This window comes from Zingiber officinale, chromosome 3A, assembly GCF_018446385.1.
Source record: "Zingiber officinale cultivar Zhangliang chromosome 3A, Zo_v1.1, whole genome shotgun sequence".
NCBI classification, from domain to species: Eukaryota; Viridiplantae; Streptophyta; class Magnoliopsida; order Zingiberales; family Zingiberaceae; genus Zingiber; species Zingiber officinale.
This window is the reverse complement of record NC_055990.1, coordinates 36,728,082-36,800,170: the sequence shown is the minus strand read 5'-3', so window position 1 is coordinate 36,800,170 and position 72,089 is coordinate 36,728,082. Positions and strand designations below refer to the sequence as shown.

The window sequence follows — 72,089 nt, the reverse complement described above, 5'->3', positions numbered from 1 at the left end:
ACACTTCTATAAGTTCATTTCTCTTCATACAATCCAAGAAGATTTTTTTTTTTTTACTTTTATATAGACTTAACATGAATACAAAATTAATTTGTAGATTATGTGTACATATTTTCTATTTAAATTGTATGAAATTATATCTTTTGCTAAATAGTTATATTTTTAAAAAAGATTATAGATACTCATATTTTCAGTTGTAAATATATTTATCTTTTACTAAAAAGTTATATTTTAAAAAAGACAACACTTTTCTAATCATAAAAAATATTATTTTTGTAAGAAAAAACATCAATGCTTTTTTAAGCATTGCAAAAATATTGCCATAAAACGATAATACTTTTTAAATGTTATAAAAATATTGTCTGTGCTAAAAAAAGACAACGCTTTTTAAACATTGCAAAATTAGTTTCTGTAAAAAAAAAAACTATGTTTTTTAAGTGTTATCTTTGAGTAGACTTTTAACAATAGTACTTTTAACAATACTTTTTAGCCACATAGACAATGCGTAAAAATATTATTTTTTAGCTTCTTTTCTTGTAGTGGAGGCTGTATGGCTCAAGAAATTCCTATATGAATTGTAAGTTATTCCTAATATAGATAAGTCACTCACATTATGGTGTGACAATAGTGGAGCAGTGGCTAATTTGAAGGAACCTCGTAGTCACAAGAGATCAAAGCATATTGAAAGGAAGTACCATTTGATTCGAGAGATAGTGCAAAGAGGCAACACTTCCATTCTTAAGATTACGTCTGCTGATAACCTAATCGATCCATTCACCAAGACACTGCTACAAAGGTGTTCGAAAAGCATATGCTGAATATAGGACATAGAGATATCTTTCATATGTTCTAGGGTTAGTAGGAGATTGTTGGGGATAGTGCCCTCAAAGCATTATAAATGTACTATGTTTTTATTTTTAATAAATGTGACACTTATTATCGAACATTGTTTTGCTTGAAATTCATTTTCTTGAATATCATAATAAAATCCCTAATTTATTAAATGTAACCATAATTTTAATATATATAAGAGTTATATATACATGAGGATTAAAATTATGAATAATAAACTTAAACTTAGTCTGTGATGAAATTAATTAAAGTATGAGATCTTTAATTAAAGTATCACTAATACGACCCAAGAACATTAGGAATGTGACTGTCTTATCTAGACCGTTGATGTGGAGACATCTAGATGAGAGCATTTATATATAATGATATTATATAGGACTTGGACCGATTTAATTATTTATTTTATAATAAATTCCATTATTAATATGAAATTTTAATTAAATCATAAGATGACCATATATGGACAAATCTTAATTCTGACGTAATTATAGACTCCTATTCATTCTAATATGGTTCTTAATTTGCTTGTTTAAAGTTTGCAATTATGCATTCTCAACACTAACATTTTAGATTTATATTTAAAATAATTGGCTGAGAATATGAATTCAGACATTGAATCCATTCTTTCCTGCGGGAAATAGGAAGACGGTTCCTTTATTTGTTAATTCTGGAACTGAGTGAAGAGCCCAATTAATTTATAATTATGTTATAAATTAACCACTCACTAGTGACTTAATGGAAGATGAGAATAAAAGTAATTGGAGATGTAAATGGAATATTCCTAGCTCCAAATTATGAATTGTCAATGGAGGATTAATCCATATGTAATGATTAAATCAATGAATTGTTCTTTTAGTAGAGTAAAATATTTCAGAATGAAAAAAAGTACAATTTCATATTTTTAGTGGAGTAATAATGGAATTAATAAATTGGATAAATTAATCAAAGAGTTTAATTATTTATCAAATTTATTGGAGCTTTTAATTATGAGTTCATGGTCCCCAGTATGTCTATTACGTCTTCTTAATAAATGATGGACTACAAATAGGATTTAGAAATTAAATGTAATATCTAAAAGATAAAAAAATCGAAAGTTTAAGATTGAGAATCCTATTCCTACTAGTCTTAGGGGTTTTGAATTCTATAAATATAGATATGTTCCAGTATTAAGCCGACTAACGTTTTCATCTACTGAAAATAATATAGAGAAAATACATTTTGATTTATCGTGTTTGTGCTTCGGAGTGCCCACACACTGTCGTCGGCAGGAAGGACCGTACTGAAAGATTGTGGTTTTATGCACCTCCGATTCACAAAGGGAAGAAAATTATAAGGCTCTCGTTTAAATTGTGGGATAGAATTAATGGTGTTAAGGATTATTGGTGTGATAGAAAATATTTGATAGGTGGGATATAATTAATAGTATAGAGATTAATGGTGTGATAAATAATCATTGGTTCTCCCAAGGAATTATTTATCACACCATTAATCTTTATCTCATCTATACCATTAATTCTATCCCATAAATTAAACGGAGCCTAAGAGGTTAGTTTTCTAAAAAATATTTATTTTATAAATTTAATTTCATCATTAGTTTATATTCATATGTTCAATTATGATTTATGAAATTGCATAATCGCTTTCACTGTTATTCGACTGGATTGAATATGTAAAATTATTAAATCCGGAATTGTTCTAGAGATTACGTACGTAATTTCTAACAAAGAAAAGGTGTCGAACAACACCTTCTAAGCATCGAACAGCACCTTCTAAGCGTTGGACAGCAGCCTCTTCGGTTGCTCATTCTCCCCGTGATCCTTCTTTCATATTGCATCGTCTCTACACTTGGTTAATATCAATCAGAGATGAATGACTCATGTCTTTATGAAGTCATCTTGATGATAACTCGGTGTGGATATGAGTAGAGGCATGTTCCATTGAGTTTGCTAGCTGATGCGATCTTTCCACTTTGCGTCATCCGTCGGGTATAACTAGTCTAAATGGTTTAATTTTGTTTTTGTAAAATTTTAATTCACGGTTGTTGGTGCAGAGAGCACCAGACGATCAAACCTAAATTTTGATAATGACAAAGTGTTCAAAAGTTAAGATATCTTGTGATCTAACAAGTGTGACTGAGCTTGTAGGAAAGTCTAAGTATTCTTAAGTAAAAGTCTTAGTGGATTCTAAATAAGCAAAAAACTCTAGCGGGAGGTAAACCTAGGTTATGAAAAATCCAAGCTGCGGTTAGACAACGAAGTTCTGGTTCGGAGGACTAGGCGAAGTCTTGGCGGGTCGAGGACATTGGGAGAAATCCTAGAGTCGATGACCCTAGGTGAAAATCCTGAGAGTCGCGGACATCAGATGGAAGACTGGACGGGTCGAGATTGGCTAGTCAGCATAAAGTCCTGATGTTTTGGACGTTAAGCAAAAGTCCAGACGGTCTGAAGAACCGGTCTTGTAAAAGGTAAATTTTCCTAAGAGAAGTAGGTGAGGACGTGTTCCCTGAAGAGGGAATAATAGACGTTTGTCCGACTTAGAGTTTTAGCGAAACTTAAAGTCAGGACCGGACAGTTCGGATACTGTCAAAGTTACATTTTATATTGTTTGCCTATTATTTTAACTCTATTTTACAAGAAACTAACAATTGTCTAGGTTCGGATTTAGCCTTGTTCAGTTGATCGAACCACCAAACTAGAAGATCATATTTCAACTCACGATGAAGTGGAGACCGAGAGATCTGTCGAACGAACATGGATGTTTAGTCGACCGAACGATGGATAAACTTCAGACCGGGTTGATAGAACCAGATAAATCGAGGAGCATCGAGGGTTCGGTCGACCGAACGACGATATCGGTTGACCGAACGAAGACTTATCTGGAGTGGCAGCATCTGGACGGGAAGCCGGGCAGATTCAGGCAGGTTCAGTTAACTGATCAGTGTTAAGTCAAACTTGATCCCGAGATCAGTGAATTTGAATCAGACTCAACTTGGCTATAAAAGAAGGCCTCGACCAACACTTTGTGATTACAGATTATTCAGAACAACTTGAGCTCTTGCGCGCATTCCGGAAACATCTAAACACTGCTTCGACAACGATCAAGCTAGAAGATCAATTTCTCCAAGTCGTCGATAACTAGTTTCTTTTTATGCAATACTTGTATGCTTCATCTTTGCAATATAAACTTGTAAAGATTTTTTGATATTATAGTGATTGTCTAATGAAAGTGATCAACGATCGCGGGCCTTAGAATAAGAGTCGTTGCAGGCTCTGAACCAAGTAAATCTTGGTGTGTTTGTGATTGTTCATTTCTTTATTTCTACTGTGCATTCTGTTAGCTGGAGCCCTAGAGCCAATCATTTGATGATTGTATTATGAACTTGTTGTATCATATTCTATATAAATAAAGACATTTGATTTTTGGTTATTATACTTACTTGTATTGGTGCCAAATAAACTAAGTATATTAGCGTCCTTGAGTAGAGGGTTCTTACCTATATCAATCGGTTAGTTGAACCGATAGTGAGATGATATATGGAGCACTACTCTTAATCATTCCTAGTCGAGTATTAACATTCAGGGACAATGTTAATGCAATAAGACTAGCATGTATGTCAACTCGATGACTTGATCTCACAAGTCATGGATATAGAGATATCAAGTTGACACATGGGTATGCATTAGAGAATGTATACTGAATGACCCACCATGAGAAAGTATCATGGATCGTTATATAAGTGTCATATACTTTCTCATGTGACTATTAGTATGACTACTAGTCCTTAGACCTGAAGTCACCATGGATCCCAACATAAGGAATTATGTACTTTGATTTCGTCAAACGTCACCCGTAACTGGGTGGACTATAAAGGCGATTACTGGGTATGTAACGAATTATGCAGAGGGATGTGAGTGATGTAGATGGGATCTATCCCTCTTATATGACGGGAGAGACATCGGTATTCTTGATAGAGTGAGACCACGAAGTGCATGGCCATGCCCAAATGAGTCAATATGAGATATTGAGCTCATTTGTTTTAGTGAGTCTACTTGGAGTTCAAGATTTAGATTGATCAGAGGATAACACGGTCTATGCCTCACATTGATCAATCTAGATGTCTAGGATAGAAGGACAATTGTCATATTTTGTGAGGAGTCACAATTAGTAGTCACAAGGTGATGTTGGATCTCAACATTCTTGTAACTTGGGTAGTAATGATGTGTTGCTAGATACCGCTCATTACTTATGCTCCTAAATGAGTTTAGGGGCATTGCCAACGTTACAAGAACCTATAGGGTCACACACTAAGGACAATTAGATGGAGATTAGGTTCATATGATGAACCAAGAGGATTAGATTCATTTGATGAATCAAATTGAATTAAGAGTAATCCTAATTGGACTAATTGAGTTGGACTCAAGTTGATTCATGTGTTCAATGAGTCTAATTTAGATTATGACTCATTGAATCAATTTAATTAAATGAATTAGATTCATTATATTAAATTGGCTTGAATTAAATGGTTGGATTAGATCAACCATGAGAGAGATTAAGTCAAGTTTGACTTGACTTGATAGGAAGATGAAGAGTCAAGTTTGACTTGACTTTATGCCACCTCATTGGTGAGTTGGTATTAAGTGGCCAATGATGAGGTGTCACATCATCATGTTTAGCACATGTGTGTGTGCCACCTCATGGAGGTTACAAATCTCTTAATGGCCACACTTAATGCAAAAATGGGTGTTACACTTGGGAAAGTGGTCGGCCACCTTTTGTTGTGAATGTGAATTCATTTTCTCATTCATGTGCATTCACTTCATCTCCTTCCTCTAGCCATTTCTGCTCTCCCTCTCCTTTCCTTGGCCGAATCCCATAAGGTGCTAGCACACCTTGTTTTGGTCATCTCCACCTAGTGTGTTCGTGTGGATACGTATAGAGAAGTATCTATTTTGATACTTCCGAGATCCGGCGAATCTTGGATGAGCGGGATACGAAAAAAGGTACGCATCGAAGGTATAGATCTCTTCCGTGTAGATCTAGGAGTAGATCTAAGTTTTAGTAAACTCGTACTCGTATATAAATTTTTCTTCACACGGATCCGTTGGTTAGGGAGTTTCGGGGTTTCCACAACGCGAAAAGTAATTTTCGCGGCCCGAAAAATCTAACACATTCTATGTTTGACAAAAACGAACGTGAAAGTCACACGTATTATTCACCTCCCTCTATATCTCGATCCTATAATGATTATGTTTGTACGTGTTATATTTTATATGCGTCGATGTGTATTGTAATAAATTAGGATTTATTATATTTTGATGGATGTACATGTTTTCAAAACATGTCAAATGCACGCATCCACGTCAGGTTTTTCCAACAACACATATCGATGCCCATTCCTCTGCCTCACCAACTGGGTGCGTCTGCCAATCCACAACGCAGACTTAGGGTGGGGCAAGTCAATTTTCATGGGTCCAGGCCGCATCGGCTAAGAGGATCTTGCGTTTGTCCGACGAAGCGCCACTAGGGATGGTGGCGTCTAGGTGGTCATCTCCTTGCAGCCTGATCACATGCTGAAGTTCCCGAAGCTCATCTATGATATCTAAGAGCACTTTGAGATTAGATCATCTATGTTATCTTAGTACTCATGATTTGAAATTGTCATGTTTAATATTAAATCAGTTATTTAAATTTCTGATATTGTATTATGCAAACATTAATTAATTTGGAGTATGTATTGTGTTATAATATTAAGTTGGATTTGCATTAATATTCTAGATGGATTATCTTCAATATTTGTAAATAATTATAACTAATTATTTGACGTTCCCTAGCTAGACAAAGTATTGGATATAAGATTTCCATCTTGAGCTGCTGTCATCTTTTTCTGAGATTAAATCTTAAAGACATCAACGATCGTGCTTAAGCTGTAACAATTTAGCCGATCCTCCAAGAATCAATCCCAAGGACACGACCCTTTCCCGCCGAATAATTAGCCTTTTCTGCCGAATAATAGCTAGGATAGTATTCTTGCCAACTTATATCACTTATCTAATTGGCAATTACCTTCTCCCTCATTTCCGATCGAATGGAGTATCAATGAAAAAGACATATATGCTTCTTTTAAAATTATAATATATTAGCTTAAAATTATAATACATTAGCATAAAAGACCACCAATAATTTTATTTTAAAATTAAATATAATGAAAACTTTGAAACATGTACAAGATAAGTTAGGATTAGTAGAGATCTATATATGATCTACAGGTGAACTTCGTTTCCTAAACACTGAACCCTAATTTGTGCCCATTAACTCTTCAGGATGCTTTCATCAAATTTACCTCCCATCAATTCCCTCATAATTAATTGTATTTTTCTGCCGTCCTGCCTCATGAGTTAGTTCTCACGTTGTCATGATGAAAAGGCCTTAAATGAGAGCTCTCACGTTGTGCCATGATGCAACATACTACAGTCGTGGTGGGCGATACTCTTGTCTGGTATGTATCAGAAGACAAGACTGCATGCATTACTACCTTCAATATCAATTATTAATTGGGTTGCCTTCAGTGCTTCATATTCCTCTGCAATCGCACTGAGATCTGGTCCTTACCTACTTATCTAATTAATCAATTACTTCTTTAATGCTTCTTTTGTTCTTTTGTCAATGCAGATGGACCATCCTGAACTTTTGGACCAGAGACTTTTAAATACATTTTCACAGCAACAATCTTGAATCAATAAATTCTCTTCTTTGTTTTTCTCTCAAAAGTGATTCATTCCTCTTAAGACTGCAACATGTACACTTCGTTGTACTGGGCACGTCTTGTGCACTAAATATTGAGTTCTTTTTTTTTTTTAAAAAAAAAACCCAGTTTCTAATCATTAAAATTGTCAAAACAATTATTTTTCTTTAAAAAAGTGTTTCAGTAAATCATTTTTATAGTTCAACTTGATAAAAATATATTTATAATATTTTTATATTAATTTTTTTACTAATTAAAATTACATATTGATGTGGGTTTTAATGAATGGACCCAGAAGATAATATGTCGATCAAAGTAAAGGTGATGGGACAGTTAAAGTCAAGAGAAGAGAGTATTCTTCACCTGACTTCATTGTTTGCCCAGCACTAAGGCTCTCGGGTCTAGTCCAACCGGATTGAAAGCCTTTCGGGATAGGGCCGACCGATCCTGTCATGCTCCAGGGGAGTCCCTGCCAGAAGAAATTTTGGCAACATCTCCCCTGTACGGGTGACAATCTGAAACTTTACTACATCATCCAGATATCTTGGCCAACACGGTCGGAACATACATATAACATAAAAGTAAAATAGCAAGCATCCACGCATTTAATAGTAAAAAACTAAACAAATGCAACGATAAGGAAAAATCAAGTCAAAAAATCCTACTCAACTACACCCATAAAGCTCAAAACTTATATCCTACTCCACTACACCCATAAAACACAAATCACAATGATAAAATCAACACACCTCTTCTGCCATCCAGGCAGACATGTAGCAAAACATATCCAATAAAATCCATCGATAATAAAATCATACAATATCCAAGTGTCAAAAACTAGAACAAGTATAGATAGTAATGAGAAAACCAAAAGATAAAAAACACATCCTCGCGATCTGCATGGGGACTAGCGATTGGAAGTCTCCGGACAACCTCAACCTGAAATATAATAATAACCACAGGGTGAATCAACTCCTCAGCGGGTAATATTGACATGCATAGTAAGAATATAACAAATAACACTAATCATGTGTACAGTCTCCTGATATATGAAGGATAAATGCAACTGAAATAAATAGGAGAACAACTGTACTAACCAGAACCTCGTGTATGGATTATAAACCGAGAGGTATCGAAATCCTGTATACATGTCAAAAATATGCATCCATCCAATATGCAGCAAATAAATACAACAAAGACAAGCACTAAATGCATCAATGTGTATGATGCCAATGACATGTCTTGGTCACCCCTACTGCCAGTTAGCCATCTCATACACGATGGTGAGACCGGGTGGGTAGGGTTGTGACAACTGTGCACTCTGCCATCACTGCTCCTGATTAGTGACCAAGTGGACGGGATGCTATCGTAGTACACCTATCCTTCTACCCCAAATCATAAGTGGGGGAGCGCAATGCTCTCATCTCCTTGAGCAAGTCAAGAGGAGGGATCCCTGCTAGCTACCACGCTGCGTCACACTACCCATGAGCGGACCAACGGAGCCAAACAGAGCAAACTATCTGCCGGCTACCACGCCGCGTCTCTAGACCAGCAGAGCCTAACAGAGCAGAACTGTCTGCCGGCTATCACGCTGAGTCACCGGACCAGCGGAGCCTAATAACAGAACTGCCACACACCTGCCTTGTTGGTGCAACCTTAGGTCAAGGTTGACCTGGTTGACCCGACTCGAGTTGACCTGACTCGAGATATATTTTGATGTTTGACAAGAATAGAGAAGTTGTATTTTGATGTTTGACAAGAATAGGAACTTGGGGGATTGTGGGTGCAACCCTTGGTTAAAGTTGACCTGGTTGACCCGACTTAAGTTGACCTAATTCGGGAAAAGTCCAAGTATGGAGACTTGGCATGGAAAGGTCCAAGCAGGGAGCTTGGCACGGGAAAAGTCCAAGTATGGAGACTTGGCATGGAAAAGTCCAAGCAGGGAGCTTGGCACGGGAAAAGTCCAAGCAGGGAGCTTGGCACGGGGAAAAGTCCAAGTATGGAGACTTGGCATGGAAAAGTCCAAGCAGGGAGCTTGGCACGGGGAAAAGTCCAAGTATGGAAGCTTGGCATGGGAGGTCAGAGAGGGCTCGGTAGCTCGTTCTCTGGACTGGATGGAGTCGGAGAGGGCTCGGTAGCTCGTTTTCCGGACTAGGTCAGAGAGGGCTCGGTAGCTCGTTCTCTGGACTGGATGGAGTCGGAGAGGGCTCGGTAGCTCGTTCTCCGGACTAGGTCAGAGAGGGCTTGGTAGCTCGTTCTCCGGACTAGGTCTGAGAGGGCTTGGTAGCTCGTTCTCTGGACCAGACGAAGTCGGAGAGGGCTCGACAGCTCGTTCTCTGGACTAGGTCAGAGAGGGCTCGGTAGCTCGTTCTCCGGACTAGGTCAGAGAGGGCTCGGTAGCTCGTTCTTTAGACCGGGAAGGCTTTAGGGTTTAGGGCTGGGAAGCTCTAAAACCTGCATAGGCATTGGATCGATCTGTTGACCGATCCAGTGATACTTTGGTTTATCTGATCGGTCTGGTGACCGATCAGTAACCAAACAGAAGCTTACTGTGGGTTCTCTGATCGGTCTGTAGACCGATCAGGAAGCAATGGACGATAGGAGGAGATCGTTCTGTGGACCGATCCACCTATAGTCTGATCGGTCCACAGATCGATCAGGCTTGTGGAACCAACTCTCCGTGAGAGTTGGAGATCGGTCTGGGACCGATCAGCCTAGGGCCTGATCGGTCCACAGACCGATAAGATGTCTTGTGGACCGATCAGGGTGAAGCCTGATCGGTCCAGGCCTAGCCGTTGAGTCACAACGGCTAGATTTCTGTGTCTTCTTTGTCTTCTTCGCAGGTGTAGGTTATAAGGCCACTACAGTAGAAGAAGAAGTAAGGACTTGAGAACTTACTCTTGACTGCGATCTGAGCTTGGCTGAGCTCTTCATCCCTGAAGCTTCGTGTGAGCTTCCCTCGGCTGGTTTTCTAGCTGTTGTTGTTGGATCCGTGAAGTTGCTGCTTCATCAACGGACTCCAGTCGACAACGAGAAGGCAAGCAAACTTGGTAGGGTATCTTTACATTCATATTGTCCATTGTTTCTTGCTCTATTCTTTGTACTCCGTTATTGCTGTTGCAAAAGGAATTGTGGTGAGGTTTCTCCACCTAGAAGGAGTTCTTATTAGCCGGTTCTCCGGGGTCGCATCCACCGACGGATTGATAGGATTCGTCCACCTTACGGACACGCCGAGGAGTAGGAGAATCATCTCCGAACCTCGTTATATCGTCGCGTTTGAGGTTTGATCTTCTCCATTTTCGTTTCTATCTTTTATTTCCGCTTCGCTAACTCAAATTGTAGGAAGAAACGTGAATTTGGGGTCAGCTATTCACACCCCCCCTTTCTAGCCGCGTCCGAAGGTCCTAACAAGTGGTATCAGAGCGAGGTCGCTCTTCATCGGATTAACACCCGGGGGAGCACGAGCTAGAGAATGGATCGACTTGGAGAAGACATCACGATTCCACCCTTCTACGATCGCGATGACTTCGCGTATTGGAAGGTAAGAATGAAGTATTTTCTTATGACTAACATAGCAAATTGGAATTGTGTACAAGTAGGTTTTATTCCTCCGGTGGATAAAGAAGGAGAACCTCTCGAGAAGAAGAAGTGGACGAAGGAACAAATCCACCAATCCATAATCAACGAAGAGGTAACGAAAATCTTTGAATTTTCATTACCTAATGATATCTTGTGTAAGATAGGTGGATACAATGATGCCAAGGAGTTGTGGAACAACTTGGCTAAGTTCCATGAGGAGAGCTCCAATTCAAGTCATGAAGAGGAGTCAAGTGAGCCAAGTAGCTCATATCATGGAGGTATGGAATTAGAAGTTGAGGGCTACTCAACATCTAAGGAAGAAGAGGAGAAGAGTTCTTCTTCAAGATTGGAGCAAGAAGAAGAAGTCTCTACCTCCGGAAGGGATGAAGAAGAGAGCTTATATCCATCCTCAACCCTAGGTAACTCAAGCAACTCAATTTCAAGTAAATTACATATAATGTGCTTTGAGTGTAGGGAATATGGGCATTACAAGAGTAAATGTCCAAAGAGGATTAGGAAGACTCCACCGGCGCCAAAGGTCAAGGAAGCCGGAGTCCCGATACGCAAGGGCAAGGAGCACGTGGTGTGCTTCCAATGCAAGCAAAGGGGACATTATAGGAGTCAATGTCCAAGGGGGAGGCAACCTCACAAGGACAAGAGACCAAGCACATCTATGGGGGGAGCTAAGGCAAATCCTAAGGTATCCTTTAAGGCACATTCTTGCAATTCTAATAAGACACATGCTAGTAGTTTTATTGCAATTGTCAATAATGATAAGGATGATAACTATAGAAACCGATACATGTGCTTAGGTGCAAAACATGTTAGCCTAGATAAGGACAATGCTAGAAATGTCAACCCTAGAATTAATTCATCTAAAGTTAAGGAAAACCTAGATAGGAATCCCAAAACAATTAGACATATGCCTAGGAATATCTCAAAGAAAAATAGAAAATTAAAGCTTGAGGTATTAGAGAAGGAAAATCAAGTCTTGAGGTCAAGACTTGACACCTTAGAAAAGGCTCTTAAAAATTTGGAGAAGTCAACTCTAGGGTCTAAGGGTCAAAAACCAAAGCGCAAGGATATGAGAGGTTTGAGTTACAAACCTAAGTCTCAAGTGGTCAAGCCCACTTACCATGATGTTCCATTCGATTATGGAACAAGACCTAGGGCTAGGAAAACCATCACCAAGGTCACAAGGGGAGTCACCCCTAGAGTTGATCTTGATGAGACCCAAATGACCAAGGCTTTAAAGCCTAGGAGGGTCATTAGGAGGGTTGCTAGGGAAGTCATCCCTAGTGAATATTTAGTGAACCCAATGAGCTCAAATAGGTATTGGGTTCCTAGGAGCGTGATTCCTTCACGCTAGATGGTTTAGGGTGTGCCAACCTTAATTGGATAGGTAGTTAACCTACTCATGGCAAAAGGTGACATTTGAGGAATTTTCAAGGTGTAATCAAGCCTTGAAAATGAAATTAAAAATTATTCCTAAGGTGATTAGGATGTGCTAACCATATTTGAGGAGTTTTCTAGGGTCAATCTAATTGGCACATAGTGATCTAAAAATCTTTAGTATATGATTTTAGGTCTATTACACTTAGGAATATAGAATTTATGGCAAAATGATCAAAATTATCAAAAATGACAACTAAGGCTAGAATTAGGTATTTTCTATACTTTTCTATGTTATTTGCCATACATTGTTTGTCATATGCCATGTCATGACATCATATTTATTTTATTATCATTTGAAATGTCATGATAATGCTTAGGTTAGTTATATGTCATGCCTTATTTAAGTTTCATACTTTATGCCATGACATCATGACATTGGCAAATGTTTTCACTTATGATATTTTTTTTATACCATGTCATCATCTCTTGCATTTATGATCAATTAATTTGATTTAAGGATAGAAACACAATTTGATATGAAGATCAAATTGTTGCCTAGAAAATGCATGAGAACTTAGCTTAAGATGACCTAAACCCATATCTCACATCAAAATTGACTTGGATGTGTTTGATACACCTTAGATGTATGTGAGATATTAGGATTATGAGTTAGGATCAAGGTGCATAGTTCTTGTACCTAGATGAGCCTAATTCGAATTTGAGGATCATAGGGAAAACTTGTGTACAAGTCATGTACAGTTAGTCCTAAGATTGTGGTCCTAAATTGAACGGTTTAAAATCATTTCAAAATTGATTTGAAAAACCTTGATGAAGCTTCTCTAGGGATAGCATTCATCATTGAGCAAGTTGATACAAAGATGGATTAACCTTGAGCTATTTCAAAGTCTTTCGAACTTTGTATCAAGATTAAAAAATGAGAGTTATTTTCATAGAAAACTATTTTTTCATGATAATATATGTTATGAGGAATGTATCCTCAAGATTTTACAATTTGTGGAATTTTCTGCAATTTTTTAGGGATTTCTGAATTTCGGGAGAAAAATCAGAAATTCTTATCAAAGAGTTGTGGACCGATCAGAGAAGATCCTGATCGGTCCAGGGAAGTCGGGATCGGTCACTGGACCGATCCAGGGCAGTGTGGATCGGTCTGGTGACCGATCCATTGGAGGCCTGATCGGTCTGGTGACCGATCAGAGCGTGCCAAAATGCTGATTTTCGGCTGTTGTCTGAAATTTCAGCTATGAAAGTTGGTGTTTTAGATTTATAAAGGGTTGAAACTCTCCAAGACTTTGTTGGTGCAATGGTCAAGGAGGAGTTGACCTTTAGGGGGAGTTTTACTTAATGGACAAGGGGGAGTTGACATTTAGGGGGAGTTTTTACTCGTCAAGATTTCTGAGGATGAGTGATATGGGATTATCACTAAGTTGATTGTTGACTTTAGTATCAAGGGGGAAATTAAGGGTTTCAATGAAAGGCATGGGACTTTCGTTAGGAAGAAACTCTTGACCTTGATTCACTCTTTTTGATGTGTGTCAAAAAGGGGGAGAATGTCTAGAGAATGTTCAAGGAAGAACATTGGAGTTTGGGGAGAATGTTCAGAGAATGTTCAAGAAGAACATTATAGAACTATTGGAAAACCTAAGTTAGGTTATCGGGTTAACCTAACTTGATTATGGTTTTTGTCAAACATCAAAAAGGGGGAGATTGTTGGTGCAACCTTAGGTCAAGGTTGACCTGGTTGACCCGACTCGAGTTGACCTGACTTGAGGTAGATTTTGATGTTTGACAAGAATAGAGAAGTTGTATTTTGATGTTTGACAAGAATAGGAACTTGGGGGATTATGGGTGCAACCCTTGGTCAAGGTTGACCTGGTTGACCCGACTTGAGTTGACCTAATTCGGGAAAAGTCCAAGTATGGAGACTTGGCACGGAAAGGTCCAAGCAGGGAGCTTGGCACGGGAAAAGTCCAAATATGGAGACTTGGCATGGAAAAGTCCAAGAAGGGAGCTTGGCACGGGAAAAGTCCAAGCAGGGAGCTTGGCACAGGGAAAAGTCTAAGTATGGAGACTTGGCATGGAAAAGTCCAAGCAGGGAGCTTGGCACGGGAAAAGTCCAAGCAGGGAGCTTGGCACGGGGAAAAGTCCAAGTATGGAAGCTTGGCATGGGAGGTCAGAGAGGGCTCGGTAGCTCATTCTCTGGACTGGATGGAGTCAGAGAGGGCTCGGTAGCTCGTTCTCCGGATTAGGTCAGAGAGGGCTCGATAGCTCGTTCTCTGGACTGGATGGAGTCGGAGAGGGCTCGGTAGCTCGTTCTCCGGACTAGGTCAGAGAGGGCTCGGTAGCTCGTTCTCTGGACTGGATGGAGTCAGAGAGGGCTCGGTAGCTCGTTCTCCGGACTAGGTCAGAGAGGGCTCGGTAGCTCGTTCTCTGGACCAGACGAAGTCGGAGAGGGCTCGGCAGCTCGTTCTCCGGACTAGGTCAGAGAGGGCTCGGTAGCTCGTTCTCTGGAACGGATGAGGAAGTCGGAGAGGGCTCGGTAGCTCGTTCTCCGGACTAGGTCAGAGAGGGCTCGGTAGCTCGTTCTTTAGATCGGGAAGGCTTTAGGGTTTAGGGCTGAGAAGCTCTAAAACCTGCATAGGCATTGGATCGGTCTGTTGACCGATCCAGTGATACTTTGGTTTATCTGATCGGTCTGGTGACCGATCAGTAACCAAACATAATCTTACTGTGGGTTATCTGATCGGTCTGTAGAGCGATCAGGAAGCGATGGATGATAGGAGGGGATCGGTCTGTGGACCGATCCACCTATAGTTTGATCGGTCCACAGACCGATTAGGCTTGTGGAACCAACTCTCCGTGAGAGTTGGAGATCGGTCTGGGACCGATCAGCCTAGGGCCTGATCGGTCCACAGACCGATCAAATGTCTTGTGGACCGATCAGGGTGAAGCCTGATCGGTCCAGGCCTAGCCGTTGAGTCACAACGGCTAGATTTCTGTGTCTTCTTTGTCTTTTTCGCAGGTGTAGGTTATAAGGCCGCTACAGTAGAAGAAGAAGTAAGGACTCGAGAACTTACTCTTGACTGCGATCTGAGCTTGGCTGAGCTCTTCATCCCTGAAGCATCGTGTGAGCTTCCCTCGGCTGGTTTTCTAGCTGCTATTGTTGGATCCGTGAAGTTGCTGCTTCATCAACGGACTCCAGTCGACAACGAGAAGGCAAGCAAACTTGGTAGGGTGTCTTTACATTCATATTGTCCATTGTTTCTTGCTCTATTCTTTGTACTCCGTTATTGCTGTTGCAAAAGGAATTGTGATGAGGTTTCTCCACCCAGAAGGAGTTCTTATTAGCCGGTTCTCCGGGGTCGCATCCACCGACGGATTGATATGACTCGTCCACCTTACGGACACGCCGAGGAGTAGGAGTATCATCTCCGAACCTCATTATATCGTCGCGTTTGAGGTTTGATCTTCTCCATTTTCGTTTCTATCTTTTATTTCCGCTGCGCTAACTCAAATTGTAGGAAGAAACGTGAATTTGAGGTCGGCTATTCACACCCCCCCTCTCTAGCCGCGTCTGAAGGTCCTAACATGCCTGACATACTACTAACCCTTGAGTGGTGGTGTATGAAGATCTATGTAACTAGCGATGTGCTATACACTAATGGAGCCGACTATCGCACAGAATGTAATCATGCGAGATGGTGCATGACACTAAGCATGAAAATAACCTGATCCTAACCATCTCTACATAATGTATACCATAGGATAAATAGATCCGAACAATATTCTAGGTACACAGATCAGATAAGGTATAAAAACCTAGGTCCTGAGCATAATAAAACATGGTTATGTCACTACCTCTATAAGCATATATGATCAGGTGGTAATAACATGAAATGCATAATAGGTAAACAAAACAAGCATGTAACAGGTATTTGGTAGTGACAAACCGATGCAGATATGAAACATAATTTTTACTACTTGTTAAAAACTACTATGCATATCAAATGACATATCTAAAAAGATAAGTCAAAGTACCCGCCTCCAATAAGAGGATCGTATCCGATCCAAATCCGACGTCGAGATACTCGTCTCGCGTCAAAGTCCTGTGTCAAACATATAGATTCAGCTAATTACTTATGAGTTAAATAGTTAAATTAAATCCTCAAACCTATTTAGGATAATCATAATCGAATACGATTATTGATTAACCACCCAGGCTAGAGTTAAACCCTAGATTAGTTTAACCCTAATAAAACCATCACCTTTCTTAGATTAGTTTAACCCCTTATTTATCAATATCAACTCATCCACTAATCCTTTTTCTTAAACCAAATTTCATACCTAAATTCAATATATTTACCAAATCTACAAAACACAAACTCACTTGCACTGATTGGATCAAGGATGGGTATCACGGGAACAACCAGGCATTCAGTGTTGTGGTGGCCGGAAAAACCAGCAACTCCAGACCAACTGCCCACTGACCTTCTTCTCCGGCGATGGTAGCAAGCTGCAGTGGTTGGTCGAAACTAAATCTGTTGCTTTTGCATCAGCCCACTGCCAGAAATCCTAGGTCAGCGCTAAAACAGAGAGTTCAACTGAAGAAGAACTAAGGCTAGGGCACGAGAGGTACCTCTGGCGTTGTGTGGCGATCTAGGGCAACGACTCAAGAGGGAAGATGACACCACCACTGTGCCGGACCAGAAGGAGAAGGCTTGACGATGACTCTAGGGCACATCCCAAAAGCTTGGCTGCCCTAGAAGAAAGGTTGTGGTGGCTTGAAGCGAGGGCACCGAGCGTCACGCCTCAAATCGAAAAGCTGAGAACTCGGCCGGAGCTAGGGCAGAGAGCGATTGGCCGGATGCCGGTGCTCGGGAGAAGAGAGGAAGAGGGCATCGACGGTGCGGCTCAGGAAGGGAAAGGAGGAGAGGCGAGGGGGAATCGGGTTCGGCTAGGGAGAAGATGAGAAGAGGAAGGGACTTGCAACAAATTCTCGTCCATGGCTTAAATCGCGAGGAAGGAAACCATGCGGCGTCGGTTAGGAAGAGAAGCGGTTAGGGAACGACGTCGCAGGGATCTGGAGGAAGAAGGGAAATGGCGGGGGAAGAGGAAAATAAAGAAAAAGAAAAAAAGGAATTAAAGAAAATCAACCTTTCCTCGCTAAAATGGGGTAGCCTAAACGGACTTTCCCGAGGCCCAATATGTATCCCCGTAAACTTGTCATACGAGCTCTGAAAAATTCTCGAAAAATTTCCAAAAATTTTGAAAAATTCCCTTATGGTGATTTGCCCATTTTCGGTAGTTTACATTCTCCCCCACTAATAAAAATTTGATCCCCAAATTTCATTATCTACCATCAATAAGTACTAACAACAGATAAAGAATATAAATCCTGAACGGTAATTAATCCACATACCTCATGTGAAAAGGTGTGGGTATTGAGCTTGGATCATATCCTCGAGCTCCCAGGTAACCTCCTCGTCCGAATGATGCTGTCATCCGACTTTAACCAGCCGGATAGTCTTGTTCCACAACTGACGCTCTTTTCGGTCCAGGATCCGTACCAGAACCTCCTCGTAGGTGACGCCAGGATGAATGGGAACTGAGATATCTGTCAGCACATGTGTCGGGTCGAGTACGTATCTCCTCAGTATAGATACGTGGAATACGTCATGGACGCCTGCTAGGGACGGTGGTAGCGTCAGCTGGTAAGCCACCGCTCCAATCCTCTCCAGGATCTGAAAAGGGTCAATGTGTTGTGGAGCTAGCTTACCTCGGAGGCCAAATCTCTTCACCCCTTTTGTGGGTGAGATTCACAGAAATACATGGTCGCCAGTAGAGAACTCCAGGGGTCTACGTCTCCGATCAGCATAACTCTTCTGGCGGTCCTGCGCCTCTGACATCCTCCGTCTGATAGTACAGACCAACTCTGCCTCCTGCTGAACTCTATGAGGTCCCAATAGCTGGGCCTCCCCAACCTCATCCCAGAGGATGGGTGTCCGACAAGGCCTACCATACAATGCTTCAAACGGTGGCATCTGGATAGTCGAACGAAAGTTGTTGTTGTAGGCGAACTCTAACAATGGCAAATGATCCTCCCAATTGCCTCCGAAATCCAATACACAAGACCTTAGCAAGTCCTCTAGAGTCTGAATAGTCCGCTCTGACTGTCCATCTTTCTGCAGATGGAAAGCTATACTAAAATGGTGTTGAGTGCCCAAGGCCTGCTACAGACTCTGCCAGAATCGAGACGTAAACTATGGGTCAATATCCGAAATAATACTCAAAGGAACAGCATGCAATCTGATGATCTCCCGGCAATAGAGATCTACCAATCGATCCAGGGAATCAGTCTTTCGGATCGCTAAGAAGTGCGCATATTTAGTTAATTGATCAACGATTACCCAAATCTCGTTATGGCCTCGTCGTGTCCTAGGCAAACCCACAAAATGTCCATGGTAATGTGTTCCCATTTCCACTCAGGAATAGGAATCCGCTGAAGTAATCCGGCAAGTCTCTGGTGTTCAGCCTTCACCTGCTGACAGACAAGACATCTAGCTACAAATTCCGCGATGTCTTTCTTCATACAGTTCCACTAGTAGGAATGCCTCAATTCTCAATACATGCGGGTCCCACTTGGATGGATCACAAATCGAAAGCGATGAACCTCCTGAAGTAGCTCCTGTAAGACCGAGTAAGACTAAGGTACGCTTAATCTGTCTCGGAAATATATAATACCCTCCTCATCTCGTGTGAACTCGGTTTGCTGCCCGGAAGCTATCTGGCTACCAATGAACTGAAAATGTTCATCACCAGCCAGGGTCTCTCGGATCCTCGTCTTGATCGACGACTGAGCATGTAAAATATAGCACCCAAATAATATTTAAATAATAAGGTTATTGGACAAATAATCTTATTGGATTTTTCAGGAATTTTTAGGAATTTTCTTGGAATTTTTCGGAGTCCGTTTGGCGTAGTTTAAGGGGATCATTTATAGGCTAAGTGGAAGCCCGTTTAAAATACTTAAAAGTGGGAGTTGATTGAGGAAGCCAACTTAGGGTTTAATTGATTTAACCGAAGTTTTAATTAGGCTAGGTTTATAAGCCGAAAACTTCTCCATTCCCTCTTCACTCCGCCCGATCCCTTCTCTCCACTTGCGCCGACTTCCCCCAAACCCATCGCCGACACCATCACCGCCCCTCTCCCTCTCGCGATTCTCCCTGCCCGATCGCCGCCCGCTTGTGAGTTCACTGGCGATGGAGGTCTTCTCCTCCACCGTTCCTCAGCTCCGCCACTCGACCTTCCTCTTCCCGATTTCCACTTCGTCGTTGGCACAGATTCATTGCCGCTCTTCACCAGAGTCACTTCAATCGAAGCCGCTAGCCGTAGCAAGCTCCCTATTCCGCCTGCACCCGACGTTGCTGCCCTCTCAGCCGATCATCCGTCGGCCACTGCTTTGAGGCATTCATCGCCAAGGCTAGGGTGGAGCTCGACCTCGCCGTTATGAATAGCATCAAGCCCTAGTTTCCTTCCCCAGCCGACGTTACTTGATTGAGGGAGGTTAGGACAGCGTCGTCGATGCCCGTGTGAGAGGTATCATCGCTTTTCCCTGTGCTGATCTCATGTGTGTTGTTGCCTTTGGTGGCGCCGAGTGAAATTGATCTTCACCGTCGCCCAAATGCCTTCTGCCCTGATTGTGAGGTCGCTGGAATTGGGATAGCAAGTGTCAATTTGGGCTATCTTTCCAGCAGCTATCTTGATGTCATTTTGGAGTATCTTTACCCAACTCTGATTGTATCTATGTGTGGGTGATCCATAGCTCAAGCCACAAGTTTCCAGCAGCAATGATCCCAGCTGCAAATCTACAACAGAGCGCATTGAATTAGGTAAGTTGTTGTTAGAATTGTTGGTGCGGGAAGCATCCGACGATTGAACTCGTGTTTTGATAATGGCAAAGAATTCAAAGTTAAGGTGTTTTGTTTTCTAACAAGTCTACTTGAGTTTTTCAGGTAAATCCTAGCTGCGGTTAGGCAAAGGGAAAAACCCTAGGGGGTGGTAACTCTAGGTCATAGGGGGTGGTAACCCTATGCGGAAAGTCTTGGTAGGTCGATGTCTTCAGGCAAAAGTCCTAGGGGGTGGTAACCCTAGGTGGAAAGTCCTGGTGTCGCGAACCAGGTGAAAGTCTGGACTAGCCGGGAAGCGGATGTCCAGCAGAAAGTCCGGAAGTATCGAGTGTTGAGCAAAAGTCCAGTCGATCTGGAGGATCGCACTGGCAACAGGTAAATCTCCTGAGTGGAGTAGGTGAGGACGCGTTCCCCGTAGAGGGAACAATAGGCGTCGGGTCGACCTAGGGTTTCCGGTTAGAAATCCGAAGTCAGACTCGGACAGTCCGGAGACTGTCTATACTTCATTTATCATGCTTATTGTGCTAACTTTGTGTTGCAGGATAGTGTTTGGGACTAACGTATCTTGCAGGTGCAAAGGAGCAACCTAAAGCCTCGGATGAATAGTGTTCGAGGCGCCTCCATGGAGCTTGGAGGCGCCTCGGGTGCACAAGCTGAGCTGGCTACGAAGCATCATTGGAGGCGCCTTGAAGAAGGCAGAAGGCGCCTTGGAAGGCGCCTTGAGTGAGGTTTAAGGCGCCTTCAAGGTGATAAGTGCAGAATGGTCAGCGCTCATCTGCACGGTGGACTCGGAGCTATGGAGGCGCCTTCGGAGGCTTTCAAGGCGCCTTGGATGCCCTTTATAAGGGGTCTTCGAGCAGCAGTGAAGATCAACAATTGACAAGCTTTCCTTCTGCTGTGTGCTGCTCGAGAAACGACTCTAAAGTGCTGTTGCAGTCACCGACGACCCGAAGCTTCAGTTATTGTTTTGTTGTCGGTATTATTTCAATTCCAGTTGTACTAATTTCCTTGTACTTATTCACGATATTTTAGTTGTTGCCCACGGAAAGCGATCAAGGATCGCGGGCCTTCGAGTAGGAGTCGATCTAGGCTCCGAACGAAGTAAACGACTGTGTCTCTGTGTTTGTGTTTATTTACATTTCCGCTGCATATTTTACTCCGATAGTTTTACGAATCGAACGAAATAGCCACGAGCGCTATTCACCCCCCCTCTAGCGTGTCTCGATCCAACAATTGGTATCAGAGCGGGGTCGTTTTGAATCAGTGCAACCACTGTTCAAAACAATTTTTTTCGTGGTATTTCCATTTTTTTTTGTCGATTAGAATCTAGCCTCATAGCTATATTCTAATTTTTTTCGAATCGATTTTTTTTGCTCAAAGTTGGTCAATACCACTTGAGCTTGTCATTTTTTTTCCTCTTTCTCTAGCACTACTAATCCAAGACACAGTCTTGGAATAGATTTGTTTGTTTTTGTTTATTTAGGTCTAAAAAATGACTCAACAAGAAGGATATAGCACTGTTCGTCCCCCACTATTTTCCTGAGAAGACTTCGGATATTGGATGGGGCGAATGGAGATATATCTGAAGATCCAGTTCGACACCTGGATGATCGTCAAGACATGACTGCAACTACCAACTGATACGGACGGTAAGCCTACATCCTGTGAGAACTGGGAGCCAGCCTTCATCAAAAAGGTGGAAGCCGACGCCAAAGCTACCTGCACCATCCAGTGCGGTCTTACCAAGGAGGAGCTCAACAGAGTCGGCCCCTTTTCAACCACGAAGGAACTCTGGGAAAAGCTTATCGAACTTCACGAAGGCACCTCGGAAACCAAGGTAAGTAAGCGTGATTTGTTACTTAACAAACTATACAACTTAAAAATGCAGGAAGGCGAGACGGCAAGTTCGTTACACGCCCGAATTCAAGATATTCTGAATTCCCTTCATGGAATCGGGCAGAAGGTAGAAAACAGAGACATAATAAGGTATGCTCTTAACTCGTTCCCAAGGAGTACATTGTGGGCATCAATGGTAGATGCCTACAAGGTCTCCAAAGACTTATCTTCTTTAAAGTTAGACGAATTATTTTCTGAATTTGAACTTCATGAACAAACTAATGCATAGCCATCCGAGAAGGGTATAGCTTTTGTTGCAGGTACGAGTCGAACACGGGAATCAAAAGTACGGCGAAAAATTGAATCAGAATCAGAAGACGAATCCGACTCAGAAGATTCAAAGGATGAACTGACCAGCGAACTCGTGAACCTTGTGAAGAAGCTCTACAAGAAAAAGAAGGGCTTCAACAAAAAAGATCTGAAAAAGGCAGTTCAGTCCAGGGAGGCCCAACCGAACTCAAAAGTAAAATTCGAAGTCACGTGTTACGGGTGCAACCAGAAGGGGCATATCAAAGCCAACTGTCCCAACCAAAAGGAGGCTAAAAAGCAAAGAAGAAAGAAGGCCCTGAAAGCAACCTGGGACGAATCTTCTTCAGAGGACGACGACGATGAACTTGATCAAACAAGTCTACTCGCACTGATGGCCCGGGACCAGATCATCGAGAGCGAGTCAGAAGCTGAGTCCGAGCAAAGCCACGGATCCGCATCCGTTTCAGAAGGACCAGAATCCAATGTAAGTATTCCAAGGCTTAACAATTTAGTTAATTACTTACTTCGCAAACTAGCTAAATCAAACCTTAGGATTAAATCACTTCTAAAGGAAGTAGCTGTCCTTAAAGAAGTGCCAAACACTAATTCCTTACCTGATCAAGTTCAAACTGGAAATTTAACTCAAGTTCAAAAACTTGAGAAAGAAAACTCTAGCTTGAAAAATCAGGTAAAAGACTTAAAAAATATGTTAGAACGATTTTCTCTGGGATCCAAGAATTTGGACCTAATTCTTGGAACACAAAGAGCCGTCTACAACAAAACTGGATTGGGATATAAAAGTAAAAAGAAATATAAATCTTATTTTTCCTTAATAAACAAATAAGGTAGTAAACTAGTCCAAGCATGGGTCCCCAAGTCCAAATTGATCAATCAAGTTGGACATGGCCAATACTGGGTTCCGAAGGATCAAATACACTATCTCGATAGACCAAATCGAGGCTATGATACAGGGAAAGCTAAAAGGAAAACAATCTTAAAAATAAAAAAAATCAAAATTAAAAATTCGAAATTAAATTTTAAATTCAAAATCAAAATTAAAAATTTGAAATTAAATTTTAAATTCAAAATCAAAATTAAAAATTAAAAATTAAATTTAAAATTTAAAATCAAAATTAAAAAATCGAAATTAAATTTTAAATTCAAATTTCAAAATTAAAAATTTGAAATTAAATTTTAATTCAAAATCAAAACTAAATTCTAAATTCTAAATTCTAAATAAAAAAAATTCGAAATTAAAAAAAAAATTTCAAAATTCAAAATCAAAATTAAAAATTCTAAATTAAAATTCGAAATTCAAAAATAGATGGTGGATCCAAACTAGCTGGCACCCCCAACTGAACTACCCGATAGGGTAACTGAACCTAATTTACCCAAAATGGGTAAAACAAGAGTAGATTACCCGGCAGGGTAATTAAGGCTAGTTTAAAAAGGGCTAGGTTTAACTTGACCCACAGTACCGGTGAAGTTTTTGGATGATAGTACGTTAGGGAAACTTGGGCATCGCATGTCTAGGAAGATATGGCTTCGACCTGGTGCATTTGGCCAAGTGGAACTGACCGAAGCTACCCTTAAATGGATCCTAACTAGTTAGACCAAGGTTTAGTATTAAGCTCAATGGGTAGGACTATTTAGAAAACCTCGAAGGCATGGTTACTTTAATGAGTTCCTTGTGACTTACCATAGCCCAGAAGTTTATCCAAAGAATGCTTACTTGTTGAACCCAAAGCTAAACCTGAATTTAACACAAAGTTAAATCTTACCCTAAAATTCAACCACAATTCATCTCACAACAATTATAGGGTTCCCTGAATGAAAATTTAGATCGGGTGAGATGACTAAGAAATTAAAATTGACTTAAACTTAATTTCAAAAGGATTTTAAAAATCAATTTCAAAATAAAATTAAAAAAATTCTTTCAAAATTAATTTCAAATTTTTTTTTTAAAAAAACCTTTCAAAATCAATTTCAAATTTTTTTTTTAAAAAAATCCTTTCAAAATCAATTTCAAAAAAAAAAAAAATTAAAAATTTAAATTTCAAAATTGTTTTAAAAACTTAAATTTCAAAATTATTTTAAAAACTTAAATTTCAAAATTGTTTTAAAAACTTAAATTTCAAAATTATTTTAAAATTGTTTTAAAAACTTAAATTTCAAAATTGTTTTAAAAACTTAAATTTCAACAAAATCGTTTTAAAAACTTAAATTTCAAAATCGTTTTAAAAACTTAAATTTCAAAATCGTTTTAAAAATTTAAATTTCAAAATTGTTTTAAAAACTTAAATTTCAAAATTGTTTTAAAAAACTTAAATTTCAAAATTGTTTTAAAAACTTAAATTTTAAAATCGTTTTAATAACTTAAATTTCAAAATTATTTTAAAAAACTTAAATTTCAAAATTGTTTTAAAAACTTAAATTTCGAAATTGTTTTAAAAACTTAAAATTTTAAAATTGTTTTAAAAAAATTAAATTTAAAAATTGTTTTAAAAACTTAAATTTCAAAATTATTTTAAAAAACTTAAATTTCAAAATTGGTTTAAAAACTTAAATTTCAAAATTATTTAAAAAAAAAACTTAAATTTCAAAATTGTTTTAAAAAACTTAAATTTCAAATTTGTTTTAAAAAATGAAATTTCAAAATTATGTTATAAACCTAAAATTAAACTCAATAAACATATGTGTTTGCTAAATTACCTTGAATACAATAGAATAAAATACAAAATCTAAGGAGTCTACTTTAATTACGCTATCTTTAAATCCATTAAAAAGAAACCAATTCAACTACTTCATGTGTAGGAATTGGATCAATGGATGTTGGATAGTGGATGCTCCAGACATATGACTGGAGATAAGTTGAAGTTTACCAAACTCAAGTACAAGAGTCTAGGATCAGTTGCATTAGGCAACAACGGTAAACTTAAAGTAATCGGAAAAGGTAATATTGAACTTAGTTCCGATTTCATTATTCGAAATATTTTATTGGTTGAAAATTTTGACTTTAATTTACTAAGTATAAGTCAATTGTGTGACAACGGATACTTAGTCAATTTTGATAAATCTGGATGTCTAGTTAAAAATATTGAAAACCCAGAAATTAAACTTAAAGGACTTAGGAAAAATAACATCTACACAATTGACTTATCAATATCCTCAATAAAGTGTCTCCTGACACAATAAGAGGAAACCCAACTGTGGCACAGAAGGCTGGGTCACACTCACACTAGACTTATTTCAAAAATGAGTCAAAATGGTCTGGTTAGATGTTTGCCCAAATTAAAATTTATTGAAAATTCAATCTGTGATGCATGTCAAAAAGGAAAACAAACCAAGTCAACCCACAAGTCAACCAACCAAGAAAGATCCAATACCATACTTGAGCTCCTTCACCTTGATCTATTTGATTCACATGGAGCCAAATCACTAAGCAAGAACCAATATTGCTTAGTAATAATTGATGACTACTCTAGGTACACTTGGGTAAAATTTCTAAAAACAAAAGATGAATCCTATGAAATATTTAGTAATTTTTGCAACTTAACGGAAAATGAAAAAGATACTAAAATCAAAAGAATAAGAAGTGATCACGGAGGGAAATTTGAAAATCATAGGTTCACCAAATTTTGTAAAATAAATGGATACCAACATGAATTTTCATGTCCTAGGACCCCCAACAAAATGGACTAGTGGAACGTAAAAATAGAACATTACAAGAAGCAGCTAGGACTATGTTAAACGAATATCACTTAAATCATCAATTTTGGGCTGAAGCGATAAATACTGCAAATTATATTCAAAACAAAATTTTAATTAATAAATTTCACAATAAAACACCGTATGAACTCTATTATCATAAAATTTCCAATCTAAACTATCTAAAAGTATTTGAGTGTAAAGTTCACATTTTAAATACTAAAGATTACTTAGGAAAATTTACACCCAAATCTAACCAAGGAATATTCCTAGGATACTCCTCTACCAGTAGGGCCTTTAGAGTATATAATCAAAATACCTCGAAAGTTGAAGAAATAACTAATGTAATATTTGATGAAGAAAACAGTTTACCTTATATAAATGAAAATATTGACATTAATCCAAGAGCTATAGACGATGAAGAAATCCAACCTAATTTTAATGAGTCAGAAGAACCAGTTTCTGACTCACAGATAAGACCAACTAAAGTAAATACCTCTCACCCACCTGACCAAATTTTGGGTGACGCAAACCTAGGAGTCAGAACTAGATCATCCTATAGAAACCTTAGTCAGATTGCCCTAATCTCTAAAATTGAACCTAAAACTATAGAAGAAGCCCTACCTGATCCAGACTGGATCATTGCAATGCAGGAAGAATTAGCTCAATTTGAGAGAAACCAAGTCTGGGACCTTGTACCCAAACCCATAGATAAATCAATAATAGACACCAAATGGGTTTTTAGGAACAAGTTGGATGATCACGGTGATATAATAAGAAACAAAGCAAGGTTAGTAGCCAAAGGGTTTAGTCAAGTCGAAGGCTTAGACTATGATGAAACCTATGCTCCAATAGCTAGACTTGAGTCCATTAGGATGTTATTAGCCTATGCAGCAAATAAAGGATTCAAATTATACCAAATGGACGTTAAGTCAGCCTTTTTAAATGGTTTTATCAAGGAAGAGGTCTACGTAAGCCAACCTCCAGGGTCTGAAGACATATACTACCCTAATCACATATTTAAATTAAAAAAGGCACTATATGGACTAAAACAAGCCCCTAGAGCATGGTATGAAAGATTATCTAATTACTTAATATCCAAAGAATTTAACCAAGGACAAATCGATCCGACTTTGTTCATGAAAACTATAGGAAAAGGCATCTTTATAACCCAAATCTATGTTGACGACATAATCTTTGGCTCAACTAACTCAAAATTCTTAAAAGAATTTGTCAAATTAATGGAAAGTGAATTTGAAATGAGTATGGTTGGAGAACTTAATTTCTTCTTAGGCTTACAAATTAAACAAACTAAAGATGGAATCTACATTTATCAAACTAAATATGCTAAAGAATTAATTAAAAAATTCTGTATGGAAAATTTAAAAATTATAAATACCCCAATGGCAACCAACATAAACGTTGACTCTGACCCTGAAGGAAAACCAGTTGACCCAAAATACTATAGGAGTGCCATAGGTAGCTTACTTTACCTAACTGCAAGTCGACCCGACATATTGTTTGCAGTAGGTATGTGCGCAAGATACCAATCCTGTGCAAAAGAGTCACACCTATCATACGTTAAAAGAATACTTCGATATATTAAAGGAACTCTAAACGTAGGACTTTGGTATCCAAGAACTTGCACCTTTGACCTTTACGGCTATTCTGATTCAGACTATGCCGGGTGCAAGCTAGACAGAAAAAGTACAAGTGGTAGCTGCCAGTGCCTAGTAAGTTGGTCAAGCAGAAAGCAACATTGTGTTGCTCTATCCACCACAGAAGCTGAATACATAGCTCTAGGAGAATGTGCATCTCAACTACTGTGGATGATGCATACGTTAAAAGACTATCAACTAGAGTATAAAAATACACAAATCTTTATTGATAATATCAGCTCAATTAATCTCACCAAGAATCCTATTCACCACTCCAGGACCAAACACATAGAGGTAAAACATCACTTTGTAAGGGACCATGTAGCTAAAGGTGAAATTGCACTCAAACACGTTGAGTCCAAATCAAACCTAGCTGACATCTTTACAAAACCCTTACCTGAACTTGAGTTCAGTACACTTAGAAGGCAAATAGGAATGTGTTGGGTAGAGTAGGGGTCTCATTTTGTTGTTTTTTTTTTTTAAAAAAATTCTAGGAAAAATCATTTTCAAATTTCCTAGATTTTTCAAAATTCTGGACTTACTTATCATTTTTTTTTAAATTCTAGGAAAAATAATTTTCAAAATTCTCAATTTCCTAGATTGTTCAACAAATTGAAATAGACTAGGTTTTCCCCCTAGAAATCATGTTCCCCTAGAATTAAGCCAGAGCATCTCACAAGCACCTAGGTATACCTTGTTTGTGATTGAAAAATACAGAACGACGTGAGATGCATAGGGTATAGCCTGGACTCAAGAATGCTTATATCTGTGCATCAATATGAGTCTGGGCGTTAAATACACAATATACATTAATCAAGTTAAGTCCTCCAGCTCTAGTCAAATCTATCTGGACCAAAGTAACTTAACTTGACTAACCAAGTGAAAGCTATTGTCATATAGATAATCAACAATTAACTAAAGGTTAGACAGTTGGTAAGGCTACTCAGTTTTCTAGTCAGGAATATTTTTGTTCCTTAGGGCTCTGATACCTAGTAAAACAATCTAGTGAACATGACTCATGCTTGGACTTAAGGATCAACTGATCTTGAATGAATAACCTTGTCCTAACACTTGACATTAACTTTCAAACCCTGTTGAACTTAGCTAACCTGTTGATCTGAGTTATTTCCTGTACAATTTTTTCAAAGATGAACAAACAATTTTATAATGTTATTAAAGTGTCTATTATTGCCCATTTTTTGATATATGGCAAAGGGGGAGAGTAGCAAATGTAAAATTCAAATTAATAGTTAAAGGGGAGCAAAAGTTAAGGGGGAACATATAGGTTACTTTATCAAATTTGGTCAGTTTGTAAGAAGCAAATTGTAAAACTCAAATTAATAGCTAAGGGGGAGCAAAAGTTAAGGGGGAGCATATAGGTCACTTTAGCGAATTTCCTTTGGTCAGTTTTGTTCATCTATACTTAGCAGATTTGCCAGTGTTAAAAATGTTTATCTATTCGTTTGTTTACTTAACTTTGAATTTGAGTTGCCATAATCAAAAAGGGGGATATTGTTGGTGCGGAAGCATCCGACGATCGAACTCGTGTTTTGATAATGGCAAAGAATTCAAAGTTAAGGTGTTTTGTTTTCTAACAAGTCTACTTGAGTTTTTCAGGTAAGTCCTAGCTACGGTTAGGCAAAGGGAAAAACCCTAGGGGGTGGTAACTCTAGGTCATAGGGGGTGGTAACCCTATGCGGAAAGTCTTGGCAGGTCGATGTCTTCAGGCAAAAGTCTTAGGGGGTGGTAACCCTAGGTGGAAAGTCCTGGTGTTGCGAACCAGGTGAAAGTTTGGACTAGCCGGGAAGCGGATGTCCAACAGAAAGTCCGGAAGTATCGAGTGCTGAGCAAAAGTCCAGTCGATCTGGAGGATCGCACTGGCAACAGGTAAATCTCCTGAGTGGAGTAGGTGAGGACGCGTTCCCCGTAGAGGGAACAATAGGCGTCGGGTCAACCTAGGGTTTTCGGTTGGAAATCCGAAGTCAGACTCGGACAGTCCGGAGACTGTCTATACTTCATTTATCATGCTTATTGTGCTAACTTTGTGTTGCAGGATAGTGTTTGGGACTAACGTATCTTGCAGGTGCAAAGGAGCAACCTAAAGCCTCGGATGAACAGTGTCCGAGGCGCCTCCATGGAGCTTGGAGGCGCCTCGGGTGCACAAGCTGAGCTGGCTACAAAGCATCATTGGAGGCGCCTTGAAGAAGGCAGAAGGCGCCTTGGAAGGCGCCTTGAGTGAGGTTTAAGGCTCCTTCAAGGTGATAAGTGCAGAATGGTCAGCGCTCATCTGCACGGTGGACTCGGAGCTATGGAGGCGCCTTTGGAGGCTTTCAAGGCGCCTTGGATGCCCTTTATAAGGGGTCTTCGAGCAGCAGTGAAGATCAATAATTGACAAGCTTTCCTTCTGCTGTGTGCTGCTCAAGAAACGACTCAAAAGTGCTGTTGCAGTCACCGACGACCTGAAGCTTCAGTTATTGTTTTGTTGTCGGTATTATTTCAATTCCAGTTGTACTAATTTTCATGTACTTATTCACGATATTTTAGTTGTTGCCCACGGAAAGTGATCAAGGATCGCGGGCCTTCGAGTAAGAGTCGATCTAGGCTCCGAACGAAGTAAACGACTGTGTCTCTGTGTTTGTATTTATTTACATTTCCGCTGCGTATTTTACTCCGATAGTTTTACAAATCGAACGAAATAGCCACGAGCGCTATTCACCCCCCCTCTAGCGCGTCTCGATCCAACAAGAATTGGATGTTAATTGAGTTGAAGCCATTTTTATTATTTTGGTTAATTAGGATTTGAGGATAATTGGTTCATTTGGTTAAGGGATAAAATAGTGAAATTATGGATTCATTGTTTAGTTGAATTTAATTATTGGATTATGGACTTGATTAGTTGATATGAGTGTTTATGCTTGGAATTTAGTTATCTAAAGGATGATTGTAATAATTGAGGCTTAATCAATATAAAATTTATTTGTATGGTGAATTGTGGAATGTTGGGATCTAAATTCAATTTATTGATAGGGATGTCTAGATTTACCTAACCTAATGTGGATTTAAGTGAGGTACGATGGATTCATGTTTAACTTAAGCTAATGTGATTATGGAAGGCTTAATGTATTGTAGTTGTGTTGGTGTATGGATTAAGCTTAGTAAATTCTTGTTGTGATGAATTAGGTACAGTTGATTTATGTTGGATTAGGTTTAATCCTTGGATTTGTTAGAGATGATCATATTGCTAATCGTAAGTTAATCAACGAAAGGAAATGATTATGTTGATTGAGGATTATTGATTAAGGAGATTAATTCAAGTTAATCATTAATTGGGATTAATTAATGAAGGATCGATTAGGGTTTTCCCTAATTAAGTTGGGTTGGATTTAGCTAGTTGTTGTTTATAAAAAATAGCTAAATTGTATATCATGTTATTTGCAAGACTTTGATACGTGACGAGCGTCTTGATCTGGGAGTTATATTGACACGATCTACGTATAAAGGTGGGTACTTCTTGCTTTATCTCTTTAGTATTTTAATCCTAGTGCATGAGCTTTATGTTCAGATAGTTGCTGTATCTATCTTAACTCCACTCTTATTTTTCCTACGTTTGATACTTCCACTCAATCTTTGAGCTACTCGTTTTCTATATCTATACAGTCTCTCGTTGCTATCGATGATATTTAGCAGATACTATATTACTAGGTATCAGATACCAGATACCAAATGCCAGATATTAGATATTAGGTATTGGATATATAGACACCTGATACCATGTTTACATGCTTTGGTTGCTGTTTATTTACACACCTTACGGAACATGCTGGCTTAATGTAGCAAACCTGTTTCTGTGTTTATTTACACACCTTACTGAGCATGCTGGCTTCATGTAGCATACCTGTTTCTGTTTATATATATATGATGACTGTTGCATTGTTCGCATCATGTCATTGAATGCATTGCCGTCGATCCTGTCTCCCTTGTGGTTGAGGCGGTCGTAGGCCTGGGCCGCACGCTCGGCCACTTATGGGTAGTGGTAGCTTGGAGCGTGCCGCATGTCCTGTCGTGCCCCCACTTGCAAACTCATGGGTAGTGATTGCTGGAGTTGCTGGCAGCAGGGACCCCCGTCGCAGACGTAGCTATTCAGCTACTATGCACCTGTCCATCCGGTCACTCGAGAGTAGTGGCGGCCTTTGGGTGGTATAGTTATCATCGATCCGGCCTCTCTACGATACAGGGGTCATGGTGCACAGAGGTGGGCGGGGTGACCATCCGTACATATGCTGTTATTATTATATCTGCTGGTTGCTTACTTATGCTGTTGTTGCTTATTTATGCTGCTGTTATTAGCTAATGCTATTGTTATTTATTTATGCTGATATGCTTACATAGGTTGAGATATATACCTGTGGTATGTGACCAGACACTAGCTTACTTATTATTGACATGTATTACTTCACATGATATCCTGTAGTTATGAGCAGTATTGTAGCAGGATTTTACTATACCTACCTTCCATTACTAGCCTAGGATATGGTTTCAGGTATGGACACTTATTATGATATCACTGTAGTATCTGCTATTTCTATACGAGACTGTATACCTTTGCATCTCTAGTTCTTTACTATACTCATGCACTATCTGTCTATTACCCGCTGAGTCTTTATACTCACCACCCCGTATATTGGTAATTTCGCCAAGTAGCAGGTAAAGGATTTATGGAGTCGCCTGGAGAGCCTGTCCGCCAGTCCCACGTCACATTCGAGGCCGACCTTACGATTTTGGTATTTCTTACGCTATTTGTATTTTGGGTTTTGTACTTGTTTATGTATTTGTGTTCTCTTGTATTTGGTTGATATTATTGTGTCAAGCCGAGCCGGCTCGCAGTTAGTTGCTTTATGTTTCGTGATCGTTATTTGTGATTTCCGCTGTGTTGATTTTAGTACAGCCGAGTGGGTTGATTAATATATTTATATAACTGCGTGGTTGTGTTTATTTCTGTTCCAGCCGAGTGGGCTGATTATATAACTGCGTGGTTGTGTAGATAAATTCTAGCCGTATGTGGCTGATGTATTTTGTATGTGTGTATGTCTCATATTGTCACCCGTACAGGGGAGATGCTGCCGAAATTTTTCGGTACAGACTCCTCTGGGGGCGTGACAATTTATTGGTATCAGAGCGAGGTTTTACGAGGCCTATTTTCATTTGGTTTTTTGTGATTTGGTTTCTCGATGTGACTTTTCGGGTTTTGGGACCAGGCAGCGACAGGATTCTCCAAGCTATAGGAGGTATGTTTGCATATTGTTATCTTACATTTCTGTTAGTGCATGCATAGTTGATGTGTTAGTTATGTTATGTATTAGTATGCTTTTGTTAGTACCTGTCCAGTTGTTTGCAGCATACATCAAATGTGTTGGGTCAATCACTGATCACGGTTGACCCTACTAGAGATCAAGGAATACAGTCTCATAGGACTTCTTTTACCATACCACTAGTGTTATTAATTTCTGTTATCACTAGTTTAGTAGTGGTTAGTATCTACTAAATATCATATTGTTTCGGTTCGTGAAGAACCAATTTACTCGTATTGCCTTGGTTCGTAGAGAACCGATTTACTCTTATTGGCTTGGGTAGTAGAGGATTGATTTATCCTAGTTGGTTCGGTTTGTAGAGGACCAGTTTACTCTTATTACTTCGGTTAGCAGAGGACCGATGTACCCTTGTTGACTTGCTTAGTAAGGTTGATTTACTCTGTTGGTTTGGTTAGTAGAGGATCGACTTATCCTAGTTGCTTTAGCATATAGAGGTTCGATTTACCGTTGTTGACTTGGTCAGTAGAGGACTGATCCATTCTTATGTTCTTAGTTCGGTCAGTAATTCAGTCAGTAGGAGACCGACTTACTCTATTTCATGAAGATTCTGACCTTTGGGTTAGTTGTATTCGGTTAGATAACCTAAAAGTTACGTTTGAGTTCAGGACTTGTACAGACAGAGAATTGACTAAGTTAGCTGTATACCATTGCTGGCTTGACTAGTCTGTAGAGGATCGATGTATCCTATTCTATGGAGACTTTAACCATAGACTGTATGTACCTGGTAGGATGACCTAGAGGGTACATTTGGATGGATGACCCCCACTGAGGTGGAAAAGTGTGGAGCTAGTTGCTTAACACTTACGAGATACAACCGTTATAGCTAGGGTGTATGAATTGGTAAGTACATTCAGATACTGGAGTGCAGTTGGGAGCATGTTATGATGGTTTTTGTTGTGAGATTACCCAGGACATGGAGAGGATACGATGCGTTGGGAAATCAGTGATTGGTTGATGAATTTGCTCTCTAGTTATTGATTTAATTTGTAGAATGAATTCTTTAGATCAAGTAGCAGGATTATATGGTAGAGAGATTATCGGACCTCAGGGTATATCTCTAAGTATTGAATTGGATGGAGATTCATGATTCACATCACGATAGTGGCTGATTGTACAGCAGACCATGAGTATAAAGTTCGGTTTTAGAACCGCTTTACATCTTTGGACAGATGAACAAACTGAGAGCTTAATGTGGATGTTAGAGGATTTGCTGATACTAGGTGTTGTGGATTTTGGAGATGATTGATTTACTTACAGTTGGATAGACAGCAATGTGAGAGTAGCGGAAGCAGGATGAGCTCATAACCCACAGAGTCATCTTTTACAGTTGGAGATTTGTTATGATACTTGGATGGAGTGATATATGAGTATGTTATTTGGTTGTTACCCTTGAATGATGATCCCTGAGTTGAGCAGTAAATTTGGGGACCAAATTTTTATTAGTGGGGGAGAATGTAAAATATAGCACCCAAATAATATTTAAATAATAAGGTTATTGGACAAATAATCTTATTGGATTTTTCAGGAATGTTTAGGAATTTTCTGGGAATTTTTCGGAGTCCGTTTGGCGTAGTTTAAGGGGATCATTTATAGGCTAAGCGGAAGCCCGTTTAAAATACTTAAAAGTGGGAGTTGATTGAGGAAGCCAACTTAGGGTTTAATTGATTTAACCTAAGTTTTAATTAGGCTAGGTTTATAAGCCGAAAACTTCTCCATTCCCTCTTCACTCCGCCCGATCCCTTCTCTCCACTTGCGCCGACTTCCCCCAAACCCATCGCCGACACCATCACCGCCCCTCTCCCTCTCGCGACTCTCCCTGCCCGATCGCCGGCCGCTTGCGAGTTCACTGCCGATGGAGGTCTTCTCCTCCACCGTTCCTCAGCTCCGCCACTCGACCTTCCTCTTCCTGATTTCCACTTCGTCGCTGGCACAGATTCATTGCCGCTCTTCACCGGAGTCACTTCAATCGAAGTCGCTAGCCGCAGCAAGCTCCCTATTCCGCCTGCACCCGACGTTGCTGCCCTCTCAGCCGATCATCCGTCGGCCACTGCTTTGAGGCATTCATCACCAAGGCTAGGGTGGAGCTCGACCTCGCCGTTATGAACAGCATCAAGCCCTAGTTTCCTTCCCCAGCCGACGTTACTTAATTGAGGGAGGTTAGGACAGCGCCGTCGATGCCCGTGTGAGAGGTATCATCGCCTTTCCCTGTGCTGATCTCTTGTGTGTTGTTGCCTTTGGTGGCGCCGAGTGAAATTGATCTTCACCGTCGCCCAAATGCCTTCTGCCCTGATTGTGAGGTCGCTGGAATTGGGATAGCAAGTGTCGATTTGGGCTATCTTTCCAGCAGCTATCTTGATGTCATTTTGGAGTATCTTTACCCAGCTCCGATTGTATCTGTGTGTGGGTGATCCATAACTCAAGCCACAAGTTTCCAGCAGTAATGATCCCAGCTGCAAATCTACAACAGAGCGCATTGAATTAGGTAAGTTGTGGTTAGAATTGGATGTTTATTGAATTGAAGCCATTTTTATTGTTTTGGTTAATTAGGATTTGAGGATAATTGGTTCATTTGGTTAAGGGATAAAATAGTGAAATTATGGATTCATTGTTTAGTTGAATTTAATTATTGGATTATGGACTTGATTAGTTGATATGAGTGTTTATGCTTGGAATTTAGTTATCTAAAGGATGATTGTAATAATTGAGGCTTAATCAATATAAAATTTATTTGTATGGTGAATTGTGGAATGTTGGGATCTAAATTCAATTTATTGATAGGGATGTCTAGATTTACCTAACCTAATGTGGATTTAGGTGAGTTATGATGGATTCATGTTTAACTTAAGCTAATGTGATTATGGAAGGCTTAATGTATTGTAGTTGTGTTGGTGTATGGATTAAGCTTAGTAAATTCTTGTTGTGATGAATTAGGTACAGTTGATTTATGTTGGATTAGGTTTAATCCTTGGATTTGTTAGAGATGATCATATTGCTAATCGTAAGTTAATCAACGAAAGGAAATGATTATATTGATTGAGGATTATTGATTAAGTAGATTAATTCAAGTTAATCATTAATTGGAATTAATTAATGAAGGATCAATTAGGGTTTTCCCTAAATAAGTTGGGTTGGATTTAGCTAGTTGTTGTTTATAAAAAATAGCTAAATTGTATATCATGTTATTTGCAGGACTTTGATACGTGACGAGCGTTTTGATCTGGGAGTTATATTGACACGATCTACGTATAAAGGCGGGTACTTCTTGCTTTATCTCTTTAGTATTTTAATCCTAGTGCATGAGCTTTATGTTCAGATAGTGGTTGTATCTATCTTGACTCCACTCTTATTTTTCCTGCGTTTTATACTTCCACTCAATCTTTGAGCTACTCGTTTTCTGTATCTATACAGTCTCTCGTTGCTATCGATGATATTTAGCAGATACTATATTACTAGGTATCAGATACCAGATACCAAATGCCAGACATTAGATATTAGGTATTGGATATATAGACACCTGATACCATGTTTACATGCTTTGGTTGCTGTTTATTTACACACCTTACGGAACATGCTGGCTTCATGTAGTATACCTATTTCTGTGTTTATTTATACACCTATCGAGTACCGGCTACGCATACATTGCTTCATTATATATATATGATGACTGTTGCATTGATCGCATCATGTCATTGCATGCATTGCCGTCGATCCTGTCTCCCTTGTGGTTGAGGCGGTCGTAGGCCTGGGCCGCACGCTCGGCCACTCATGGGTAGTGGTAGCTTAGAGCGTGCCGCATGTCCTGTCGTGCCCCCACTCGCATACTCATGGGTAGTGTTTGCTGGAGTTGCTGGTAGCAGGGACCCCCGTCGCAGACGTAACTATTCAGCTACTATTCACCTGTCCATCCGGTCACTCGAGAGTAGTGGCGGCCTTTGGGTGGTACAGTTGTCATCGATCCGGCCTCTCGACCATACAGGGGCCATGGTGTAGGGAGGTGGGCGGGGTGACCATCCGTACATACGCTGTTGTTATTATATCTGCTGGTTGCTTACTTATGTTGTTGTTGCTTATTTATTCTGCTGTTATTAGCTTATGCTATTGTTGTTTATTTATGCTGATATGCTTACATAGGTTGAGATATATACTTGTGGTATGTGACCAGACACTAGCTTACTTACTATTGACATGTATTACGTCACATGATACCCTGTAGTTATGAGCAGTACTGTAGCAGGATTTTACTATACCTACCTTCCATTACTAGCCTAGGATATGGTTTCAGGTATGGACACTTATTATGATATCACTGTAGTATATGCTATTTCTATACGAGACTGTATACCTTTGCATCTCTAGTTCTTTACTATACTCATGCACTATCTGTCTATTACCCGCTGAGTCTTTATACTCACCACCCCGTATATTGGTAATTTCGTCAGGTAGTAGGTAAAGGATTTATGGAGTCGCCTGGAGAGCCTGTCCGTCAGTCCCACGTCACATTCGAGGCCGACCTTACGATTTTGGTATTTCTTACGCTATTTGTATTTTGGGTTTTGTACTTGTTTATGTATTTGTGTTCTCTTGTATTTGGTTGATATTATTGTGTCAAGCCGAGCCGGCTCGTAGTTAGTTGCTTTATGTTTCATGATCGTTATTTGTGATTTCCGCTGTGTTGATTTTAGTACAGCCGAGTGGGCTGATTAATATATTTATATAACTGCGTGGTTGTATTTATTTCTGTTCCAGCCGAGTGGGCTGATTATATAACTGCATGGTTGTGTAGATATATTCCAGCCGTATGTGGCTAATGTATTTTATATGTATGTATGTCTCAGATTGTCACCCGTACAGGGGAGATGCTGCCGAAATTTTTCGGTACGGACTCCTCTGGGGGCGTGACAGAGCAACCATGGTAACCAATATACCCTGCTCTGTCCATCCCTGTTCCTGAAGGCCCAACTCGGAAAAACCCTGAAGGCCCAACTCGGAGGTCACCCATCCTCAGATTTCTCCAAGCCAAGCACGCTTAACTTTGGAGTTCTTAAATTTGAGCTTCCGAAAAAGAAGGTGCACCTTGGTGATATGGATAGTACCATCTAACCTTTTAAGCCATACTTAACCGAAATCTCAGAACCGGGGTATTACAGTTCGGTCGACTAATCATGGCTTGATCGGACTTGATCTGTTCTGGTATGATCTTAACACTGCTTTGATCTCTTCTTGTTCGGTCGACCGATCCTCTTGTTCGGTCTACCGATCCAGCCAGTCCTACAACACATTGTTAGACAGAAAAGAATCCTGCAAAACAAATGTTAGCACAGTAATAATATTATAATGCATGAGTAATATAAAAGACAGTAGAACTGTCTTGATCTCAACTTGGAAATCTTCCCGGTTTCTTCAGTTGGATCAGCGACCTAAGGTTGTTCTCTTCGGGGACCCGTCCTCACTGTCGCTCCTCCAGTTGTTTACTTCAACCTACCTACCAAACATGGTCCTCCAGACATGTTTGGACTTTGACTGCCCAGTGTCTGATCACCTGATCCACTAAGACCTTTCCTGCAATACTATATTAACCAACAACAATAATAGTAACACGGAATATAATGGTAAACCTAATCCTAGATTTACCGAGATTCGCTGGTTCGGTCGACCGCGCGCTGTCGATTGGAAACCATCCGATCAACCTTGCTTGGAGTTCACTACTCCAAGACTTCTCGTTACCTAAGGTTATCTCCCCATAGGTTTTTCACCACTTGGCTTCACTCACCATGACTCAGTATTCGGCTACCCAGGGATCAGGTCCTCCAGACCTATCCACCTGGCTTCCACGATATACCGAGATTTCCCTTGCCTCAGTATTCAGCTACCCAGGGATCAAGTCCTCCAAACCTATCCACCTGGCTTCCACGATATACCGAGATTTCTTTTGCCTAGCCTCCAACTAGGACTTCCCTTGCCTAGCCTACAACTAGGACTTCCTTAGATCAAGCTCCATACTTAAACATACTTAAACATATTTGTTTGACATTAAAACCTTGGAGGTCGATTGCACTAACAATCTCTCCCCTTTTTAATATTTGACAAATATGTTTAAGTTGGGTGTATTCATAAGATTTAGATTTCTAACTTAAAACCTTCTTCTCCCCCTTTTGTCATTCATAAAAAAGAATCCTTCATAAATTGATTTCTAAGGTATCCCTAAGTTTGGCACCAACAAAAGGACCCATAGAAGAAGAAGACAGTGGCCCTGGAAGAGGAGGAGAAGGTAGTGAACTGGGGTGAGGGGGAGAAGGACCAATGCCAGAGGTTGGAGGAGGTCTTGATACACTACTAAGAATGGAGGGAGGTAAGGCAGAAGACGTCGAATCAATGGTTAGTTTAATAGCAACATTGTGGGAGGATAAACTGGAGGACCTTTTACAGGGGGTCCTTCTAGCCCTCACTGCAGGAGGAGTAGGAGAGGAAGGCGGAGGAGATAGCGGCACCCCATAGTTAGCTCGGGAGCAGTAGCAACTGAAAGAATGGGTGGAATCAATAAACCTGGTCGCATCATGTTAAGGGTAATGTTGGGATAGATGCGAGTATAAGGCATAATTTCCTTACCCCTCTCACGAGATATCTTAGCAGGAACGATGGGAATTTGCTCCAATTCATAAATAATGATCGGAGCCAAGCTATTCTTTGAAACAAGTGTAACCTCCCGTCGAATAGTGAAGGGTCTCTCTTCCTCGGAAGATTCAGGCTCCTCAACAGGGACATCTTGAGGAGGAAGCAGACCCAGGGATGATGGGTTTGGATTAAGACGACGATTCTCTAATAGCCTTTCCCCTAGCCTAGCCAAAATTGACTTTGTCAACCCTGAGTTCTTATACATCAGAGCTGGGAAAATGACATCAATTGAAAAAGACAAAAATCATATGTTTTTTAGTAGAAACAAGTTAGAGATAACAAATTAATACAACAGAAACTAGGCAATTTGTTGGAACCCCACGATTGTTTTGGTGTTATTAACAATTTAAGTTAGGTCCTGTGTATTTTTAACATTGTGTCTAAGTGTGCAGGAGCTTAGGATCACAGGTAGTCAAGCGAAAGACACAGCTAGCGAGAAGGACGGCACGCGGTGCGCCCGAGGGACGAGACGCTGAGGAAGAGTACACCGGCGGACGAGAAGGAAGCGTGTGGTGATTCCGAGGGATGAGAAGCCGGAGCGGAAGACAACTCGAGAAGCAAGAGACGCAACTAGCGAGAAGGTCGGCACGGGGTGCGACCGAGGGACGAAGACTGTGGATGAGTACGTTGGCCGATGAGAAGGAAGCATGCGGTGATTCCGAGTGACTAGAAGCCGAAGCGGAAGCCTAGTCGAGAAGACCGAAAGTTGGGTTCGGGTGAGCCCTATTCCGGATGGCAGAGATCACCCAAGTGAGCGGAAGACTCGGACTGAGGTGAACGGAGCCGCAACAGAAGACCTAGACTTAAAAAAGTCAACAGGGTTGACTTTCCCAACCGGGGCACCCAAAACTGTCCGGGGCACTCGAAACTGTCTGGGGCGCCCGGAATTGTTCGGGGTGCCCGGACCAGTCCGGGGCGCCTGGAACCCTTCCGAGCACCCAGAGTTGACTTTTTGACCAGATCACGTCAATCGCGATCTGAACATTGGGGGATAAAGTTTAATCCCCCCAGGGCGCCCGAAACCCCTTCGGGGTGCCCCGACTAAGGCTATAAATACAGCCTTGGTCCAGAAGCTTTCAATCAACTCAGAAATTGTCATTCCAACACTTGTGTGCTTCTTTTAGAGTTTAACTTCTTTCTTTTTGCGCTTTCATTACTGTAAGAGGCTTCTCCGCCTGAAGGAGATATTCTTATGCGACATCTTCCTTGGATTAACAACCTCCCCGGTTGAAACCAAGTAAATCTCTCTGTGCCTCGTCTTTTCAGTTTTAATTTATTGCTTTCTTAATTTATGCAAGTGTTAGTTTAAGAAAGTCGAGAAAGGTTTTTCCTTTTTGTTTACAGGCTATTCAACCTCCCTTTTAGCCGGCCGCCGCGGACCAACAAGTGGTATCAGAGCCAAGGCGCTTCAGGAGGACTAATCGCCGAACCAAGCAACGATATAATGGCCGGACCAAGCATCTACTCGTTGAAGTTTGAAGGGGAATTCGCTAGCTGGAAAAAGTGAATGCTGGTATTCTTTAAAACTGATTTTGATTTAATGTTAATTATAGAATTCGATTTTACAGCACTGAAAGGTAAGGAGAAATACCACTGGACGAAAAAGGAGCAGACTGACTACGTGAAAAATGGCAAAGCTGAGTACCATCTACTAACTGTTCTTCTGCCACAAGAAGTCAACCGGATTGGCAACTACGACTCCGCGAAGGAACTTTGGGAGAAGTTCCTTGAGCTGCACGAAGGAGCGTCTGAAGCAAAACTTGCAAAACGGGATTTACTCCACAACCAGCTCACCAGCCTGCGACTTGGGGAAGACAAGACAGTTGTACATCTGCACTCAAGGATAAAGGAAATCATCACCGGACTTTCGAATCTCAAAGAGATGGTAAGTAACCGAAATTCGCTAAGGTACGCACTAAATTCCTTTCCTAGAAATTCAAAATGGGCCTCACTAGTAGATGTCTTTTATATTTCAAAAAACTTAGAAAAAATTACGTTAGAAGAATTCTTTTCTACATTTGAAGTGCGCTAATCAAGATGTGCAGGTGAAAAAGGAGCCTAAGAACAACGTCACCCTCAAAGCATCGAGAGACGAACCTGAGTCAGAGTCTTCTCTCGATGACGCGGAAATGGTAATGATGGTAAGACGATTCAAGAAATTATGTAAGTCTAGAACTATTAACCATTCGCAGAGTAGAAATAAAAGGACCATCCGCTGCTACCACTACGACAAAGAAGGGCACGTTAAGGACAACTGCCCCAAGCTAAAGAACAAGGACAAAGATAAAGGTAAGAAGTCGGTTAAAAAATGCAAAGCATTAAAAGCGACGTGGGACGATACGTCGTCTGAATCAAAAGTCGAAGCTTTCTCCGGACTTGCACTAATGGCAAGTCATCAAGACGACGACTGTGAGTCAAGCTCTTTCGAAATGAGAATCGATAGTATCGATGAAGGGGGAGCCACGTCGGAAGATAGCAGCAGATAAGGGGGACACACGGATGACGAGATCGACAAGGTAAGTCAGGTACGATCTCTTCCTCCCGATAAACTCTTTAAATTCGTTAAATTATTAACAAAAGATTGCTGCAAATTAGAAAAAGAAAATAAAAATTTAAAAGTAATACTAGCTAAATCTTGCCCTCTAGAAGATTTAGACAAATCAAAGTTAGAAAATGAAAAATTGAAATAAGAAAATAATAATTTGAAAATGTAAATAGATAGTCTAAACAATCATGCATGTTCAAATAAAACATATTTTAGAAAATACAACAATTTAAATTGGTATTTTCAATATCATAAGGGACAGATTAGAAATATTTCAAAGAAAAATGTCCCAAAGAAATTCCTAGTTAATCCAGTAGGCCGGAACCTATATTGGGATCCTAAGTCTTGTTTAACTTGAATTTTTAATCGGATTTAGAGCTTTCAGTAAGAAAATTAGACATTAAAATTTCTCTATGAGGCTTTATCTAAGGAAGTGGTTGTTGCTCCAATAACCAAGAAGGCCTAGTGCCTTGCCACGACCTGGAAGCCAAAATATTGAAATAAAATGTTTAATTAACTTTCTGATAAAGCATTAAGATTAAAATTTAAAAATGCTTTAAAAGGTTTTTTTTAAACATTTTTAAAATTTTTACTTAGAAAATTTTCTTACCTAAAAAGTTTTACTTAGAAATTGTTTAACTTAGAATATTTTTTGCTGAATATTATTGCAAACTTAGAATTTATTCAACTTAGAATTTTTGTTAAGAAAGTTAGAGACCCCTTCCCTGGCTTGGCACTAACGGTACTTGTGTTGCAGGCGGGAACAAAGTCCATTGGAGGTCAGCAGGAGCACCACACCCCCAACATCCGTCTCCCCGACTTTCGGATAGGATCACCTACTAAATTTAATCAAATGGTATAGGAAAAGCTCAACCTTTTTTCTTTTTTTTTAATACATTTATCGATATCAAATGAGATTTGTAATACAAATGCTTTATGCATGTCAATGAATCATTTGTTTCTTTGTTCATATTTAGTTTTGATGTGAACTCAAACTTCTAAGTTTTATCGTAAAAGAATTTCTAACGCCAAACTTTTTTTTTTTATGTAGTGTTAAAGCAACTATTGGGAGGTGTTGGATCGTGATGTTTTGATAGAGGGGGGGGGGAGGGGGTGAATATCGATTATAAATTTTCTTTCGAAGAGAGTTAAACACAGCGGAAAAATTAAGCAATGCTAACATAGACCAATTTTACTTGGTTCGGAGCCTGTGTCGACTCCTACTCCAAGGCCCGCACTCGTTGAGTGCTTTCGGTGGGCAATCACTAGCAATTCGAAATTTATTACAAGCTAAGTACAGAAAATGCTAATGAAAATAAAAGCAATACCGATAAAGGAATAAATCGAAAAGGAAAAGTGTGTTGTCGGAGCTTCGTTAGCGTCGCAGAAGCGCAGAGCAACAGAGCAAGCAGTAGAAGATCTTCTTGTCAGTTGTTGTTTTGAGCTCCACCCTTGACCCTCCTTTTATATGAGGCTCGGGGCACCCTGGATCCCTTCCGGGCGCCCTGGTGAGATGTGGCAGGTCTAACCAGCGAGCTCCATGTGGCGATGACGCGATCAGGATAAAATTGCCTCCCGGGCGCCCGGACCTGTTCCAGGCGCCTGGACCTCAGGGCGCCCCGACCTCCGGGTGCTCGGACTTCTGGGCGCCCGGAGGGGGGATCCCCTCCGGGCGCCCGGACCACCTTTCTCCAGAGATTCCTTCTCCTGTAAGAAAAGGTTAGTCCGAGACAAATATATAATATGTTTTCTGCAAAACAAAGTGTTAGCACAGTTTTATAAATTCAATATCAAGAGTATAACTTAGATTCCGTCTTTCCGAGACCAGAATCTAGTCACGATCTCGACTTAGATATCCGAAATGGATCTAAGCCGGATCGACGCCTAATGTTCCCTTCCCGGGAACGCGTTCTCACAGTCACTCCCTTCCAGTGACTTACCTTTACTTACCTTCCAGATGTCCGGTCAGCCCTTCGACCCGTCTGAACTTCTCGCCAGCTATCCGATCAGCCCGTCGACCTAGCTGGACTTCTCGCCAAGTGTCCGATCAGCCCGTCGACCCGCTTGGACTTCTCGCCAGCTATCCGATCAACCCATCGACCTAGTTGGACTTCTCGCCAAGCGTTTGGTCAGCCCGTCGACCCACTTGGACTTCGTGCCAGATATCCGGTCAGTCTGTCGACCTGTCTGGACTTAGCCTACACACTCGATCAGAGTGTTAGATAACGACACACCTAACTTAACCTAATTTGTCATTCATCAAAACCTGAGTTAGACCGTTAGTGCTAACCGCACCAACAATCTCCCACTTTTTGATGGAATGACAACCTGGTTAAGTTAATTAAAATATATGCAAAAATCAAGCATGATTTTTGAGGTTTTTAAGGTTTTAAGTTAGTTTTTCAAATTTACATTTGGTTGCTCTAACTTAACCACCTATCCCTCCCCCTTTGGCATTCATCAAATAAGGACATAATCAACAATACAGAGTACAACCAAAGTAAAAAAATTTTAAGAAATGATGTCAAGTTAACTTGGGGGAGTTTAAATTTTAACACATAGTAATTTAGCTTTTATTTCTTATCTTTTGTAACTTAGCTAAGTGTTGAAAAATAACTAAGTATTTTGAGTACTTTTTAAGGATAATGAACTCAATAAGAATTTTCCAAAAAGAGTTTACAAACTAATTTTCAGGTATAAGTTTAGGAAAACTAAGTTTTAGATAGACTAATTTTCAAATATAAGTGTTTAAGTTCCAAATTAAAAAATTTTAGGGGGCGTTTGGTTTGGAAAATATTTTCTATTTTCTATTTTCTATTTTCTATTTCTGTTTTCCGGTTTTCTGTTTCTGTTTTCCGAAAACAGAAAATGCGTTTGGTATGATATACTGGAATTCTATTTTCTGGAAAAGAAAATTGGAAAATGCGTTTGGTACGTTTATATTGAAAATTAAAAAAATTATAATAAAATGTAAAAAAATTAATAAAATTAAGAATTTTATTAAAATAGAAAATTTTGAAATTAAATTATTTAAACTATATAAATGTTATTTTATACTTCTATATAAATGTTATTTACCTCAAGTCATCAATCTATAGAGCCTGTCAAGCTCAGCAATCGAGCTCTCTACATGCCACTTGACTAACATTTGATCTCATTGAGTCAAATTACTCAATTCAATATAACCCAAGGAGATGATCCTATTCTTGCGATAAATGTATTTGTAATAGTTGGATAAATGTATTTGTAATAATTGAGAACCACTTGCGATAAAAATATATTCGCATTTCACAAAACAATCCAGCAAGACTTTTGATGACCTTTAGAACTTTGGAATGGGAAAAAGTTCACTTATTCTGCAATAAGCATGAAACAGTTGTAGTTTCTCCTGGTCTTCTTCTAGTACATGACACGTTCTACGCGATTGTGATTCGTATCGGCAAAATCCTTATCTATGAAAGAAAGATGAATCTAGATCCTCAAGTACCTCCATACATTGCAACAAAATTTCAGTGGCAATCACGAATGACCAAATGTACAAGAAAAAAACATGCTTGGAATAACTGATAACAAATGACCAAATGACCAAATGTACAAGAAAAATTACTGTGATGATAACTTGTGTATGCCTTCATCACAGTAACTTTAGATTGAACCAAACTCTACATATCATCCAGTTGACATCATTGCTGGCAAAAGCATCATAAATGCATTCGCCAATCTGGAAAGTTAATTACAAAAGACATTAGCTATTTATAAAAACAAACTGTTGCGTTCTTTACGCTTTTAGCATTACAAAACTTTAACATCATATAAAAAAAGTTCAAAAAATATCACATAACGTAGAGAAAGCATTACATATCATAACATCAAATGAGTGACAATGCTGACCTCTTCCCATTCCACACAATCAGCTTTAGAAGTAAAGGAAAGAACTGGAAACACAAATTAGAAAGTAACAAATAAGAATCAAGATGTAGCAGTTATTTGCAAGGAAATGGTATTGAACAATGAAATTATAAAACAGATATAAAACATATTGTAACATAATATTCAAGGGTAAAGTTGTCTTTTCTATTCCTTCACAAAAATCAAGAGCCACAGATTGTAACAAAAAGCTTCCCATCTGAGCTAATTACAGATTGTAACAAAAAGCTTCCCATCTGAGCTAATTACAGATTGTAACAAAAAGCTTCCCAACCAAAATTTAAAACAAAAAACAGCCAATTATAATAGTCATTCATAACAAAATCAAGAGCCATAAAAGGCTGAAACCAGACATTAGCTAATTACGGATGATGCTCCACATAATCATTCCACATATGGCTTGCAATGTCATCACATATGTGTCCCATCTGAGCTGTTTGGCTTGGATCAATTGGAATCGGCTCTTGATCACCAAAACTATCTTCACCTCCAGACATGAGCATATCTTCAGATGAATACTCCATAAATAAATTATCCATTGCATGATGCCGATGTATGAAATTATGCACCGCACAACATGCAAGTGGAATTAATCTTTGGCTAGTAATTGGATAGTTTGGCATATCTTTTAAAATTCGAAATCTTGCCTTAAGCACCCCAATGCATCGCTCAATAATATTACGACATGTGCTATGCCTATAATTGAACAACTCTTCCTTCCCCCTTGGTCTGCCTTGCCGTCGATAATCTCTCAAGTGATAGCGTTGACCTCGATACGGAGCAAGAAACCCCGGCATATTTGGGTAACCAGAATCAACCAAATAAAATTGATCTGTGATAGTATTATCAAATTAATTAATAATGTAAAATACCTACATAAATGAATATATATAGAGAATTTTTTCTATTACTTACCACCGCAAGGTTTAGGAAAATGATTTTCATGCCTAGTCAAAGCGTCTATGAACACCCTTGAATCATTTGTTGTCCCCTCCCAGCCCGTATACACAAATGTAAAAAGCATATCGAAATCGCATACAAGCATCACATTTTGTGTGACAATAACCTTTCTACCACGAAAAGATGTTTGAATTGATGTCGGTGCCCATGCCGATACGTGAGTTCCATCAATAGCTCCAAGACAATTCTAAAAATACACAATGTCTTAGTAAAGATATGTTGTTAATGTAACTAGATACATTAGGGTAAAATATATACCTTAAAATATGGAAACCACTTTGGATTATGCAATATGCGAGGATGGACGCCATTGTGTTCATATGGTCGAATAATATGTGTGCCCAATGTACAAACAGCTCGTAAAACTCGTTTGAACCACTTGCTACAAGTGTACAATGAATGTTGAAATCGATCTGCACATATTCGATGTCGTGTGTTGTGCCCAATGATTAGTAAGAACATAGCGACACCTTCTTCAACAGTAACTTTCTTTCCATCTTGTAATAGATTCATCTCTTTTAATGCCCTACAAAAATTCACGAACACATGTTTCGACATACGAAAATTATCAAAGCAAACTTGAGGGTGCCCATCAAGTATTTCTTGAATATACATCCTCCTAGTAAGAGATGACGTTCGACAAGGCATCCGATCAATAGATCTATGAAACTGAGTCATTTCATGAAAAAAATCATTTGCATGGCTCAAAATAAGAAGCAAATTGATATCTGGGCCTAATTCATCATAGTCATCAGATTCATCATCAGAGTTTGACATGATCTGCAATAAATCGATATCAAACTCAGCACACATGTATAAAATTAATTATGAATTGAGGCAAACCAATAAACAATTAAAATTTAAAAAGCATGACATAGTCATCAACATTAAATTTCAAAATATCAAATATGTCTTAAACATTCAATCCACAAAATAGCAAATATGTCTTACACATTCAAGTCACAAAATCAAAAACCATCATTACTTAAAAAGTCTCCGACTAGGTAATAAAAGCAATCCCCATGAACTTGTCAACATATGACCCTACACATGGTCGAGATTGAGGCAATCCAACCATCCAGCTCTCCTATTTGATGGAATTTTCATGAATACCTCTCGTAGCCAAGGTTTACCGAAAGCTTCTGTAGCTTTTGTGTACACTTGGTTTGATAAGTCATCCATCTGATTTAAAACCTTCATGCACATATCTATAGAGTAAGGATCACTGAACCCGCTCGTTCCAGTAGAGGAAGAAATTTCTTGTTCGTGTTCTAACTTAGCAGCCCTCAAATCTAGGTATTTTTGCCTAGCAATAGATTCTTGACTCAGGTGTTGCAAGGTATCACTCCACTTGTCCATATAAGCATCATATTTTTCAGTTTTTGAACGCTTAGGATCTTTACGTCGATGACTCTCAGTTGATTCTGTACTACGACGTCGGTGATTGTTAGGTTCCCCTCCAACGTCCTCATTCTCGTCATCGACAACTTCAACATATGAGCTGACACCTCTGTTAATGAATGCTTCTTCGAGCTCTCTCTCTTCATCAGATGTGGGAGGTAATTGAGTAGAAGCTCTATGCATATCACCAGTTGCAGTTGTCCCGCCGAAAATTTCACTAAGAATGTGAAAATGATCACATCCTTCCTTTCGTATTAACTTATACTCCTTTTTATTTTTCTGTTCCATTGATTACAAAAAAATGCATTTTATTATACATAAACATACAATAAAATTATATATTTGATTAGATATAAGTATCTACCAGATAAAATTCTGCCCACACTTCCTCTGAAGCATTCACTTTATTGGTGTCAGGATCCATTGTCACACCAGTATGCGCAAGCAATGCTGCAAAAAGACGTTGTCTTGTGCGTAGACGATTCCATTTACCTTTGAGCCTTTCTACACCATAATTCTTGTTCGTAACCTGATATAATTCTTTGTTGATCTCCTCCCAAACCGTATTAGTGAAGGTAGATGTTTGTAACTTATTGTGCTTCACTTTTTCATAAATGATATCGACAAACATGGCAACAATTGTCTTTGACCAATCATACTTCTCAATTTCGATACTTGGATTATGCCCTCCCATAATGTAATCTCTAAAAATTGCCAATATTAAAGCCGATATAAAAATGTAGAGCAACATATATTAGAAAATGTAATACCCAAAGCAATACCCTAAGCAAGTTAAAGCATGTAGAGAAAAAAAATTGGTATGTACATCCAAGTCTTATGTCATTGACTTGTAATTCATGCATACCTCTATAATGAACTTTATTTTTACTATTTCATATTATAAGACTGGGCCTAAAGATCTGACACTATCTTTTTACTATATGGTGCTTACAAAACAAAACTGCATTTTTAGAAACATTATTTGGCCTTTCAGGTTCAAATTAGAATGAAAAAGTGAATAGAACAAGTGGAAAAAAAATTTGAAGTTAAACAGAAGGATTAGAAAATCAACGGGTTGTTTACTCACAACTCTGACTGATGAAACAACAAAATCTCTTCCCGGAGGATCTAACACATTAGATGACACTCTGATCGTATAGTAGCCATCTTCTTTCAATAGTTTCTGCAGCAAATTAAATTTAACGATTCAGTGTCCATTCTATTACTCATCTAAATTCCAGTCGCACACAAAAAAGACATTTTTCTTCCAAAGCAAATTACCTTGAAAGCCTTCTTTTCTTCCTCTGTCAGTGCGTTTCTGGAGAACCTCTTTTCTAGTAAGTTGATGCCCCAATGTAGAGAAAACAAGGGCACGGTGAAATAGAAAGGGGAGGGGAGAAGGAGGCTCGGCCGGCGGCGGGTCAAGCGTCGCCGGCGCCGCGATGAAGAAGGAGAAAGGGGAACGGAGAGGGCTCGGGTCGGTGCTGAAAGGCAGCGATGGAGACAGCTAGGGTTCGGCGTCGCTAGGGGGAAGCCGGAGTGGTGGAGAAAGGGAAAACTAGGGCACGGTGAAATAGAAAAGGGAGGGGAGAAGGAGGCTCGGCCGGCGGCGGGTCGAGTGTCGCCGGCGCCGCGATGAAGAAGGAGAAAGGGGAACGGAGAGGGCTCGGGTCGGTGCTGAGAGGCGGCGATGGAGACAACTAGGGTTCAGCGTCGCTAGGGGGAAGCCAGCGTGGTGGAGAAAGGGAAAACTAGGGCACGGTGAAATAGAAAAGGGAGGGGAGAAGGAGGCTCGGCCGGCCGTGGGTCGAGCGTAGCCAGCGCCGCGATGAAGAAGGGGAAAGGGTAATCGCCGTGGCGAGAGAGGGGAGAAAGAAATAAAGAAAAGGAAATAAAGGGAACTCTGCAGCGCGTTTTCTCACGGAGGTAGTGCGCGTTTTCTCATTTCCGATATTTGAGCGCCTTTTCCCATTTTCGTTAGAAAATGATAAAATAGCGTTTTCTATTTTTCTAGAAAATGACTTTTCATTTTCCAGAAAACGGAAATGAAAAACACACACCAAACAACTATTTCTAAAAAAAAAGAAAATGAAAATGAGAAAATATCAAACCAAATGCAGCCTTAGAGTTTCAAAATAAGGTTCAACTTTGAAACATTTTACAAACATGAGTTTTCAAAACCAAGGTTTAAGGTTTAAATTTTCAAACTAAGTTTCAATTTTGAAACACTTTTCAAACATGAAAAATCAAAAATTTCAAAGCTGAGTTAAAAACTATTTACTTTTCAAAACTGATTAAAACTAAGTTTGCAGCAGATTCAAAATCTTAGTTTACAAAATCTAATTGACGAATTTAGTTTTATAAAAACTAGTTTTCAAAAATAGGTTTATAAAAATTTGAAACATAAGTTTTCAAAATTAAAGATTTCAAAACTAAGTTTGAAAAAATCTACTTTTCAGAACTAAGTTTGTAAAAACTTTAAATTTGAAAACTGAAATTCAATCTCAAAACTGAAAAAATTTTAGAAAAGATATTATGTTTAAGGTGGAGAAAATAATTTTAGTGCTAAGTGTTGATTTAATCCTCCCCCTAAACCTGACATCTAAAATAGCTATCTAACCAATTATGTACTTACTGACTATCAGAAGATAGCAGGTTTCACTTGGTTAGTCAAGTTAAGTTCATTGTAATCAGTTAGCGGTTGGCTAAACTGAATAACTTAGCTTGATCAATGTATGCTTTGTATTTAACGCCCAGACTTATATTGATACACTGACATAAGCATCTTAAGTCCAGACAACTGGCCTATGCATCTCACCCCTTTCTATGTTTGTCAATCACAAGCAAGGTAAACCTAGGGTGTAGGTGAGATGCTCAAATACTAGTCCTAGGGGGAACATGATTTCTAAGGGGATTTTTCTAGTTTAAGGCTAAAAGATCTTTTTGAAATCCTACAGATAGGGAGGTTTTAAAATAATTTTAACCTAGGATTTAAAACAATCATTTTTGAAACAGTTTTGAATTTTGAAAATCCTAGTCTATTAAACACATCCCTAGTTTTCTATGCAGATTTCTAAATTCACTTTCAGTGAGTGGTTTTGTGAATATGTCAGCTAAATTGGACTTGGAATCAATGTATTTGAGTTCAATGTCACCTTTAGTAACATGATCCCTGATAAAGTGATGCCTAATTTCAATGTGTTTAGTTCTGGAATGATGCACTGGATTTTTTGTTAGGTTAATTGAGCTAATGTTATCAATTAAGACTTTTACATTTGTAAGGTTCAAGTTAAAGTCTTTTAGGGTGTGCATCATCCATAATAATTGTGCAACGCATTCTCCTATAGCTATATATTCTGACTCAGTTGTGGATAGGGCAACACAGTGTTGCTTTCTACTAAACCAGCTGACGAGTGATGGACCCAGTAATTGACATCCGCCACTTGTGCTTTTGTGGTCTAATTTACATCCAGCATAATCTGAGTTAGAGTACCCTATTAATTCAAAATTGTTAGTCCTAGGATACCAAATACCTACATTTGTTGTTCCTTTAAGGTATCTAAAGATTCTTTTGACTTGAGTCAAATGAGATTCTTTAGCACAGGTTTGGTATCTAGCACACATACTAACTGCAAATAAGATATCTGGTCAACTTGCAGTTAAGTATAGTAGGCTACCTATGGCACTCCTATAGTATTTTAAATCAACTGGTTTTCCATTGGGGTCATCATCTAGGATTGTGTTTACTGCCATAGGTGTTTTTATCTCTTTGGTGTTTTCCATTCCAAATTTTTTAAGTAATTCCTTAGTATATTTTTGTTGATAAATGTAGTTACCTTCATTTGTCTGTTTGATTTGTAATCCTAAAAAATAGGTTAATTTGCCTACCAGACTCATTTCAAACTCGTGTTCCATTAAACTTGTAAATTCATCTAAAAATTCTGAATTTGTTGAACCAAAGATTATATCATCTACGTAAATTTGTGCTATAAAAATATCTTCTTTTATTAATTTGACAAATAAGGTTGGGTCAATTTGACCTTGGTTAAACCCTTTAGAGATTAGGTAAGAGGTTAGTCTTTCATATCATACCCTAGGTGCTTGCTTAAGTCCATATAAGGCTTTCTTCAATTTATAGATATAATCAGGGTGTTCTAAACTCTCAAAACCAGGTGATTGTCCTACGTAGACTTCTTCTTTTATTAGTTCATTTAGGAATGTCAACTTAACATCCAGTTGGTATAGTCTAAACCCTTTGTGTGCTGCATAACTTAGTAACATCCTAATGGACTCTAATCTAGCCACTGGGGCATATGTTTCATTATAGTCAAGTCCTTCTACTTGACTAAACCCCTTAGCAACTAGCCTGGCCTTATTTCTAGTAATTTCTCCAGTTTCACTTAATTTGTTTATAAATACCCATTTTATTTCTATTATTTTCTTATTCTTGGGTAGTGGTACCAAGTCCCAAACCTCATTACGCTCAAATTGAGCTAATTCTTCTTGTATAGCTATGACCCAGTCTGGGTCAAGTAGGGATTCAGCTATGGTTTTGGGTTCAATTTTTGAGATTAAAGATATTTGGCGTAGATTTCTAAAGGATGATCTAGTTTGAACCCTAAGATCTGGGTCACCAATTATTTGATCAGTTGGGTGATTTGGGTTTACTCTTATAGTTCTTGGTGGTTGACTCTCCTGAGGTTGTTCTTCTTCTTCATGACTTAGAATTTGGTTGGTTCCTTCAGAATTATTTTCTTGAACAAATTCAATTGGTTGAAGTTGTGTTTGTTCTAGGTTTTGTTTGGATTCTTCAAATTTCACATTAGTAGTTTCTTTAATTCTTAAGGTAACCTTATTATAAACCCTGTATCCTCTACTATTTAGGGAGTAGCCTAAAAAGATTCCATTTTCAACTTTAGAGGTGAATTTTTCTAAGTGTTCTCTTGTGTTTAAGATGAAAGCTGGGCACCCAAATACTTTAAAGTATTTTATATTAGGTTGTTTATTATAATAAACTTTGAAGAATGTTTTGTTATGAGTTTTATTTAGTGTTGTTCTGTTTTATACATAGCAAGTTGTACTAACAGCTTCTGCCCAAAAATATTTAGGTAAGTTGTATTCATTTAACATCGTTCTAGAGGCTTCAAGTAAGGTTCTATTTTTTCTTTCTACAATCCCATTTTTTTGGGAGGTTTTAGGGCACAAAAATTCGTGATGGTAGCCATTTTTAAGACAGAATTTGTTAAAGTTACGATTTTTAAATTCTCCCCCATTATCACTTCTAATTCTTTTAATTTTAAGGTCCTTTTCATTTTCAACTTGTTTACAAAAGTTTGTAAAAATTTCAAAAGTTTCATCCTTATTATTTAAAATTTTTACCCAAGTGAACCTAGAATAGTCATCTATTATTACTAGACAGTACAGACTTCCATTTATTGATTTGACTCCATGGGAGTCAAATAGGTCTAAGTGTAACAGTTCTAATATTGAGTTGGTTTGTAATTGATTAGATGGTTTATGGGTGGATTTTGTCTGTTTACCTTGTTGACAAGCATTACATATGGTTGAATCTAAGTTAGGTAATTTTGGTAGACCTCTAACTAATCCATTTAGTCTGCTTATATTTCTAAAATTTGTGTGTGACATCCTTCTATGCCATAACCAAGTTTCTTCTTTTTGTGTTAAGTGACACTTAATTGAAGAAGTGGTTAAGTTGATTGCATAGATGTTGTCTTTCCTAAATCCTTTTAGGCTTATGTTAAGGTTGTCTAGGTGTTTGATTAAGCATTCTGTAGATAAAAACCTAAACTTACACCTAACATCACATAGTTGACTGATACTTAAAAGATTATACTTGAAATTTTTAACAAGTAAAACATTTGTAATAATAAAGTCAATTTTCAATTTGATATTACCTATACCAATTACCTTGAGTTTGTCGTTGTTCCCAAAGGCAACTGTTCCTAGGCTTTTGTAGGTGAGTTGAGTGAATTTTGTGTGATCTCCAGTCATATGTTTGGAGCAACCACTATCCAAAATCCACTTAGTTTCCTCTTTGGAACCTTCGGAAATGAGTAAAGACTCGTGGCTCGATTCGGGTTCAGACCCGTCTTTCGATTCTTCTTCCGACTCTGCTTCGTGGGTCATCAACGCGAGGTGGCTCTGGTGCTTCTAATCTTCTGCTTCTGAATCGTCCGAGGAGGAGGAGTCGTCCCACGTCACTTTGAGGGCTTTCTTTTTGGACGGCTTAGGTTTGTTGATCTTCAATCTCGGGCACTCGTTCTTGTAGTGGCCCTTCTTGTTGCATCCGAAGCACGTCACACTCCTCGATTCGGTTGGAGAATTGATCTTTTGAAGGTCCTTCTTGCTGAAGCTTCTTTTCCTCCTGGTGAACCTCTTCCTTACCAGGTTCACCAGATGTTCTTCATCTTCAGAGTTTTGGTCAGAATCTTCTTCAGATTCAGACTTGTTCTTCTTTTCTTTTGAGGAACCTGCAAATAAAGCTACACCTTTCTCGACCCCGGCATTAGTTTGCTCATGCAGTTCTAATTCACAGAAAAGCTTATCTAGTTTTAATTTTGATAAATTTTTAGAGATCTTGTAGGCATCTACGATAGAGCCCACAAGCTGTTGCGTGGAAAAGCGTTTAAGGCATACCTTATTAAGTCCCGGTTCTCCATTTGGTGTCCTATTGCGTTGAGTCCCTTGAGAATATCTTTGATTCTTGCGTGGAGTTGGCTGGCCGTTTCTCCTTCCTGCATTTTTATGTTAAATATTCTATTTAGAAGTAGGTCTCGTTTCATTACCTTAGCGTCGCTCATTCCTTCGTGCAGCTCGATCAGTTTGTCCCACAGCTCTTTAGCGTTTTTATGTGGTCCGACCCGGTTCAGTTCTTCTCTTGTTAATCCGCACTGTAAGGTGTTGATTGCCTTGTTTTCTGTTGATGCCTTCTTCTTTAAGTCTGTTGTCTGTTCTTCAGGATCCAATAGATTCCCGGAATTGTCTACTGGTATTTTGTAGGCTCTTGTGACGCTCAGCCACTAGTCGAAATCCGTCTTGAGATATACTTCCATTCGCTTCTTCCAGTACGGGAAATCATCCCCGTTGAAAAGGGGAGGTCGCACTGTGCTGAATCCCTCAATCTGTGACATTTTTAATTTGCACACAAAAAAAACAAATAGAGAGGTTCCAAGACTTGGTCTTGGATTAGTAGTGCGGGAAGAATTAAATAAAAATAACTAAATTGGTGTTGCACCAATTTAGATGTAATTACGATGGAAGGAGATTTCCAAAAAGGTAATTATACCAGTTTGGAATTTTACGAAAAATTTAAATCCGAAAATAGAAAAAACTTTGAAAAATAAATCACCCCCTTTCCTGATTGGTGGTTTCACCAAATCAGAGCGGTACCTGCTCTGATACCACTTGTGTTGGATCGAGACGCGCTAGAGGGGGGGGGGTGAATAGCGCTCGCGGCTATCTCGTTCGATTTATCGGAATCATAAAAACGTGAGAGTTAATGCAGCGAAAATTAAGTAAAGAGACACAGACACGAAGGAGTTACTTCGTTCGGAGCCTAAGGCGACTCCTAATCGAAGGCCCACGATCCTTGATCGCTTTCGGTGGGTAACAACTATAAATTCGACAAGAGTACAAGTATTACAGTTAAGTATAAAAAGAATACAGTTATACTGACGACAATATCGTAATCTGAAGATTCAGAGCTCCGGGTCGTCGATGTCTCGCAACAGCACTTCGGAATCGTCTCGTGAGCAGCTTGTAGCAGTAGGATCACTTGAAAGTCGTTGTTCTGGTGCTACTGCTCGAGACCCCTTATAAAGGGGGTTCAAGGCGCCTTAAACTGTTCACGCAACCAACAGCCATCACGCTGCTTGTATCCACTTGAAGGCACCTTCATCTAACTCCAAGGCGCCTTCAACTGCCAAGGCGCCTTCAATCTCCAAAGGCGCCTCAACCTCCACTTCACAGCCGGCTTCCGCCTTGTACCTGAGGCGCCTCCAAGCTCCATGGAGGCGCCTCGGTACTATTCATCCGAGTTGTAACTTGCTCCTTTGTTCTCGCAAAATGTGTTAGTCCCAAACACATACCCGCAAAACAAAGTTAGTACGTAAACATAATGAATGATAATAATGAAAGTTTTGACAAGATTCGAATCGTCCGGGTCGACTTCGGTTTCCTACGGAAACCCTAGGTCGACCTGATGCTCACTGCTCCTCTACGGGAACGCGCCTCACCTACTCCACTCGGAGATTTACTGCTGCCGATGATCCTCCGATCGACCGGACTTTGCTCGGACTGATGCTTCCGACTTTCTAACATCCGCTCACCACCTTCAGACTTTCACCGTTCGCGACACCAGACTTTCCACCTAGGGTTACCACCCCTAGGACTTTGCCTCAAGCCATCGACCGCCAAGACTTTCCGTGATAGGGTTACCACCCCTATGACCTAGGGTTACCACCCCTAGGGTTTTACCTTGCCTAACCGCAGCTAGGACTTTCTCCACCTAGGCAAAAGTCGTCAGATAACAAAGCACCTTAACTTTGAATCCTTTGCCATTATCAAAACTTAGGTTCGATCGTCGGATGCTTCCCGCACCAACAATCTCCCCCTTTTTGATTATGGCAACACGTAATTCAAAGTTAAGGAAAACAACATATGTAATAACTGCATGAAGTTAACCAAGCTTAAGTAAATAAACTTCAAATGCAATAACAGTTAAGCTGGAAACTTTTAACTTTGTAATATTAGACTCCCCCTTAATAAATACTTTGAATTTTCCTTTAACTTTAATTTACCTACTCTCCCCCTTTGCCATATATCAAAAACAAACCAGTTTGAAAGTAGATTTGTATTTTTCTGAAGGAAAATTTTCAAAAACCGACTAAGCTTTTTGAGTTTTGGAATTTGCCAAATTTGAAAATACTTAGCTATATATTCAGCTTTGACATGATTTGTATTGAGAAAATATTTTGCCAAATAGCTAAATTTAGAGTACAATCTAACTAAGTCTAGTTAACATAGTCTTAAAATTAACTAAGTTTGAAAATATGAGTATTTGAATTTTCAATAAAAGGATTTGCTTATGAGTATTTGAGGTCACTTGAATGAAAATATGAGGTCACTTAAAAAAAATAACTTTAAAACGTTATAAACAGTTGACTAGATTTGAAAGTATTTGAATACTCAATTATATGGACAAGTTTTTTGAAAAACTGTAATTAAGTTTTGAATACTCATTTTGAAGAAGGTTTGATATTAAAGAAAAATATTTAGTTTTAGGACAGAGGGAGTAGCAGTAGTTTGTTTTCTAGTCCAAGCATGTGTCAAATTAAATTATTGAGATTAAGTATCAGAGCCTTAAAATAATCAGGTAAAGTAATTTGATTAGAACCTTAAAGTACAATCATGCTTAAACAAAAAAAATTGAGACACACTTTTCCCAATTGTCTAACCTTTAGCTACTTGCTGATTGCCTAGAGGGCAGTAGCTTTTACATGGTTAGTCAAATTAAGTCCTTTTGGTCCAGTTAGAGTTGGCTAGAGCTGGAAGACTTGATTTGATTACTATTTATGATGTGTTTAATGCCCAGACTCATATTGATGCACAAATATCAGCATTCCTGAGTCCAGGCTGTACCCTATGCATCTCACGCCATTCTAAGTTTGTCAAACACAAGCAAGGTATACCTAGGTGATTGTGAGATGCTCTGGCTTAATTCTAGGGGTACATGATATCTAGGGGGAAAATCTAGACTAATTTCAGAAAGTTTAAAAATCTAACAAAATTGGAGTTTTTGAAAACTGTTTTTCCTAGAATTTGAATAAGTGATAAGTAAACTCGGATTTTGTGAAACTGAATAAGTATGCACATAAGTATATATTACTTCAAGGAAGTCTAACCAAGTGAGATAGCAATCCACAGTACAATGCATAACAGAGTCATGTCAAATAGCAGGATCATCAGCTCGAGGAGAAATAGCTGCAGGATCATGGGGCTCCTCAGGTGCTGGCTGACCTAGCCGTCGTATCTCGTCACGAAGGGACGTAAATCCAGCAGCCATCTCGGATCGAATAGAAAGAGCTATCCGTCGTGTCTGGATGGACTCGACCTCGAGTCGAGCAAGTCTGTCCTCGACGGAGAGTGAGGAAGAGGTCGAAGGTCCAGCTGAGGTGGATGGTCTGGCAGCCGGGGAGGGATCCGCGAAAAGATCCTCAGCTAAGAAATCAGCCCACTCCTCTCCCCCTAGATATCCAGGCTGTACCCTATGCATCTCACGCCATTCTAAGTTTGTCAAACACAAGCAAGGTATACCTAGGTGATTGTGAGATGCTCTGGCTTAATTCTAGGGGTACATGATATCTAGGGGGAAAATCTAGACTAATTTCAGAAAGTTTAAAAATCTAACAAAATTGGAGTTTTTGAAAACTGTTTTTCCTAGAATTTGAATAAGTGATAAGTAAACTCGGATTTTGTGAAACTGAATAAGTATGCACATAAGTATATATTACTTCAAGGAAGTCTAACCAAGTGAGATAGCAATCCACAGTACAATGCATAACAGAGTCATGTCAAATAGCAGGATCATCAGCTCGAGGAGAAATAGCTGCAGGATCATGGGGCTCCTCAGGTGCTGGCTGACCTAGCCGTCGTATCTCGTCACGAAGGGACGTAAATCCAGCAGCCATCTCGGATCGAATAGAAAGAGCTATCCGTCGTGTCTGGATGGACTCGACCTCGAGTCGAGCAAGTCTGTCCTCGACGGAGAGTGAGGAAGAGGTCGAAGGTCCAGCTGAGGTGGATGGTCTGGCAGCCGGGGAGGGATCCGCGAAAAGATCCTCAGCTAAGAAATCAGCCCACTCCTCTCCCTCGCCTGGTATATCCTCGGCTGCTGGAGCGATAGGGGCAGCTGCCTGCGGTGGTCGTCCTATCCACGCTAGAACTCCATCAGCTGTGATATCGGCACTGGCTAGTCTACAACTACGGGATCCTTGTCATGCCCCGAGAGTAAGGTTGTCCGACGAAAATCGGACAGCACCTCCCCTGTAGCAGCGACAAATAGAACCGGTATACATCACCACAGATAATACATAAACAAAGTATATCACAACCACGCAAATAATAGGCAGCCCACACGGCTGTAAAGTCAAACACAGCGGAAACAAGAATAACCAAGATAAAGTAACGAAAACTCACCGCGGGCCGGCCCGGCTTGACTCCTCGACAAAACAACCAAATACAAAATAACAAGTCCACAGACCAATTATTACAATGCTAAATTCAAAGGTTCAACACAATCAAAATGAAAACCAAAATCATAAAAACCGTCCTCGGAAGTGACGTGGGACCGGCAGTCGGGATCCTCCTCCAAGTGTACTAGCATCGCTATCAGCTACCTGGTGAAATTACCAATTGTAACGACCTAATTTTCCCTATTTCAAGTTCTAAAAGTCCATAAAAATATTTGGAAATACTTTTAAAATATTCTAGAGATTTTTAGGAATTTTTAGAGTATTTTTACGTAATTTTTGGAGGTCGTTTAGTAGGGCTACAAAAAGAAAGAAGTTTAAAAAAAAAAAATGTTGAAGGTGAGATTCGAACCCACGACCTCGGGTCGGACTGACTCAAGCAAAACCTGCCCAACCAGCTGAGCTACGCTAGTTTTGTTAACCAAGTATGGAGAGAAATAGATTTAAGCTATAGTTAGAATGTTTAAAATAAATTGGAATAAAAGTGCGCGGTTGAGGATTCGAAGCCCAGACCTCGGGTTAAGCAAAGATTCGCTTAACCAACTGATCTAGCAAGTGTTTCTTATTAAAGAAGGAGAAATATTCTATTTAAGCAGTAGCTAATAAATAGGAGGAAATAAAAAATGGTTGTAGCCGAGTTTCGAACTCGCGAGCCACGCCTCAAGCCGAACGCAGCCAACCAACCGAGCTGCGAGTGTTTTGTTAATAAGTATGAAGCAAGAAATATATATGTTATAGTTGATAAATAAAACCCTAGTTTTAAAAGGACCTAATTCTTTTTTTCCCGAATCCGAAAACCTATTCCTTTCTCCCTCGCGACGGCGCCTTCTCTCTCGGGCGGAGAAAGCAGCAGCGGCTAGGGATTGTTTTCCGGCGGCTGGCGAGCTCCCTTCTCCGCGGATTCTTCACAAGTTCGAGTTTCTCTCGGCAAAGAGAGCGCGCGGGCACAAGGAAGAGCCGAAACAGCCACATCTCCGAAGCCCTAGAGGTCATCTTCTTCGGTTGTAAGTTAAAGAACACCAATGTGAGTTGCTTCTCACCTGCAGTAGGAGTAGCTCCGAGTTTTCGATTTTCGTTTCCTTGCTCATGGATTCTATTGTGCCGAATAGATGGTCCTAGGGTTGTCATGCATCCCTTCCTTTAGTTGTTGCTAGGTATTTTGCCATGCAAATTTAGGTTTCGGTTTGTTCCCTTGCTTCCCTGTTTTCGGATCATACCGTACAGGTTGCCACCTCATGTTTGCTGTCGTGAGGTTGAAGAAAGAAGAAAAGGATTAGTTTAGGTTAAGCATGAAGAACAGTTACAAAACTTAGGTTTCCAGTAGTAGTTCTACCCTATTAGCAGCACGTTGGAGATTTTGGGTTGCTTTACAATAAGAGTTAAGTTGTGAAGGTGTCATTTAGGTTTATTTTAAATTTTACAGCAAGATGAACTTGATCTTATGCAAAGAAAAAGGGGCACGAGTAACTTCCACTGGGTTGCTGTGCAATTTCGGCTACTGAGCTGGCTATAAGAAGGCTCAGATTTATTAAATCGGATCAAGTCAATATTTGTTGAACCACACGTACAACAGAACCGTGAAAAGGATCTGCTGAACTTGAAATAGAGTAGTAGTAGTAGTAATTGTACATGTGGTTTTATTTCTTTGAAATCTGTTATTTCTGTGCTATTTACCAGAAATGCAATTATAACAGAATAATTGACTTCATTTGCTACTGCACCAAGCTTTACATAGGTTTAAACTTTAGCAGATTATAGTCTTGTTGTGCCATGCATTTCACATGTACAACCTTAGTTTTGGGAGTATTCAGTAGAGCATGTGCTACTAGTTTTTCCCATGAAATTTTAGAACATCCACTTTGTTTTTACAGATTTCATTAAGCAGTATAGTGCAGATTTGTTAAGCTTAGGATGTAGATTTGCTTAAAGTATGATTAGTAAGCTTAAAGTTACTTTCTTTTGCTCTTATCACAGCATGTTTAGAAAGTCCAAAGTTGCTTTCTTTTGCCCTATTTTACAGCATGTACAGAAAGCTCAAGGTTGCATTCTTTTGCTCTATTTTACAGCATGTTTAGAAAGTCCAAGTTGCTTTCTTTTGCTCTATTTTATAGCATGATTAGTAAGTTCAAAGTTGCTTTCTTTTACTCTATTTTATAGCATGATTAGTAAGCTCAAAGTTGTTTTCATTTGCTATTTTAATATGCATGAACAGCCATGTATTCTAGTGGAAAAATGAGAATCCTATTAAATACTTTTAGAAGTATTAACAAGTAAAAGAAAGAAAAAGAAAAGAAAGAGAAAGGCCAAGGCCTTAAGTAAATCCCAAAGTCAAGATTTTAGGGATTTTTGGCACACAAGGTATCTATTAAAATGCCAAGGCATTTAAAGAATAAGTAATTAAGATAAAAAGTATTTTACTTTTAAAGGGCATGTACCGGACACAAGGTCCAAGAGATGGGCTCCAAGTTGCCCCTAGGCACAAGGCCTAGAAATATCTTAGTAGTTTCGGGATTAGCTACCTCGATTCTTATTAAGAATGCGCGCAAAGTGGTACAATGCCGGGTCCAAGAAGAAGTTGATTATTATTTTGAAGTATTAAAGTATATGTTTTGAAACAAATGAAACAAGCTTCAAATATGTTTAGAATTAGAAAGTTTAGTTTCTTGTTATTTGAAGCATGCAGTAGTAGTTTTATTTGTTTCTTGCTATTAGCTTATTCAGCATGTTTAGCTTTACATGTTTAATAGTTTTACATGTTTAGTAGCTTTACATGTTTAGTAGTTTTACATGTTTAGCTTTACATGTTTAGTAGTTTTACATGTTTAGCTTTACATGTTTAGTAGTTTTACAAGTTTAGTAGTTTTACATGTTTAGCTTTACATGTTTAGTAGTTTTACAAGTTTAGTAGTTTTACATGTTTAGTAGCTTTACACGTTTAGTATGCTTCTTTTATAGTTTCATTCTTATGAGCATGATTAACTATACATGTTTAGTATTTCAGTTAGCATGATTCCTTTGCTATGTATGAGCATGAGTAGCTTTACATGTTAGCATTCAGTTTTAGCATGTTTTATATACATGCATATCGAGTTTTTGTGAGTAGATAGCGCTCACTAAGCTTTATGCTTATAGACTACACTTCCTCCTACTGCAGATAAAGGAAAGGAAAAGATTTAGCAAGGAAGGCGACAAGGTGGTGGTGATGAAGGTGTGTGATGGCTGGACTATGGAGAGATCCAGAATGAGCTGGCAAATTGCCAAGACTTTTCTGTTTAGTTATTTTAGTTCTCTTTTAATGCTATGATGAAGTTGAGATTGTAATTGAGTCTATTCCGCACTTGTAGTTTGGTATGTCTTATCGTTGGAGTTCTATTTGTTTACTATTGCTAGAATAGTTTCCTTTTAGTTATTGTGATATTATTACTGCGTGGTTGTGAAGTATTTATACCAGCCGCATGTGGCTGATGGTTTATTATTTGTTTGTATTGCTGATTTGGTCACCGGTACAGGGGAGATTCTGCCAAAATTTTTCGGTAGGGTTTTCCTAGAGATTTTTAATAAACCGGTTAAGTAGGTTAGTAGTTAAGTAACGGTCGCCCTTAGAGAGTAGTAGTAGTAGTGAGAAGGGTGGTCGTTACACCAATGCAGGGTGGTGAGTATAAAAACTCAGCGGGTAATAGAGTAGACAGTGCATGAATATCATAAACAGCTAAGAGTACAACAGAATACAGTCTTGGGAAAGATAAATAGCAGATACTACTGGGTAAACAAAGTATATATATCCATACCTGAAACCATATCCTAGGCTAGTAAGGGAAGGTAGATGTAGCAAAGTCCTGCTACAGTACTGTTCATAACTACATGGTATCATGTGAGGTATATACAGGTCAACAGTAAGTAAGCCAGTGTCTAAACACCTAACATAGGTATAAATCTCAACCTAAGTAAGCATAACAGCATAAATAAACAACAGCAGCATAATCTAGCAACAGCAGCATAGATATGCAACAACAGCATAAGTAAACAACCAGCAGATATAATAACAACAGCGTATGTAAGGATGGTCACCCCGCCCACCTCTCTGCACCATGACCCCTGTATGGGCGAGAGGCCGGATCGATGACAAACTGTACCACCCAAAGGCCGCCACTACTCTCGAGTGACCGGATGGACAGGTGCATAGTAGCTGAATAGCTACGTCTGCGACGGGGGTCCCTGTTGTCGCAACTCAGCCGCCACTACCCATGAGTGACCGAGTGTGACACGACAAGACAAGCGGCACGCTCCAGCTACCACTACCCATGAGTGGCCGAGCGTGCGGCCCTGGCCAAACAACCGCCTCAACCACAAGGGAGACAGGGTCGTCGGCAATGCATGCAATGACATGATGTAAACAATGCAACAGTCATCATATATATATATAAACAGAAACAGGTATGCTACATGAAGCCAGCATGCTCAGTAAGGTGTGTAAATAAACAGCAACCAAAGCATATAAACATGGTATCAGGTGTCTATATATCCAATACCTAATATCTAATGTCTGACATCTGGTATCTGGTATCTGGTATCTGATACCTAGTAATATAGTATCTGCTAAATATCATCGATAGCAACAAGAGACTGTATAGATACAGAAACGAGTAGCTCAAAGATTGAGTGGGTAAAGTATCAAGCACAAGAAATAAGACGAATGGAGTCAAGCTAAATACTACATATATGAAACTAACTCATGCACTAAGATCGATATCTAAAGAAGCAAGTCAAGAAGTACCCGCCTCTAAATGTAGACTGAATCCGACGTCAACTTCGTCACTACACCCGCCTCGATCAGAGTCCTGTGTCAACGTATAAATTTTAACTAATTACATATGAAACTGAACAACTATTCTAATGTACATGACCAGCGAATTTGATCCAAGTTCCTTCATGATTCTCTAATAATTCTCATTACCGTTCTATCGAATCACAAGTCCATCCTTAATTCACACTAAAGATTCAAAACCAACCACTTAACCTTACAATAACTCACCTTAGATGACCCACTGCCCGAAGATATTGCTGGCACTGTACAGTGGTACTGTCTACTGCCACAGATCAACCATAGAGCCTCTACAGGGCTACACACATACGAAATCAACCCAATAAACACATGCTCACTGCCAAAACCCAACATCAACACTACAGATCTGTAACCAATACTAAAGTTGCCTTACCCAATGAATCGAAGCCAGGAATACACTGCCGAGAAGGTGTAATCGTCGGCACAAGCACACCGGTGCTGCCTGCCGCCACAAATTCACAGATCGAAGCTCCTACAAAGCTACCAAAAACACCATCTCACTGGTCAGTACCCAGTACACATTGAATCCAACACTTAGGTCCACAAACTTAACTTATGAAGTGATCGAGACCTTACCTATTGCTTCCCGGAAGAAGAATAGCTGCTGGAATTAGATCCAAGCCCTTCACAGCAAGTCACTAGTGACTCACGGCCGGAAATCCCACTGCTGAGGAAGTCCACCGGTGTCCGTTTGCTGCTGGAGAATCCCGGCCAAGCTCCTCACAGCATGACACTGCCGGGACAACACCTCAATCAACGCCACATCCCAATCTAACCTCAAATCACAAAACTAAAGTCTTATAACCCTAATCAAACAATCCATACCTCAATACCTTGCTGCCGAAGACCTCCACAATCGGCGGAGAGAAACCCGATGAAATCAGCTTGGCGTTAGGGCTAGGGAACGTCGTGACCACTGTTTGGAACGCACCCTCAGCTAAGCTCGAGCTCAGGGTTCCGGCGTTTCGACCCTCAGCGTCTCCGGTGCCCGCCTCTCCTCTCCCGGCCGAGAATCCTTTGCAAAGAGCTGCGTTTCAATGAAGGATGCCACCAAGGAGATCTCCGATCAGGCGTGGAGGAGACAGAAGACTAGTCTCGCAATCCCGGCGCCGCCAATTAGTCGCGGGCGGTCGTCGCTGCTGAGCCCATCGGCGCAATCGGGTGAAATGGCGAGGCGTCGGCGAAAACGGAGGAAAGTGGCACAGTGAGGTTAGGGCACTGTTGCCCTACTTATAGGGTTTCCTTAATTCCCTATTAAGTCCCTTCAATGGTGATTACCATTACCTCTTTAGACTTAAACATTTTATCCCCTTAAACTCCTCCATACAACCTCTAAATAATTCTAGAAAAATACCTAAAAATTCTCCTAAATCATTATAGGTTATTTTATTTTGCCGTATCTCACATTCTCCCCCTCTAATAAAAATTTGGTCCCCAAATTGACAACCTAAATGCGTTAAACCCGAATGACACGTTTCCCGGCCATCCATTCAAGGCCCAAGGAAAGGTCAAGTCCTATCACTTCCAACACTTATAGATCCACCACCAGTGTCTAACCATCGAAATGCACATAACATCCTCTGACTTCTTGACGTACAACAAGTACCTCTCTAGACGGTAAAGATATCGCTATGTCACGCGTCTAGCGTATGGGTAACACCCCCCGAAAAGATACTTGAGAGATGAACAAATGGGTTCCACTAGCATCTATTAATAGTCCTATAATAAACGTATAAAGTAAAATAATACCTCGGAAGACCGATCTCTCAGCTCCCTGTGTCTCCTCTCGAGTGACAGCATAAACACGACCCTCCTCTGAGCTTAACTGTGGCATGCCTGGGGTGGTCCGTGCTGGAATCGAAGGTGCAGGAACCGACTGCTGATACTGAGAGTGAGGCTGCTGCTGGAACGTTGAGTAGGGCTGAGGTGAATGAAAATCCTGCGGTACAGGAAATGCCTGATGAGAAGATACTGCGGCAGAATACTGTGTAATCGCTGGTTCCTGACCCTGCACATGATATATCTGTCCCTGAGAAGGCTGAGGTCTCTGCTGACGAGAAGCACTCTGATTCGTTTGAGATCCTCTCTGCTGCCATGGCTGGGTGGGTCGATCTCCCTGAAAGGTAACTTCAGTAGTCTCTAACTGAGCCTTCAACGTACATTCCCGACTCTCATGGCCCGGAAGCTTACAATAGAAGCATATCGAGTGATCCAACGGACAATCAGGCTTGAGATGACTTTTCGAGCCGCACTGGAAACACCTGGTTTCACTATTACCATTCTTCCGATTTCTCTTAGGGGAACTAGTAGACCCGTCCGTGGTTCGCCCTGATTTCTGTGGTCGAGTAGATCCTTCGGAAGTAACTTGCAAGTCTTGACCCTTATTCCCTCTCTTCTGCGACAGCTGCTTGTCCTTACTTTTCTCCTGATTTACCTGCTGCTGAGTCATCTCTATAAACAGTGCACGATCCAAAACTTCTCGGTAGGAGCTACCTGGAAATCCTGACATCCTGAGCCGAATATATGCTGCTAAACCCTGGGTGAACTGCTGCATCCGATCATAATCCTGTGCCACCAAATGAGGGCAAAACTCAGCCAATCTACAGAATTCAGCGTTGTACTCCATCACCGATCGATCACCCTGCTTGAGATTCAAAAATTCCTGGTGTCGAGCTAAATAGAATGTGGCTGGAAAATACTGGCGCTCAAAAGCATCCCGGAACATCACCCATGTGATGCGTTGAACCCCAAAGATTGTCTTCTGCATCTCCCACCATGTGACTGCCTGATCCCGGAGATGATACGCAGCCAATTCCACTTTCTCTTCATCTGAACAACTCATGTATCCAAAAGTGCTTTCCAAATTCTTCAACCAGCTACGAGCAGCCCAGGGGTCTGCTCCGCCCTGGTATAGAGTAACCCTGTCCTTGACAGACCTTGCCAACAGTGGTATACGCGCTCTATCCCTCATCCAGTCAGTAGTAGTAGGAGTAGGAAATGCTGATGGTATCCCGGAGGGAATCCCCTGAGGCTGAAATTCCTGATCTCTAGGAATCTGATGGGTCTGTCCCCGACTAATCGTCTCAACATCAGTTGGATCCCTAAGAGAATCTGCCTCCTGAGTCACTGGTTCTGGTTCCTCAACCTCAATGGGTTGTTTTCGTGGCCGTCCCGGACCACGACGAGAACCGGCTACCGCTCGACCACGTCTCATACCTGGTGTAAATCACTAATAAGTACTACAAACAATATAAGTTCGTACATATAAAACTTACAGCCTGTATCTTGGAGGTGTTCCGCCGCTGCCTGATCCCAAATCCCAAAAAGTCACTTCGAGGAATAAAATCATGAAAAATCCAAAATGTACGAATCTGACATCGTAAACCTGTAGCTCTGATACCAATAAATTGTCACGCCCCGAGAGTAAGGTTGTCCGACGAAAATCGGACAGCACCTCCCCTGTAGCAGCGACAAATAGAACCGGTATACATCACCACAGATAATACATAAACAAAGTATATCACAACCACGCAAATAATAGGCAGCCCACACGGCTGTAAAGTCAAACACAGCGGAAACAAGAATAACCAAGATAAAGTAACTAAAACTCACCGCGGGCCGGCCCGGCTTGACTCCTCGACAAAACAACCAAATACAAAATAACAAGTCCACAGACCAATTATTACAATGCTAAATTCAAAGGTTCAACACAATCAAAATGAAAACCAAAATCATAAAAACCGTCCTCGGAAGTGACGTGGGACCGGCAGTCGGGATCCTCCTCCAAGTGTACTAGCATCGCTATCAGCTACCTGGTGAAATTACCAATGCGGGGTGGTGAGTATAAAAACTCAGCGGGTAATAGAGTAGACAGTGCATGAGTATCATAAACAGCTAAGAGTACAACAGACTACAGTCTTGGGAAAGATAAATAGCAGATACTACTGGGTAAACAAAGTATATATATCCATACCTGAAACCATATCCTAGGCTAGTAAGGGAAGGTAGATGTAGCAAAGTCCTGCCACAGTACTGCTCATAACTATATGGTATCATGTGAGGTATATACAGGTCAACAGTAAGTAAGCCAGTGTCTAAACACCTAACATAGGTATAAATCTCAACCTAAGTAAGCATAACAGCATAAATAAACAACAACAGCATAATCTAGCAACAGCAGCATAGATAAGCAACAACAGCATAAGTAAACAACCAGCAGATATAATAACAACAGCGTATGTACGGATGGTCACCCTGCCCACCTCTCTGCACCATGACCCCTGTATGGGCGAGAGGCCGGATCGATGACAAACTATACCACCCAAAGGCCGCCACTACTCTCGAGTGACCGGATGGACAGGTGCATAGTAGCTGAATAACTACGTCTGCGACGGGGGTCCCTGCTGCCGCAACTCCAGCCGCCACTACCCATGAGTGACCGAGTGTGACACGACAGGACAAGCGGCACGCTCCAGCTACCACTACCCATGAGTGGCCGAGCGTGCGGCCCAGGCCAAACAACCGCCTCAACCACAAGGGAGACAGGGTCGTCGGCAATGCATGCAATGACATGATGCAAACAATGCAACAGTCATCATATATATATATAAACAGAAACAGGTATGCTACATGAAGCCAGCATGCTCAGTAAGGTGTGTAAATAAACAGCAACCAAAGCATATAAACATGGTATCAGGTGTCTATATATCCAATACCTAATATCTAATGTCTGACATCTAGTATCTGGTATCTGATACCTAGTAATATAGTATCTGCTAAATATCATCGATAGCAACAAGAGACTGTATAGATACAGAAACGAGTAGCTCAAAGATTGAGTGGGTAAAGTAACAAGCACAAGAAATAAGACGAGTGGAGTCAAGCTAAATACTACATATATGAAACTAACTCATGCACTAAGATCGATATCTAAAGAAGCAAGTCAAGAAGTACCCGCCTCTAAATGTAGGCTGAATCCGACGTCAACTTCGTCACGACACCCGCCTCGATCAGAGTCCTGTGTCAACGTATAAATTTTAACTAATTACATATGAAACTGAACAACTATTCTAATGTACATGACCAGCGAATTTGATCCAAGTTCCTTCATAATTCTCTAATAATTCTCATTACCGTTCTATCGAATCACATGTCCATCCTTAATTCACACTAAAGATTCAAAACCAACCACTTAACCTTACAATAACTCACCTTGGATGACCCACTGCCCGAAGATATTGCTGGCACTGTACAGTGGTACTGTCTACTGCCACAGATCAACCATAGAGCCTCTACAGGGCTACACACATACGAAATCAACCCAATAAACACATGCTCACTGCCAAAACCCAACATCAACACTACAGATCTGTAACCAATACTAAAGTTGCCTTACCCAATGAATCGAAGCCAGGAATACACTGCCGAGAAGGTGTAATCGTCGGCACAAGCACACCGGTGCTGCCTGCCGCCACAAATTCACAGATCGAAGCTCCTACAAAGCTACCAAAAACACCATCTCACTGGTCAGTACCCAGTACACATTGAATCCAACACTTAGGTCCACAAACTTAACTTATGAAGTGATCGAGACCTTACCTATTGCTTCCCGGAAGAAGAATAGCTGCTGGAATTAGATCCAAGCCCTTCACAGCAAGTCACTAGTGACTCACGGCCGGAAATCCCACTGCTGAGGAAGTCCACCGGTGTCCGTTTGCTGCTGGAGAATCCCGGCCAAGCTCCTCACAGCATGACACTGCCGGGACAACACCTCAATCAACGCCACATCCCAATCTAACCTCAAATCACAAAACTAAAGTCTTATAACCCTAATCAAACAATCCATACCTCAATACCTTGCTGCCGAAGACCTCCACAATCGGCGGAGAGAAACCCGATGAAATCAGCTTGGCGTTAGGGCTAGGGAACGTCGTGACCATTGTTTGGAACGCACCCTCAGCTAAGCTCGAGCTCAGGGTTCCGGCGTTTCGACCCTCAGCGTCTCCGGTGCCCGCCTCTCCACTCCCGGCCGAGAATCCTTTGCAAAGAGCTGCGTTTCAATGAAGGATGCCACCAAGGAGATCTCCGATCAGGCGTGGAGGAGACCGAAGACTGGTCTCGCAATCCCGGTGCCGCCAATTAGTCGCGGGCGGTCGTCGCTGCTGAGCCCGTCGGCGCAATCGGGTGAAATGGCGAGGCGTCGGCGAAAACGGAGGAAAGTGGCACAGTGAGGTTAGGGCACTGTTGCCCTACTTATAGGGTTTCCTTAATTCCCTATTAAGTCCCTTCAATGGTGATTACCATTACCTCTTTAGACTTAAACATTTTATCCCCTTAAACTCCTCCATACAATCTCTAAATAATTCTAGAAAAATACCTTAAAATTCCCCTAAATCATTATAGGTTATTTTATTTTGCCGTATCTCACAATCCTAGCTCATCATATATAGTGAGAGGAATGACTGTTCCTCTGGTCACATCTATACCCTCTATGGTCGAAAAGAAGCGTGTCAGAATGTGACAATAGGGCATGTGGACTATCTTGGAGGTGACTGTCCCAGATGCACAGATAATGTTCTGGAACATATGCAGGGCAATATCGATATCAAATCGATGACACAGGGCGTACAAGAAGAATGAGTGTGAACATCTCATCTTCGGGACATCCCGAGATGAGATCGGCAGAATACATGATGTCAGGACCCTATACATCACGTAGTCCTGAACCCGAAGAGTAACTGACCTGAACTCAGTCAAGTCAGCAGGTCTCGCTCCCCCAAAAAAATACATATAGATAGTATCTAACGTAATATGGGAGTAAGGATCGCCAAATGGCAGATCCCTACTGGGGTAGCACAAAAAGGTAGACTCAGAAGCCCTAAGTCCTAGGGTGGGAGTAAGCTCAATGTCCACGCCAGAAACTCTGGTGCTGTACCTATTATCATCAACCCTCTGAAGGTTGTGATAAAACTGTGCACATAACTCCTGGTTTACTGTATCGGTGCAGTAAACCAATTGATCCAGTTGATAGTGCTCTATCATTTGAATAGTTGGTTGACAATACTGGGTATAAAAAGTCTTATTTACATATCTAGGTTT

At 40.0% G+C, this 72,089-nt stretch overlaps 1 protein-coding gene across 1 annotated transcript; it reads right to left on the bottom strand.

The window, feature by feature from the left end:
• Nucleotides 1-46,879: 46,879 nt before the first annotated feature.
• LOC122050348 lies at nucleotides 46,880-58,892 on the bottom strand. Its single transcript, XM_042611258.1, has 6 exons — nucleotides 58,802-58,892; nucleotides 50,160-50,362; nucleotides 49,966-50,061; nucleotides 48,057-48,257; nucleotides 47,433-47,664; nucleotides 46,880-47,349 (listed from the first exon to the last, which is right to left on the bottom strand). The coding sequence occupies exons 1-6, from the start codon at nucleotides 58,890-58,892 to the stop codon at nucleotides 46,880-46,882; spliced, it is 1,293 nt and encodes a 430-aa protein (XP_042467192.1).
• Between the last annotated feature and the right edge of the window lie 13,197 nt (nucleotides 58,893-72,089).

Excerpts from the sequence above, each read along its gene's own strand:
- LOC122050348 (XM_042611258.1), bottom strand. The coding sequence starts at position 58,892 with ATGATCCTGCAGCTATTTCTCCTCGAGCTGATGATCCTGCTATTTGAC. Across the intron at positions 47,665-48,056 it reads TACTTGATGGGCACCCTCAA|AATTGTCTTGGAGCTATTGA; the intron begins GTTTGCTTTGAT and ends GTGTATTTTTAG. Across the intron at positions 47,350-47,432 it reads TTTTCCTAAACCTTGCGGTG|ATCAATTTTATTTGGTTGAT; the intron begins GTAAGTAATAGA and ends ATACTATCACAG.